Raw genomic sequence first — 72089 nt, 5'->3', positions numbered from 1 at the left:
CTATAATCTTGTAATTTATACTACATTATATGAAGTTGGAAAATTACTGAACATGTATTTATGTACGTGTTTTTAATACCTTTTCGGGATTACGACGATTCATGTGAAATATGTATAGTACGCTAAGATTATATAATAGTAAGGTTAATGTATTTCATCCGGATAAACACACTTATTCATTTTTTTTATTTTATATATGTATGTATGTATGTATACAAATATAAATGAATTTATATCCGTTTTAAGCACGAGCTTAGCGTTGTGTTCAATGCCTTGGTAAACATCGTCGTACAGAATCATATCGCCGCATTAGCATTTTCCCAAAGTATCAACGATTTAATCTGTTCAATCTCGCGTCATGGTAAAAAGAGGGTTAATTTTGCGTAACAGACGTTGTTTTTACGGTATGTACGAAAACAAAAAAAATAATAATACCCAATCTGCGTTGATAAAAGTCGACCCTCGTCACGTCGCACCACTGTGTGCGAGCATGTGGATTTTTCTGCTTTATTTTATTCGCAATGCAAGATTAGAGAACGTGTAGAATGTAGAGAAATGGCGAAAGGAATGGAATTGTATGTACAAAGGGGAAAACTATTAGAGTCGGTGCATTCAGACAGTGCACTCGATTTTATCGTAAATTTACGAGAAGTTTTAAAAGCACTAATGGTCGAGTGCATTGTTCGCGTTTGTTCATTTTGATAAAACTACATCTTAATATATTGTATGCTTCATTTTTGGATACGTTTTTTAAAAATGACGTACATGAAAATATAGCCCACATTTTGAAAATGCAATGTTTTATATAACTGGTCATGTTTATATTAATTATAGATTAATGTTTCCCAACCTTTTTCGTGCCACGCCTCACTCGATGCCTCAAAAATCTCCATGATCTCAAAAATCTCCTATCGTAATTATGTACAAACATATATTGAGCCTAGGATTACGATAGCGGTATACCGGCTTACCGGTAAATTGCCAAAATTTCACCATCGGTAAATACCGGTAAATTTAAAAAATAACGGTAAATTTAAAAAATGTTGGCATTTACCGTTAACTTTAACCAGCAGCGTAGACTAGTGGTTAGCATATTATGCTTTCGAACAGAGTGGTCACGGGTTAGAGTCCCAATGGTTGCTGCTTGTCCATTGCTTCTAATTAGAGTTTGTCAATTTTTCTGATTTTCGTTGAAACGGGTCCTGTAAAATGGACATCTCCTTTCCTATCTCTCTTTCTCAAGTTATTCAGTTTCTTAAGGTTTGCCAATTTTATTATGAAATGCTGCAAAAATTTCTCCAAAGGTTTTCAATGTCGATTTTTGTATGAATTTGCATTGTATACAATACTTATGTACATATATATTGATTGGTTGTATTGTATCTGTATAATTGCACTCGTCGCTTTGGAGCGGTCTGTAAATGTGAATTTTCATGTTCTATGAAAAAAAAACTATTTTATAAGGACATACATACATATATACCTGTATATAAGTACATACATATATTGCATAATATTACATAAAAAATCGATGAAAATGGCATTTCGTGAATAGAGTTGTCTGGAATTTTACAAATATTAGAATTGTAGCATATGCTAAAAGGAGCCGTCGTTATAATTGGTTTTCGAGGATTATCTCCAGTCTTAAGTGCTGTCGGCTAACAATGGAGACCCCCGAATGGACTTAGTGGTCGGTAACGGCACCCAGCCACTTCCCGCTAGAGCTCTCAGAACTGACAGCGCGAAAGCGTGGAACTGCATGTCGAGACCGTGGGACTGCATATCTAGTACGTGACTATAAAAATAGGTAAACAAACGCGCCAAGGAAGATGCAGTGAGCGACCTGCCTTTTATAAGCAGGTACTTGGGCCATATGAAGGCATTATGGACGGAGCATTGGCAGTTCGTGGATCTCCTTAATCACCCAATAAATGCTGTGAAGCGACTTTGGCCTTTTATTTGGATCCTCCATCCACCCCTACCCAACAATATTAATGATTCGCTCATTCCCCCTCCCCCCCCTTGGTGGGGCGTGTACCCCACATCAAGTAACACTGCTATAGACTTAACTTAACTTGTTTAAGTTACTCATAATCATTGACTATGACATAATCTTAGAATTGAAAAAATAAATAAAAATTTAACTATTTCAGAAAGTATCAAATTTGGTGATTCTAAACTTAAAACTGTAAATACTATACCTATATGAACATAAGTAGACTAAAAATATATAATTTATTACGAATTATCTCACAGTTAAATCGTTTTTTTAATTGCTTGTAAGGCTATCTAGATTTTTGTGCTTTATTCCATATATAGGTAAACGTAATAAATTAAATTTAAAAGCTGTGTTTGTATTACGAGCCTGATAGCGCGCGTTTAATTTAAAAGGTGTTGCAATAAAATGACATTCAATTAAAGCTTCACCTTATAATTTATCGTAATTTACCCTCAGCGTGTTCCGCAAACATTCGAAATTTCATTAAAAAATAAACCGTACACTTATTTTCTGATTTTAATGAAATTTCTCCCATACTACATATAAAACCACCGCGTCGATGTGAAATTTCGTCGTTTATGCCGGTGTATGAGTGAGCTAAAAAATAAATAGAATTAAAAAGAAGTTAACGCAATCCATTACATTCTCGTTGGCTACATTGGATGGAATTAATTTCTTAAGCGAGAACAAAATTGGACGAAATGTAATTGTCCTCCATAATTTCCATTACACGCCCTTTTATTTCGGACTGACTTGCCGAGCATTTTTTTCATATAAAATTCAACTTTGTACACAATTATAAGGGACGCTCAAATTCGCCTTTTCAACATTAATATAATTACTCCAAACGGATACAAAACGAGGACAGCACACCTACGACATCCTTTAAAAGTAAAAACACAAAAAAATATTAACCGAAACAAACGGCAAAAATAAATTTTAATAAACTTGCGGCCATTACACGCTCGCGAATCGTAACTCACATTTAATAGGGAAAACCAAACTATGCCGTTAAAAAAATAATACACAGTCAAATAATAAAACCATTGACATTTGTGGCCTTAAACGGGTACATGAAAGGGTAATATATTATAGGTAATTAAAATATTAAGAGTTTAATTGAGTGCCGTGCGGATTATTAAGGGTGTACGAGCAACGTTTGCGAAAAAACCGACCTGCAATAAATTCAGCTTATTAAAATCGAGGTCGTGCTCGCTATAAAGCTCTCCTGGAACACCCTGTGTTATATGTATATTTCATTATGCGGGGATTAAATTGATTACAGGAGTTCTGCCATATTAGACTTCCGCACGCTGCGAATCCTTGTTTTGTTCGGAACTGACGTATAAATTATACGAGTGAAAATTTGATACGATTAATCAAACTTTGGACGTTCAAGTTTAATTTTAGCGCCAGATTATGATTCTGTTTTTAATGTGTGTGGGTGTTTAATTAATTATATCCCATTTATAAATTAGTCAGAGGAATCTTTCGCCCATTATCGAGTTCAATCTTATCGGTAATTGCTCTTTCGATTTGAAAAGGGACAAATGGAGGCTTTATTATTAGAAAAAATCTCGTCCAATGAAAATTCCAAGGTTGTATAATAGCGACCTTTCTAGTACACGCACGTTTAAGCCTTCGTTAGGAAAACTCATATTTAATAACGGATTTATTCGACTTTGAAAACTGAAATTTGGATATTCATCCGCTTTGGAACTGGGATTAGGCCCTAATTGCATACGTAATTCGTCGTATAAATTACGCAATCGTGATTAAACTTAAGCAATGCATAGTCATAAATTAAATCGATCGTACCGTTTGTTGTTTAATTAATATATGGGCGAACGAAAGCTCGATCGTACTAACAGAAATTTTAAATTAAAATGTTGCGATTTCATTGCCGAATTCAGTACGCAAATGAACATTTATTTTGTGAGTTTTTCCAATCAAAATCTACATACCTATATACATACATAAATATGTATGAACCATTATTCTAATTAATTAATACCGCATATTTTTTAATGAATTTAGTTCACTTTTGCTCCAAACGAATGAATTCCTAGTTGGAAAACTCTTTCTATCGGTCCAATTAGCGATACCATCGTCTTGGGACCGGATAAGATGCGACAACTTTCACTTACATCTCCAAAACGACAAAGGCGACTTCAATGAAATCCTCGACCAGAAAAGTAAGCAGTATAAGGTACAATATGTACAAATGTACGTATTTATGTATAATACATGTGATGTAACCGAGGTGAGAAATACAATGAATATCAATTGTAACTGAACATAGCTTAAAATTTTGATGCTTTTTATTGCTCTTACATATCTTGAGACAATTCAAATTGTAACTGATCCAGTGATCATTACTTAGCATAAAAGTAATTTGGAATGTTTTTTAGTCATTTTGAATCGTTTAAATATACAAAATAAATAGATTTATTTTACATATATTGTTATATACCTCGGTTATCAATGTAGTCGACTGACCAGTAGGGATAAGACGCACCATTGATTTGTGGCACACCTAATTTAATAAGTAGCACCATAGATTTATAGCACACTTTAAGCACTTACTAACCAAAACTGTACGACACGTGTCTTTAACACTACATTGTTTTATAAAAGAGTATATAAACTCATTACTGTTAGAATTTAAGTAAGTCATCACCATCGAAACTCTGAGAGTGGTAGCCATCACCATCAAGACTTCGAGAGTGGTAGTCGATACCATCGAGACTCCGAGAGTAGCAGTCAACACATCAGCAGCAGAACAAATTTAAATAGTGGAGCTAAGTTGAAGTGAAACAGTTCTACGTATCTCATTTAAATTCTCCGTTCCATAATTAAGTTCTACCAATAAGATAAATGTAATGTTATAATAATAATACAGAAATCTAGGTTAGTTAACTAAGTAGTTTTAAAAAAGAAAAATTATTTCATTTTTCATTGGAACGTGACAGTATGTACATATAAGCCAGCAGTTTGGCTTAGTGATAGCGTATATATTTAGCATCACTGAGGTCATAGGTTCGTGTCCTCGCCACTGCTGGTTAGATTTGGGGGTTTTGTGACTCCAAATCGATCGTTTCTCTATCAGAGTTTGCCAATTTTATCTGATCATTGCTGAAACGGTTCCTGAAAATTGGTATTAAAAAATCTAATCCTGTTGTCACAAAAATCTGCCTGTGTATAATTTGTATTAATTATACACAGTAATCTGAAATCCATAGATGTCACTACGATTATTATTTCTGATTAATTGTTATATTCTATATATTCTGATTGTATATGTATGTATTACTGTATTTCTGATTGTTTATGTATTTCATTAACGTACACCCGTCGCATTGGAGCAAATCTGTAATGGCGAGTGTGTATTGATTTGTGACAGTAAAAAATATGTAAAATATAAAATATTTACAGTAGCGGTCAATGAAATGTGTTCTCTCTGAAAAAACATATATGAGCCGTTTTATTTGAGAGTGGCGGAAGTCCAATTTTTAGTTCCAAAAACACTATTTCTGTTAGAATTAATTCACAAATTGCCATCACTTATTTTAATTTTAATATGTCCGGAATCTTGGAAAAGCAGAATAATTGAATTACAGGCCACCAGTATTTTTAAACATTGTTAAACATTATATTTATTGTTATGCGAAATATTTCTTGAAATGAAGAAAAGTATACTTTTGCCACTTTCAAATATAACGGCTCATATTATTTTATTTTATTTTTAAATACTCCCAGGAAGGCTTAACAGGAACACCCCAATGCGCCTTCCTGGACAATTAATTACAAACAATGCAGAATTTTATTAAATAAATTGTATTTCGACAAGCTGAAGAACGAAATTAACAATTAATTAAATAATCAATCCATTGAGACATCTATGGATTTAGATTTGAACATATTTTTTTACAAATTATACATACATAATACAGAAGATTTGTGACAACAGGTATGAAGATTTTTTGCCAATTTTAAGGAACTGTTTCAATAATGATCAGATAGAATTGGCAAACTCTGATAAGAAACGATCGACTTGGACTCACAAACACCCAAGTCTGACCAGCAGTATAGCAGACTCGAACCCAATAATCACTTGTTGCTAAACATACACGCTACCACTGAGCCATACTGCTGGCTATATATTTTATTTGTTTATTTTATTGTTACAAATCAATGTACACTCGTCATTACAGATTTTGCTCCAATGCGACGGGTGTACATTAACGAAATACAGAATACATAAACAATCAGAAATCAGAAATACAGTAATACATATACAATCAGAGTATATATCATATAACAATTAATCAGAAATAATAATCATAGAGACATCTATGGATTATTTTTAGATTTTTTTGAGTACAATTTTTATACATATAATAAATACGAAATTATAGAGATGTCTATAGAGATATCTATAGATTACTGTGTATAATTATTACAAATTATACACAGGCAGATTTTTGTGACAACAGGATTAGATCTAATACCAATTTTAAGGAACCGCTTCAGCAATGATCAGATAAAATTGGCAAACTCTGATAGAGAAACGATCGATTTGGAGTCACAAAACCCCCAAATCTAACCAGCAGATGGCGAGGACTCAAACCTTTGACCTCAGTGGTGCTAAATATATACGCTACCACTAAGCCAAACTGCTGGCTATAACAACTGCACGTCTTCAACAATGAAATCAGATAAATTGTCAAACTCCGATAGGAAATGATCGACTTGGAGTCACAAATATCCAAATCAAGATTATAGTATATACAGCAGCATTAAAGATTATACTCTGAATAAATTAATTTCAATCGTGGTCAGCTCATAGGATTGAATCCGGCGCCCTCTCGGTGCTTAGTATCAACGCAACCAGGGAGCCCTGCTGCTGGCTTACGCTAAGTCCCACGACGGTTCTGTATGTATAGCGAGCGTTATGTCACGGACACATACAAATATCCCTTAATTATTTTAGTTGTACTTTCCCGTCGCTCACTGGAACGAGCTCTCGCATAATTTTAATTATACAACCTCTCGTTTATCATCGAGAGGAATAAATGGCGAGGAGCGAGTGAAACCCGAGTGGGTTCGAGCACTCGTAAAGTGAGAAAAGCGTCGGGTCATTGTTTGCCCGAGAGCGTCTAATTAAATTTCGATCGTAAAAACATCGGCGCACATTATCAGACCTATAGAAAAGGTGATGCGAATGTTAAGTGGGTGGAGCTGGGTGGTCGGGAGGTCGGGGAGGAGGTGTAGGTCCTTAATAGGGTCGAGTCCTTTGGGACACTCGGGGAATATGATTTGTCCCCGTACTCCTCGTCAGCCTTGAAAAAGTCTTTCTTTGTTCGGCGAAAATAAAATCGTCGTCGATAAAACGGCACTTTATTAAAACTACTAATTAAAGCTTTCGCTTTATAATCGAAGTATATGAGAGGTGATCGAAAAATACGGTTAATTCAGGTGCAAATTTGATCAAATTAATGAAGTTATGCTTATAATGTGAATAATTTTAAATAGATTATGCTGTTTAAAGAATTCTTTCATTTTACTACATTAGCCAGCAGCACGGACTAGTGGTTAGCATATAATGCTTTCGAATAAAGTAGTCACGGGTTCGAGTCCCACTGGTTGCCGCTGTCCAGACCTTGATTTGTGACTCCAGGTCGACCATTTGCTAACAAGGTTTGCCAATTTATCTGATTTTCATTGAAAGGTAAGCAATTTTTCAAGTTTTCAGCACAAATGTCTCGAAAATTTCTTAAAATTTGGCAATTTTTATTTAAAAAAAAATGCTATAAATTAACATTTTCGCAGCATTTTTTTTTAATAAAAATTGCCAAATTTTGAGATTTATTTATTTACATATTTATATAGCAAACTTCTAATACATATAACACAAAATAACAAATTTAACCAGCAGCGTGGTCTAGTGTTGAATGTTGAATTATTTCGTACTGTATGTTATGAGTTCGATTGTCTCGCTGTTGGCCAGACTTTGGTTTGTCGAGGTCGATCGTTTCTTATCAGAATTGGCCAATTTTACTGATTTTCATTGAACGATTCCTGTAAAATTGACGTTTCCTTCCCAATTTTCTGTTGCGAACCTTTAGTTATTGTTATATCTTAGGTTTCGCCATATTGCTCACCATAGATGTCTCTGTGGTTGTTTATCGAATATAAAATTCGTATTGTTACATGAAAGTGATTCATCGTTATTTATCGTATTAATACGATGTTTGTAATATCTGACCATAGATGTTAGATATTGTTTAGATTTACATGTATCTATGTAATATTATGTGGAACAGGAAGGCGCATTTGGGGTTTACCTATTAAGCCTTCCTGGTATATTTGTATATATGTATGTATGTATTTAAAATAACAACAAAAAAATATAAATCATCTTCCACAAAGCTATCCATTAACACCCTTCAAGAAAGCATCAATGTTATTAGAACTTCTATTGCTTTCAGGAAGGGCATTATGGAGATGCTGAAAAACTTTGAAAAACGAGGTTTTTGAATTTCGAAGTTTAAATTTTTCCATAGTCATCTTGTTAAAGTTAGTTGGTTTTAAATTAAGAAGGGAAAAAATTGGACATATTGTCATAAAAACGTAGATAAATTCATCAAATATGAATATCTTTTTTTTCGTTTTTTATTATATCTTTGTATATACGTTTTAGCAGTGACATACATATGTATGTATGTATGTCAAATCGAAATGACTATTATAGTACGGCGAGCATTATCTTACACAGTCACACAGACAAACAGAACAGCGCTATTATATTAAGCTAGCAGTATATCTTAGTCGTTAAGCTTCTGTCTATCACCGAGAGGCGCCGGGTTCGATCCCATGAGCCAACCTCAATTGAAAAGAATTTTTCTGAGTATATCTGTAGTGCTGCTAGTCAGACCTGGATATTTATGACTCCAGGTTGATCGTTTCCTACCAGAGTTTGCCAACTTTATCCGATTTCACTGTTGAAACGGTTCCCGATTAAAAATTGGCTAAAAACATTCCTACCTACTATGTCACCACTATTTGAGTATGATTAATGTACAATAAAATTTATATACAATTCATAGATGCTTCGTTAATTTGCGAGTTTTCAGTGTCTCATAATTCAGCGACTTTTATAATAAAAATGCTATATTGTTTGTAATTGGCCAGGAAGGCGCATCGGGGTTTACCCGTAAGGCCTTCCTGGTATAAACATGTAATAAAATATGATAAATTTATCATCCTTAACCTAATAAAAATAGAAATATAATAGAATAAAGTATTCAATGACAAGCAAAACTCTTCACAGACTGAGCAATCACTGCGTCTACATTGGCATTGGGTAAATAGTCAACGCAAAACTCTCCACTCATTGATTCAATAGTTTTAGTCACTTTTCCGAAGTCGGGTCGACAATTTAGATCGGAGATTGCTTTTCGTTCGAGGGCGAAAAAAAATTAAATCGATTCAATCCGCACTCGTTCGAGTCAATTTTCATAGTCGAATTCGGGTGGCTTTCTTCTCCCTCTCTCTATGTTCCATTCGTACTTTTTTTCTACTCAGTGGCTTTTCCGACGGCTAGTTCCGGCCGTGGAAAATGGAAGGAAATGGCTAAGACCGGAGGGGCAATTTATCCGCGGTCGGATTGGCGCGATCCGACGCGCAAGTCGTGCGTATTGCGCGTGTCGTACGCCCGACGCGTCTGCCAAATTTATGCACGTTTCTTTCCTCCTTTCTTTCTAGGCGAATTATTGGGAATTTTCTCGTATAAAATTGACATTGTTGTTCCTTTTGACGCCTTTATACGTCACTTTGTCACATGAATACAAAGGGGTGCGCGCTACAGTGACTTTTCAGATTATTGTGAACGGAATTTGTTTCCTTTCAATCTTCCCATATTTGATGGATTTAAATTCTTACGTCAAAATATCAACATACATACACACATGTGTAATACAATATTCATAATATTTAAGCTGTATATAATTATCGTGTATAGGTATAATTAAATGTGTAATTATGAGCTATGGACGTGCACATTCGCTCTATGTGTATTATCACGGATATTCCATTGGATCCGTCTTGTTGAAGCGTGTGGTATCTATGTACATACATTTGTATGGTCGATTTGGGTATCACTTTTGATCTTCAACTCACCTTTCACAACCACATCAAGACAGTCGCTGACGTTTCCTTTCGTTGACTTGGATTTGCCTTGAGATATGCTTGGTTAATCTCCAACCCATTGTCTTCTCGCTTGCTTTTCAACTCGCTTGTGAGACGTAAGTTTGAGGATAATGCGATTGTGTGGAATCCGCATGAAGCAAATTACTCTCTGATGATTGAGAAAGGGCAAAAATCATTTCTTCGTTTCCCATATAGGAAAGAATATGGGTATTACCCATATCTCTACCCTACTCCTTTCCTTTTCGGCATGCTTGGGTATTATTCCGTTGAACTTCGGAGAAACTTATCATTAATTCGTTTCGTTCTTCAGCTACTACGTGGTAATACGCCATGCCCGTTGTTGCTGGAGCAGTTGGAACTTTATGTCCCTAATAACTTTGTGCGTGGTAGGCATCATCATTTGATGGCTGTACCTCCTGCCCGCACAGTTCTTTTTCGAATGGCTCCTATTCCAAGATCTATTCGACTTCTTAATGAAATCGTTGGTGCCGAGACTGAATGTGATATTTTCCACCTTAGTGAGCGTAAATTGTCGGATATTACTCTAAACCATTTCTCTGGTAGTCTGCGCTCATCATTGTTTCCAAGATTGATTGTGATTTATGAGTGGAATTTTGATTTACTTTCTTCCATTTGGGCCTCACAGGGATGTTTTATAGATGTTGTTGTATTTGCAGTTGGTTCTTATTAATTGGAACTGGCTGTGGATGCAAGGCATTCCTTATGTTATTTATGTTATGTTTTGTTTTTGTTATGTCTAATTTATTATTTTGTTTCTTGTCTTTTCTGTTATATTTTTGACCATTGTGGCGCATTAGGAATTCCTGTAATGCTACAACGGTCCAAACTTAAATAAATAAATATTTAATATTTGATATTTTTACGTATCTGCTATTAAATGTAATTGCTATTGTTTTTATGATTATGTATAAATGCATTTTTGTCTGTTTATATATGTACATATGAATGTTTATATTTATTTTTCTTTTTCTTTTTTCTTTTATAAGACATTCCCTTCTTTGTATAATTTGTAATTATTATTATTATTATTATTAGTTATTTTTGTATGTATATGTATATATGTTTTGTTTTTGTTATGTCTAATTTCTTTATTTATTATTTTGTTTCTTTTCTTTTCTGTTATATTTTTGGCCATTGTGGCGCATTAGGAATTCCTGTAATGCTACAATGGTCTAAACTTTAAACAAGTAAATATATAAATATAAATATCATTAAATGTTCAAAAATTTAATTAGGTCATTTGAGGGCATACTGTCATATCATATACAATTTATGTATTTTTAAAACGCCCATGTGAGTAATAAAACTTTGTTTTGTGCATAAGCTTTACGCGTTGTTTACACGCGCCCTTGTTTAACACATCACCTTCCGGAAATCAAAATAAAAAATCATATACACTTTCGATTAGTTAATGTCAACTATACATGTATTTATATCATTTAGATATTGTTGAATCATCATTTCCACTTACATTGATGACCAAACCGAGTAAAATGAAAATGTTTGAAAACGGATAAGAACCCAAGCTAAGAAGCGGTAAGTAAAAATTTGCACAAAAATGTGTTGATAAGATTAGGGTGAGATGGGTGAAGCGTCTTGGAGAGCTCTTTATCCAGCAATGAATGGTGAATGGCTGTAAATAGTATATATATTGCTTACGCAGACTTTTGGCCGAACAGACACTAAGCCGTCAGGCATTTGACCGAACAGACAAAGCTGACGAACGATTGGCCGATTGTGTATCAGAATTACTCAAAACTAACTAAAAATACATTGAATGTCTGTTTGTCTATCTGCCTCGTATAGGCTCCTTAGCCACTCAACCGATTACGATGGAACTTTCAGGATTTGTTGTATTCATGTCCGGGAAGCTTACTGTGAAAAAACAAACGGGAAAAAACCTCTTAATAATAATATTCATAATTACGATTTAACCGACGCGAAAGTTTGGAGCAAAATTGTGTAGTCAAGGAAATTTTTTCGTTGGCAACCACGTTACCAGTTGGTTTATGACGACACGGCGTTGAAGAGACGTTGGTAGAGCTCCAACCATCACTTGAAACGGGAACGGGAATTGCAACGGAAACGGGAACTGGAACGGGAACGCAACGGTAACGGGAATTGCATGCCTTATTCTGGCATCGATTTCTTTGCACGGTACTGTACATATACTAGCTGTTTATACACGTGTATGCAGATTCCTAGCATTGTCTGTTCCTAGGTTGAAAATTCAAGGTAAACATCAAAAGATCATCGCTCCAAAGAGGCTTTTGAATCCTCGTCGACGTGAATCGCTTTCGAATTTCAGCCGTGAAAGTGCCGGATAATCGTCCAGAAAAAAAGCAAGGATTCCCATTGTGTTTCCAGGCACCGTCTGCGGCTGATTGATGACACCACGGCACGGCCTCGGTGAATATGATTAATTGAACCGGTCCTCGATCTGCTAGCCGCGTCATCCGAAAAGCCCTCCAAAGGATTGAATAATGCCTTCGATAATCCGCCGGATCGGTTATTCGATAGAGATGTTCATCCACTTCGAGACAGAAACGAGATCGGACGGCTAACCGATCGAACGTTGCCACTAAGCCGGAAAATTCCGCTGAAAAGTGGAAGCGAATATAAAGATAGATCAGACCGGATTGATCGGTAAAAGCGTCGGTACAATTATCTAAATCCAGAAGGCGAGTCTACGTTTAAAGCGATCGAAATTTAATAGCCAGCGGTTTAATAAAAATCCCCTTTTCATCCCGTTTTACGTTTCGTTCACTTAAATTCAAAATACAAAGTAGTATTTAAAATTTTAGACATTCATTTAATTTTTTTCTAGTTGGTTATTATGGTCAACGTGCACACTGGTGTGACATTGTTCGTTGCGACGCAACAATATCAACAAAAGCAGAATTTGATTTTTAAATGCTTTTTTTATTAATATAAAATTATATTAACAATACATCTTATATCTATTTTAATAGCTACTGATCTACTGATCATTTTCTAGTTTACAATTTTTATTTAATTTTGTTAGTAATCATAGTATTATATTATTCTAATTTTAATGAACAGCATAATAGGAAAAAGAGCTCAAAAACCTATTTACAATTCTGATAATTTTCAAAACAGTGTTTAGGGTGCAGAGCGACTTCACATTTCCTACACTCAAAATTTGCCATTTTGTGGCATAATTTACATCTTCCTTGTATATACAACCAAATTCCCTATATTGTCATATCTGGAATGGCTATGTAAATTAATTGATGACTTTATAGGTCCTCGTTTTGAGTCTTTTTTGTAACTTTCCAGTATGCCTTGAGTAACATTTCGTCCGAAAGATAAATGGTCCATTTTTCCACCAGCTTTTCTGTATAACTGTCATGCATTTCTTTCCACTGCTGTGATGATATACATATACTAATATCTTTCATTGACCATTTGTATTGGTGCCTTTTACTTGTACGGATGCGAAACTGTTGGGGTGGAATTACGAAATCTTTAAATATTTTACTCAGAGGTAAGTCATCATCACTGTCTGAATCTTCCACCAAAACATCTACATCAACTAGAAGTTGATTGCCATGTAAATTATCCAAAATAACATTATCTTCTTTCCCAGAATCTCCATCGGTAACACAGTCATTGGCATTCTCTGGTGGTGATATAAAAATTTTATCAGGAACCTCAAGCTGATCGTTTGTCTCCAATTCTTCTAATAACATATATAATTTGGGGGTCCCTTTTCGAATGCTAAAAATATAAAATATAATAATATAATAACTATGTAGCGCACACTCTCTAAGTAGCTCATTGTCCTACCGTCTTTTATAAATGACAGTTGTATCTACATACTTCAATACAAAGATAAAACTCTAAAATATATATGTTAAAAGCTATGTCTGAAGAAGTTTATATATCTCACAACAAAATTACGTCAAAAAAATTTCATATCGATCACTAATAAAATAAAATAAATACCTTGAATTATGCATGATGGAAGTATTGTTATAAAAAAGATGTGGACAAACTTTCAAACGTGTTATCGGCACAAAAGCCCAAGGGCAACTAATAAATAAATATGCATTGCTATTGCCATACCATCTAGTATTGCCAAAATCAAAAATTGTATCAATACTAACGTTCTCATATGATAACATATTTTAATTTGTAACAGATTACCTCCTGTCCTTTTAAAAGGACGGTAGGTCTATCTGGGTTAATGTACAGCATAATAGGAAAAATTCTACAAAAACAGAATAAAGCTACATACATATAATATATCATATATATAATATCACTATTCTGTCTGTCTGTCTGAGATAACGAGATAAATACATACGTCACAGCTAAAAGTAGTAATTTCAAAGTCAAAATTGTATTGTATTCAACAGTTTTTATTTTATTTGATGCAATAATTTATATGAATGGTAAGGATTTGACGCACTTTACACGCGTGCGGCACATGCGTTGAACCGCGCGCCAAACGCACCCCACATGCATTGTGTTGACTTTAAACTGTCGTACAGCAGAAAAACGCATGTACATGATATCGCATTACCCTCATTAGGAAAGTGGTGGAAAATTAAATTCGAATTTTCACCGGACTTTCCGTCTAATGACTTTATCGTCGACGGCTCTCGCGACCGGCACTCTTACATGTAATTTACATGATTACTTTAGCGTTTCGGCATATGTACGTGCTCGAGATAGGTCGCGTTTCCCTTTTAAATAAACGATAAAGATCCGAGGCCCCCGCAGAATGCCTAATTCGGACCCCTAATGCGCTCTAAGGTCAGAACCAACAACGGCCCTGTTGAATCTTCAATGAGCGGAAGTCGACCGTCGTTCACGCACATGTGCGTGCACACACGTAATAACAACGCAGGTGCGCAAGAGGTTACCGGCCATTTTGTTTTGGTAATGGAATTTCAAATGCAAAGCCTCCCCAATGGTTCTTGGTCGGCTTCCGGGCTTTAGTAATGATCGACAAAGTGGCTCCAATCATCGTTGCCATTGTCAATTGTTGCTATTATTACCAGACCAAATTAGTCCTTAAAGGTCCTTCTACAATTCGGAACAATCGAGCTGAAACCATGATGCGGTTTTTTCTTTCTCAAGATCAGATCAGCGCTGGTGAACCTCTTTGAACCAACGTGTCCATGGGTTTTTGATTTTTGATTTTTAAATGCTTTTTATTATTACTAAATTATGTTCACAACATATGTTATATATATTTTATTAGCTAATGATCTACTGATCATTTCCTATGTTACGACTTTATTTAATTTTGTTAGAAATAATAGTATTATATTATTCTAATGTTAATGTACAGTGTAATAGAAAAAAGACCTCAAAAACCTATTTACAATTCTTATAAATGCTCATAATACATCTAATACATAATATTAATTAAAGACTCACTAAAGTCGATGATCGATGAGCAGATTGTGTTTAGGTAGTCTGTAATCCATTGGAAGATGCCACATATATAAAGTATCATAACTCAACTTTTTTTGGTTAAATGTGAACCTATTGAAATGTGACATTTTCTAAAGAAGAATATTTTTTTTGACAATTTCAGCCACCACTCTCTAATCATTAAGTTTTGCATTTTTGGGTGAATGATTTTTAACATAAATTTTTAAAATTTTCCAATATCAATTTATTAAGATAACCTTTATTTTTCTACTAAGCTCAATAATAACATTGAGCAACAAAATAAAATAACGGAGTGGAAATTTATCAATATTTACTAAGTTTGACCCACTTAACTATTTCTCTCATTTAAGAGATATGAGCGTTTAACCCTATGAGTGCTGACGTTTTTTACGGTGAAAATTTCAGCATCATTTCCAACTAGAATTATTTAGAAATCCTATAGAAAGCAGATATAAAAATTGAATCTAATCTAAACGAACCCTAGATCGACACCCTAGATAACTACCGCTGAGGATTTCAAGTTTTGTAAATGTGTGTTTAGACTCTATAATATATCTTGCAACAGTATAAAATAAAAAAAGTCTATTATTGAATGTATTTTTCCAAAACTAGTTCCATCGTTAAAATGTAATGCTCATACTCTAAATGCCAAGACACAATCTAAAATACTCACCAGTTAGGGATTTCGATCGGGAAATTCTGCTATGGTTATAAATTCGGAAATTCCGGTGTAAACCGGACGTCTTTATAAACGTTGACAAATGAATGACCCGGATTACATGGCCCATGATCAATGCTACCTGGAAAGGCTTAACGGGTAGTATTCTTGTTTACTGTGTACATGCTCAAAATACAACGCCTATCGGCGTTGGTCAGCATTCAAAGGGTTAAGATAACCTTTTTTATTTATCTACTAAGCTTAATAATAGCACTGAGCAACAATTAAAATCACCGGAGCAGAAACTTATTAGTATTTACTATTAAGTTTCCGCTCCGGTAAGTAAAATCCGTGATTTTTTGGTGCCCAGATCATATCGAATGAGATTAAAAATGGGTCAATTTCATTTTTCCATTTATTAGTCAATAATGTATATGGAATAAATTTTATTGTTTCTTTAAACTGCTAGAATTTCTTAAAAACAATCAAATATGTACTGAATTGAAACTCTCGTAGTTTTTAAAGTACCTATAAATATCACAGTAGTTGTTGCTTAAAAGTTTTATATTTTTATTTGAGTTTGTTTTCTTTTTATTTGATTATCGTTGCGTGCTACTAAAATTCTTCAAAATATCTTTGAATTATACAATTTTTATCTTGTTTGTTTTTGAAATTGTTATATGAATGTGATACGTGAATTTTCACCGTTTTATTTACTTATAAAAGTGATGATTCGGAAGCGAAACTGTTAACGTGCCAATCAGTGACCTAAATCTATAATTTGAGTGGAGAGTTAAAAAGAGGGGGAGTAAGCAAAAAAATAAATGTAAAAACTGAAGTGGGTTCTATATAAGTTAAAATGAGGATTATATAATATTTTAAATCCAAATTCAAATTTAATTACAACACTGTTGAAAATTACTATTTTAGTATCAAAGAAGAAAAGTCAAAGAGTTTTATTAAATTTAGATTGAAAATATAGAAAAATCTATTTTCAGAAATGGTTTCCCACCATCCATTATATTATAATATACGTAATTTATAAAGTCATATCACATTTGCATCAAATTCAATATAAAAAATGTGTTTGTTTTCCTCAAATGCTAATTTGATACAGTCAGCGCACGCTTTTACTTGTCGGGAAAATGTCGTGGAAAAAGTAGATTTTTCCGCATAATAAACTAAGGAATTCTGAGATGTCTATCTTCTTTTGAAAGCCTATCCTTGTGTGTTGAAAATATACACTAAATATATATATATATATATATATATATATATATATATATATATATACATATTTATTTACCTTTTCGTGCTGAAAATATTATACATTCACCATTCCTAGGAACAAATACATATATTTTTGAAATATATATGTATTAAATATAAATATATCAAATTACATTTCGAACAAAATTTCTATACCCTTCAGGTATAAACACAGATTACCAAAACAAAATCTGCTTTAGATCATCGACTTAGACAGTCTTTAATTAATATTATGTATTAGATGTATTTATGATCATTTATAAGAATTGTAAGTAGGTTTTTGAGCTATTTTTCCTTTTATGCTGTACATTAACATTAGAAAAATATAACATGTACTATGATTACTAACAAAATTAAATTAAAAGTATAACATCAGTAGATCAGTAGCTATCAAAATAGATATAAGATGTATTGTGAAAATAATTTCGTAATAATAAAAAGCATTTATAAATCAAAATCAAACATTTCCAACCACAAATGTATAGACTCGTAGTACAACTTGAAGGAATAGTTTAAATTAGAAACTTTTATATTCGTCAACATTTCCCGTGGGAAATTCAAGTTCTACGAAATTGCCTAACATTTTCGCCAACACGTATAAGTGAATAATAAACTTCCTGAAAAATATATAGATATCACATACTATTTGTGAAATTTCTTAAGCATATAAAGAAACTTTCTACAGTTCACCTGTCAAACATTCGTTCAGCATTTTCTGGCATATTTCTTTTCTTCAACTATCATCGACAACTTCTACTAAGAATTTTCACTTCCCACTTTTCATTATGGCCTTTCCAGACGACATAGAAACCACCGGAGCAATACCCTTCTCAAGATGCTTGACACTACATGACAGACGTAGAATATATGTCAAAAACTAGCGAATCTATCATACATTTGATAAATATGTATACAAAGGGAGACCGCCAGCTCCACTGGCTGAGACACTGATCGATGTTTTCACGAGATAAGACCAGATGCTTAGTCGGCGGCCATTTGTCCACGCGATGAAAATGGCGTGTAATCGAGGAGAAAAATCCCAAGTTGGTTTTTAGTCTTAACGCGGCGCTCTCTTATTACCGCCATTAATTATTCCTGATTTATTATTTTTTTATTTTAATTTTAATTAATATAACGAGCTGTTAGCTTCACAAGGAAAACAACTCTTAGCATATAATTATAATAATATATGTATATACTGTTATGTACCTCGCTTATCAATGTAGTCGACTAACCAGCAGGGATACGACACCATTGATTTGTGGCACACCTAATTTAATCAGTAGCACCATTGATTTATAGCACATCTTAAACACTGACTAAACAAAATTGCACGACTCGTGACTCGTAGAGTTTGTCAGCTACGTACATACATATGTACTTCATCGGCAGTCGATACTTATTCCGTATATGCATAGTGTCAAAACACTAACTAACATCGCTTTTTTTCCTCACACGCGATCTCACTCGCACGCATTAGGCCGAAGTGCTGTTCGGAGAACACATATACATATATACATAAGCCAGCAGTTTGGCTTAGTGATAGCGTATATATTTAGCATCACTGAGGTCATAGGTTCGTGTCCTCGCCACTGCTGGTTAGATTTGGGGGTTTTGTGACTCCAAATCGATCGTTTCTCTATCAGAGTTTGCCAATTTTATCTGATCATTGCTGAAACGGTTCCTGAAAATTGGTATTAAAAAATCTAATCCTGTTGTCACAAAAATCTGCCTGTGTATAATTTGTATTAATTATACACAGTAATCTGAAATCCATAGATGTCACTATGATTATTATTTCTGATTAATTGTTATATTCTATATATGTATTCTGATTCTATATGTATGTATTACTGTATTTCTGATTTCTGATTGTTTATGTATTTCATTAACGTACACCCGTCGCATTGGAGCAAATCTGTAATGGCGAGTGTGTATTGATTGTGACAATAAAATAAAATAAAATAAAATAAAATATTACCACGGTGCACAAGTTACGATGCTTTGCCCTAGTGCATCTCGAATTGCATTGCACGATTGCATTTACAAAGATGAAAGAAAGAGAGAGAGAGAGAGAGAGAGAGAGAGAGAGAGAGAGAGAGAGAGAGAGAGAGAGAGTGAGAGAGACAGAGAGAGCTACCAAACACCCGCTTCAAGTGTATTGTTTCAAATACAATACACAATAAAGTATTGCACGCTAAACCAATGAAATATGTTCACAAATAACGCATTATTGTTTTACTCAAAAAATTATAAATTTTAGCATGTCTCGTTAGGATTTTGAAAAACATCGTGGTAGTTAAAGGGTTTTTTTATTTATCTACTTTTTCATCATCATCTTCATCATTCACAGCCACTCGCCATCCACTGCTGGTTAGAAATAAATCAGAGCAATTAAAATTTTCAATCAGCCAAATGTCCATTTGGTCAAACGTTCTTCGGCCAAGCGCCCGTCGGCCTAACGTCTGTCGGCCATGTATCCATTCGGCAAAAAGTCTGCGCACACAAATTATCCTACATTTAATATATTATTAAATAAATTCATACATTTTTTTTCAAAAACTAGACTTAAAATAACAATGGAATACGTCTCAGCCGTTAGAAAACCCATTTAGAGGATTACATTACTCCTGAAACACACAAGGAATACTGTGTGCGAGCATGATGCAAGATGTGTGCTTTGCTAGCGTGTGTGCGAGCAGGCTGCAGAGTACAAAACACACCCATATAGCAACGAGAGTCATATAGTAATGTTGCGTAGGGGTGGGTGGAGGATCCAAGTAAAAGGCCAACAGTCGTTTCACAGCATTTATTGATGATTAAGGAGATACACGCACTGGCAGTGACCTGATATCGCCTACGTACCGCCTTATAAAGGGTCGATCTCTCAGGACGTCTAATATGTTTACCTGTTGTATAGTCACGTATTCGGATATGTATTTCCACGACATTGGGCCTCCCCGTACCGATTCTGAGAAAAGCCTAATAACGGTCATTGTTTAGCCTAAATGCACTTAGAGTCCAGATATAATCCTAGAAGTAAGTGCAAGCACTTAGTTAATCCGATAACAGATAACCCTTGAACGGTCATATAGTCTCTGGGATTCTATTCGCTTAATTCTATTCGTAACATACTGTAACATCCGAAAAAAAAGTAGAGACAAGTCCAAACGTTTCGAAACTATCCAGCCATGTCAAGATCCGTCCGGACGTGTCGAAACTGTCCGAACGTGTCGAGATAATAGCAGCGAAGTGCATTTGTTCTTTTTTTCCCACCCCCAAAACAAAAATCACCTTTAATTATCTCTTTGCCGAGCAAAGCTCGATTTTCCCGATATTGCTATGTATAAAGCATCCAGCAGTTGTAGTGGAAAAGAATCGAATCAATTTTTCAACCCATCACAGCGCGAACCTTTCAGTTGCACACGCGAACGCGCTACCGTCAAATACAGAAACAGATTGTACAACACGTTATACAATTTGAATTGCCATTACGTACATACGTACATAGGTACGTTGAAATGTGTCAAATGCGCCTGTCATTTAGGAGGCACCCCTGCCAAAAACAGGACAAAGGCGAAATCAGGTCACGCTTATTCGCACGACAATAATTTGTATTTAACCCGTTAGCGCTCACCTCGGAATTAATTATCCGACCGGTGCGATAACGACCCGCTCGAATTTGCCTCGTTAAGGGCGGGAGAAGCAGACGCCAACCGGAAACAAGTCGAATGCTAAATACTAATCCTCGACCGGATCGATCCTCGTTAATATTAATCGCTTTCAGCGCCTCGTTATCGCCATGGTAGATTTGAGCCATTGTCCGAAGCCCACTGAAAATATAGCCCCATAAACAATTGGTGAGGATCACCGATAACAAGATTAATGGGGTGCGCATTCATACTACGGTCAAAGTCCATTGAATTTCGGATTTGTGTCAGTTTGTTACCGTGTGAGCTTGGGTGGCTTTAGGACTGCCCGTTTCATCTGTTGATGTTGGATGCAATTAAATGTTCCTACCTAGTGACTAGGGCTTTTTGCGAAAACCGGTTTTTTGTCAATTTTTCAAAAGACCGACAACCGGACTTTTTGCTCGATAAACCGGCTTTTAAATATTTTTCTCTAAATTACACTGTTCGACAAATGACGATTTTTTTTTTGGTTCAGAGACGAGATATGACTTTTCTTATAGATCTATGCCCAGTGAACACGAATCTGGTAATAAAAAATATTGATTGGCTCGAAATTCGGAGATATGTGTTTTTTAAATCGCGCGATTTTTCTATATCTTGGTGTTGTTCGGTCGATGTCTCAAAATCAGTCAATTTCCTGTTCAAAATGAATATTGGAATCTATAGTCGGGTATTTTATCTTTCATTTGTAGTACTTTTCAGCTTTCAAATCTCTCTGAGTAGTCGTTCAGTTCAAATCAGAAGTACGTATTTACACTTGATAATCAAATACGACTGATGCTAAAATTGTCTGTGGACAATCGTCACTTGACAACAATATGATGCCTAAAGCCACTTATATTAATATAACATTTTTCTGCGCATGGGTGTTATAAAATAATAAAAAAAATAAAAGAAATGTCGGTCCTGTGTTCGTTTTAAATATATTTAATTTATCATTTATATTTAATTGTTTAATATGAAAAAGAAATGGTAAAAACTACCTACCTACATATAAACAACATAAAACACCAATAGAAAAATTAATTAATTAAATAATTTTAATTTTTTAACAGATGGCGCCGAAAGCTCAGAGACTAATTTGCCTAGAGGAAACATTTTTAGCAAACAGTATATATGTATATACATATGTATATATAGAAGTTTTTTCTTTCGTAATTATAATCGTATATTATATTCGTACATTTTGTTGGCAGTGGATTAGCTGTGACGTAAATATGTATGTCGAATTGAAACGACTATTATATGTAGTACGGCGAGCGTTATCACAGATGCACACACAGCCAGACCCACAGAATAGTGATATTATATACATTAGCCAGCAGTTCGGCTTAAGAGGGCTGGACGGCAGCGCCTTGTCCATACAAACGTACTATACTTCTCCCTTCCTCAATTATGGCACTAGAGAAATTATTTTTTAATATGCTATGGATATCCACCATTGAGGTGCATCTATCGTTTTATTTTTTTGATTAATTATTTTTTATAGGAGCTAGGAGCCGCCAAACATCTATAAAATCGCCTCTTTTTTACACCCACGAAACGAGCCCAGCATGCTTATTTAACGGTTGATTTTAAAAAAAATACACCAATAGATGCACAGAAAGTATTTTTCTCATACCGATGATGAATTTTTTTTAAAAATTGGTCCAGTTTTGGAGGAGAAAATAGCAGAATACGAAACCTCGATTTTGTCAATTTAAAATACGTTTTATCTGGTTGAAGCGCAACTGTCGCATTCACTCAATATAAATATTGATATATATTGTCGCATTCGCTCAATATATACATACACTCAATATATATATCGAAGAAAGAAACGGTAACAAAATTAAGGTTTCGGGTGTACAGCCCTCTTAATGGTAGCGTATATATTTAGCACCACTGCGATCGATGATTCGACTCGCCAAACTGCTGGTTAGATTTGGGGGTTTTGTGACTCCAAATCGATCGTTTCTCTATCAGAGTTTGCCAATTTTATCTGATCATTGTTGAAACGATTCCTGAAAATTGGTAATAGATCATTTCCTGTTGTCACAAAAATCTGTGTGTATAATTTGTAGAAATTATGCACAGAAATCTGAAATCTATAGATGTCTCTATAATTTCGTGTATAAAAATTGTAATAATAATTGAGCACAAAATCTAAAAATAATCCATAGATGTCTCTATGATTTTTATTTATGTACTTGATTAATTATTGTATTCGATGTTTATTGAACGTAATGTATACTTTGTCTGACCGTTTTCGTACACACGTCGCATTGGAGCGATCTGTAATGATGAGTGTACATTGATTGTAATAAAAAAATATATATATGATAAAATACATAGTTAAAGTGCTATAAATGCATTAGTTAGCTATGAAAGCTTTCATAAAAGATGAATATGAAAAACTTAAATATAAGGAAACGCTCTTGAGAAACATTTCAATTCAGAAAAATGAAAAAACAAAACAGACTATGAAAGCTTCACATCGTGCAATATAAAAGATGGAACGAAATTGTAGTCGGACGGATGCAGGGAACGTGGAAATTTTAGACGGGAGTGCAAAAGTTTGCGCTGTAAAGTTCGCCTTTGCAATTTCACACAGTCGATATTAAAGTTAAATATTGTGCTTCATTTTGAAAATTCTTCAGAGGTTTTTTCGCCCGACGAACTTTCATGGCGAAAGCTTTCATAGGGAAACTTTTCCCCTCGCTCCTTTGTCCGCTCGCTAATAGACAGTTCCCCGCCGTCTCCACCGGGTAGTTTCAGTCTTCTTATTATTCTAATGTCTCGTGTACATCCGATGCTCGAATTTAATTAATCGTAGATTACAATTTACATTCAGGTGTGATCTCTTCAGCACCGACGCCACAACTTATAATTTATTCCCGTGGAGGCGTTCAAAGAAACTGTATATTAATTAGGCAACCGACAAAGTTATAAGTATTAATAAAGCGGTTTTACCTTCGCGTTCGCTATTAAAGTTGAAGGAGTCTGACGAGTTCAACGCCACAAAAACCTCAAACTCTGCCGAGTATTGATAATATAAACACACACACACACACACGTAGGCTCACACAATAAATTAAATCCAAGGAATAGTCCTGAAAAATATGTAGCTGGATGTTTTAAATGTTTGAAGATCAGCTTTACATCGATAGATCAAAGCTCTCATGAATTAAGATTCCTCATATGTATACAGTCCCTGACCAGAATATTACGCCACCCTAGGAAATTGCACAAATTCGACATTTATTTACGATTTTATCAGAATAGGTTTACGAATTAAAAACAGAAGTGTTATTTTGTTGTTACTGACTATATTTAAAATTAAAATATGTACAAAAATAATATATAACTTAATATTTAGTACTACCCCCCTTATTTTGAAGGCAAAGGGACACTCTCTTAGGCATGCTCTTGATACAAGATACTATTGTTTTTTTAATTTTACTATCACCCTGCCACACTGAAAGGATATTTTCTTTTAGGATGGACTTATTGGTACAAGGGAGCTTATTTAATTTACATTTTAGAACATGCCAGACATTTTCTATTGGATTCAAATCGGGAGAATTGTCTGGCCAGGGAAGAAGAGGAATTTGATGATCTAACATAAATTTTTTCACTAATTTTGCTGTGTGGCAAGGGGCGTTATCTTGCATGAAGTACCAAGTATCTTTATGGTCTATTTTATCTTGGATAGAGGGTAAGAAAGTATCCCTTAAGACCTTTATATACTGGTCTTTATTCATTGTGCCGTCCACAAAATACAGCGGACCTGGACCAGCGATACTAATAGAAGCCCAAACCATTACAGATGGGGGATGTTTAATGGTTTTTTGCACGCATTGGTCACTATACCTCTCACCCACCCTTCGCCGTACAAATTGATGGGTCTCCAACTTCATTTGAATGGAAGATTCATCGGAGAAGTGTACCTGAAAAAACGAACACATATTAATGATTTTGTAAATTTAGTCTAATTTCATAATTATTTTTTTTCATATTAAATTACCAGTTTCCAATCATCCAGAGAGAAGTGTTGATGCTGTCTGGCCCAATTTATACGAGATTTTCGCATTATTTTGGTCAACATTGGCTTCTTTGCAGGTCGCCGTACTTTCAATCCAACTTGGACCAAACGACGTCGTATTGTTGACGTAGATATTTCCACGTTTTCTTCCTTTAATTGTTGTTGGATATATCTTTTTGTAATGAATCGATTCTTGGAAACAAGCCTGATGATTTTTCGATCCACACGAGGGCCAAATTTTTTTTTAGTACCACTATTAGCTCGCCGATTGTGTGTGGGGTCGCCACCAGTCTCCAGATTTTGTTTTATTTTCCTTATAGACGCCCTACTAACACCCTCCATTGTCGCGATTTTGTTTTGAGAAAACTCTCCTGTATTTAATAATGATGTAATGCTTGAAATTTTGTCTTTAGAAAGATCTGATTTTCTACCCATCTAAAAAAATCCAATAAAAGTTTTACAAGCAATTTAAATCATAAAACAAAGTAAAATTTCGAGATATTAAATACCAACTTACCTTAGAAATATGATAAAGTTGCAGTAAAAGAGAAAAAAATACAGTGCTTTTCACAAAATAATGAAAGATTTTAACGGAAACGCACGTCAATATTGAACAAAATTCAGACGCAAACTGATTTCAAACATCTTTCTTTTGTTTTTGAAGACCTTTTGAGGGATAATCCACCGATATTTTTTGCAAGTGAATAGAGTTGCATTTAAGGATAAGATCACAAAAAAAATGAGGCCAAAAGGTCCCATAATGAGTTATTTACGACCGTGACAAATTGACCCAAACGCATCTCGAGAGGGGTGGCGTAATATTCTGGTCAGGGACTATATATGGGATCCATGAATGTGTGCGGGAGGATATTCAAAGTCAAAGTCTTTACGCAACTCGTTTAATGTGTTCGCTTCAGGCTCGACCTAAAATATATATTTTAAAATATTAAAATATGTTCAAGAGCTCATATATATCAACTCCTGATTTTCTACAAGATAGGAGTCGGAGAAGCCTTGACCCAATAAAGGCTACAGAGTCAATGATGATTAAATATGAGACTCGGAGGTTACATTCAAACAAATTAAATGCATTTTTATTATTTATTGAAAAGTAAGACATTTGTTTACAAAAACTATTTAAGAGTTGAATTCGAAACATATTGACTTACAAGTTAAATAGATTTGCTTTATGCTGTTTTTATTTCATCTTATGGCATTACAGGTTACCCAGGTAAAAAAATATATGTATGTTATAAACAAATACCAACAGTAATGTTCATTATTGAATGGTTCCATCTTGGGAGACGTCAGATATATACTGAAGAACAGTATTTTTTGCATAACTAAGCTTAGTTCAAGGAATACTAGTCATATAATATGTATATATAACTTACAGAGTAATGAAATTATTACTTAAATATTATAAACTGGTGTTTTTACCCAGCTTCGCCCAGTGTTCGTAATATTTAGTTCGGTCGTTAAGCTTCTGCTTAGGGTCGTGAGGTGCCGGGTTCGATCCCAGGGCCAGGCTTCGAGTGAAAATGAATTTTTCAGAGTATGCTGTTGGTCAGACCTGGATTTGTGACTCCATGTTGATCGTTTCCTGTCAGAGTTTGCCAATTTTCTCTGATTTCATTGTTGAAACGGATTCCGGTAAAAATTGGCTAAAATCCTTCCTATATACAATATGTCTTATATACAATTATGATTAAAGGTCTGTTCATACTTAACAGCACTGCACGGCTTCAGCACTGCACGAGTCCGTTTCAAATATGTCATTTTATTACATTTCTGTTCATATCTACCTACACGTCGCGGTCGCGTCACGTTCACAGCACTTTGGCCGGGTGCAAGGCAAAATCGGCTTACTTATACATTACAGGCCATGACGATACGGCGCAATATTGCTTACGTCGTATTGTCGAGTACTTACAATATGAATGCATACACGTGCATTCGTAGCTACGCGTCAGAATACAAGTCGGTAAAAATGTTTCGGCGTTTATCGAACGAAAAATTATGTATAATCGCGTTGTTGTTGGAAGAAGAAGCTCAAGAAGGCAATGAAAAAGCACGGAGGCGTTTTGATGTGCATCCCATTTTAAAAAATAGAAAAACCGAAGGAGAGTTTTGGACACTGTATAAGGAGCTTGTGGATGGACAAAATTTTTTTTAAATATTTCCGTAAAAAATTTAAATTTTTTTTAAATATTTGCGCCAAAACCATGTCGAAAGATTGAACAGCTGTCAACTGTCACTATCGATAATTGGTCCAAAACAGAAAAGCGGCAGACACATGGCACGTAATTCGCGTGTATATTTCCACGATGGCCAAAAAAACGGATACGATACGTTGACGGATGTTGCTGTAAGATATGAACAGGAAATGTCGGGTACTGCTGTAAGCCTGCCGTGGCGTAAACGTGACGGTTGGTATGAATATACCCATACAAAATGTACCAAAGAATACTTTTCGTACGGCCGGATACCTGCTGAAGTCGGTACGTGCTGACTAGGTATGAACAGACCTTAATGTGCAATAAATAAGTTTGTGTACAATTTGATAGATGTCTCATTGATTTGCGAGTTTTTCAGTGGCTCGTAATTCAGTGACTTATATAATGAATAAAAAATGCTACAATATTTGTAATTGGCCAGGAAGGCGCATTGGGATTGCCTGTAATATGTACTTTCCTGGTATGTAATTAATAAAATAAATAAATAAAATAAATAAACTGCTTAAACATGGCCAATCTTATAGTAAACATTTTATTAAATTTATTTGAAGTTTTATTTTATTTAAATTTATTTGAATATTCATTTGCTTTTTTATTAAATTGAACGTCACGGATTCTACGAACCAAACATTCATACATATAAAGTCTCTTTCAAAATTATATATTAGATTGAATATTATAAGTTACATTTGAGTGGAAATTTTCTAGCAAATGTTTTAAATAGCTTTCCAGAATCGTGACCAGTTCATTTTGGGCTTAAAATTATAGATTAAACTCCAGACAAAAGTACCAATTTCAATTTAATGTCCTTGTTAAATATATGTACAATGGTTTTGGAAACCAGAGAGTAAGCCTGAGACATAATCTTAAATGCTGTGTTGAATTCACTGTGAAAGGAAATAAATTGAAAGAAAAGAAATCACAAATGAAAAAAAATGAGATTTATTTTTATCCAAAACAAAATGATAATCAAGTGGAAAAGAAATAATTATAAAGTGGAAAAAAATGTAGCAATCCTACATACATACATAGTAAGTCAAAATTATAGTAAAAAAATACATTGTAAAATAAACAAAGTCAGTACAATTTGTAAGTGCGTTCAAAATTGTAGTCGAAATACATATTTTATTAAGAAAATTAAAAAATTAAAAAAAGTTTATTCTTAGGAACAGTTTGAACGCATCTTTAAATAAAATGAAACATTATCAATGTCATGCACGAGAAACAATAATTCCTTAAAATTTAATAAAACCTTAACCTACGATCATGATTAAAATGATTACACTCAGTTACATTACACATGAGATTTTGAAAGTACACATTTCAAATTTTACAACTATGTATATCTAAAATAGGTAAGTACTTTCAATAAGACAATACCTAAAACATTTTGTATTTAAATTTCAAATTTGTGACAATATACATACATACGTTAACATTTAGATGACGCCAATAGTTTGTGGACAAAATTCAACGAATTAATCCAAAAAAATTTATATTTAATGATTTTATTAATCATTCAAAATTTAAAACTAGCGAAAATGAATTTGATGAGACTTACAATATTAAAAAAAAAAAACTTATAAAGTTATAGGCACTTAGGTACAGTTTCCATGATTCTGAGGTTGTTGTTGAAGTTTGGAGAATTCACGCTTTTTTCAAAGCCTCCTCTTTCATCCGCTCGTTTTCTTCTCTCTTCATCCTCAACTGCTTCATCATCATTTCATAGTTGAACTCGGGCATTTCCAACGGAGCCAACGGCGGCAACTCTCTCATCTCGCCCACTTCCGGACTCAGATCGCTACCCGGAGAATAGATAAACGGAGACTCGTCTTCGCCCGAGTCGGTTATGATAGCCAACGGAGAATGTCTATGGTTTTGAGGACTCGACTGCGGACTCGGCTCAATCTCAATCCCATCATTGGCACCGCACTCCAAAAAAGCAATCCGTCTCTTCAGATTCCTATTCTCGTGCTCGGAAGCGTCCAACTGCGACAGCAGTTGCATAATGACTTCCCGCAGCTGATGATTCACCGTCTTCAGCTCTTCCATGACCATCTTATCGTTTTTAGGATCCTTATAAACGGTCTCGATGATCGACAGCTGCTTCATGTCGATCTCCGACTCTGGCTCCTTGTTACTATCGTCTTGGTATTTCCTGACGAGCAGGTCGACGAGCGAATCGGCATCGTCCATAATACTGTTGACCTTTATTTTCAAACAGTTTGGAACTATTTCCCTGGCCATGTTGGCATTGCACAGCTTCGGTGCGTTCATCTCTTGCCTCTCCACTGCTTTCTTCAGCGATTCGTGCTGCTCCTGTAAGCTTTTAATCAGCCCCTTTTGCCTGAGGTGAAATTGAGACTGAAGTTTGATCGACTCGGCGGCTATCGGTGACGAGGTGAACTTCAAGGCTTGTTCGAGCAGATCGGCAGCACGTAAATGTCGTTGAATGGCATCATTGTATCGACCCTGTCGCATACTCACTTCAGCCCGCCTGTGCTGGTGGTGAGCCTGAAACATCAAATACACAAAATCATCAGTATGTGATTGAACTGGTCGATCAGCAAATCTCGTATCGATGATACAAATACAACGACACACACACAACCTATTCCTACATTGGAATTAGAACGGAAGATTGGGAGAGATTGTTATAAATCACTATACAGCTTTGCTTTGCAATCGTTTCGTGTTTACCGAACGACGGTTCAATTTTACCGTAGACACTTTGACTCGCATACGTCTCCACATCACATATGTAGTGTCCATTTAAATAAGGCGCTGTTGTAGATCTTGAACCGGTTTTGATTTCCGTTCATTTCCTCGCTGTAGAGCCGTATAGTGGTCTATAATTATTTCCCAATCTTCCGGTTCAATTCTGAAAAAGAAAAAATGTACGATATGTAAATACAATACTATTCAAACAAATACATATAAATTATGCGGAATAAAGATACGTTGAGTTGACATTAATTGACTTATTTTTTATAATTATTTCAAGGTTGAAATTTTTAACGAAAGCAATTCTTCATCTATACTAATACTTTGTAAATATTGAATATTTATTATTATTAAAATACTGACGGAATATTTTTCAATATAAACTGATTTTATTCCATCAGTATTGTTACAAATTATAAAAAATACATTGATTTAAAAATATAATGTGATTATATTTTTTTTAGATTCATTCCAAATCTGCTGAAATATAGGTTTCTCATTCCAAATTGGTCCATTTTCATTTAAAATTCACCTTTTTTAATTTAAAATTGACATTTTTTCATTTAAAATTGACACTTTTTCATTTGAAATTTAACCTTTTTCATTTCAAATTGACCCCTTTTCAATGTCAATCTAAAATGAATCAATTGAACCATTTTCATTTCAAATTCCCCCTTTTTCATTTAAATTTGACACTTTTTCATTTGAAATAAAACTTTTTTTCATTTCAAATTCACCTCTTTTTAATTTCAATTTGAAATTAATCAATTTGAAATTAATAAGGATCAATTTGAAATGAAAAAGAGTCAATTTGAAATGAACAACCTGTATTTCAGCAGATCTGGAATGAATATAAAAATATACAATCACATTATATTTTTAAATCAATGAATTTTTGAAAGATGTATGAAAACCCTATATATTTTTACTATTTTTGATAATATAAATCAACTATATATTATATAAAATAAATAAAAAACTTTTACTATACGTAACTAAATATAATAATAATAAATTACACTGTTTATTGCCTTTTAAGTTAAATAACTCAATTCTGTCTTTCTTCCTCGTCTTTAAAATACTTCCTTATTTACTATACACTATGTGTTTAATGCTACTGTTATATTATATTATGTAAATAAAAAAAAAAAAAAAACGAAACAAGTACCCATTTAAATATAACGTACATGCATTTTTTTTAATACTTTTTAAATGAATACTAACTGCAGGGAAAAAATCTTTTTCTAATATTAATCTAAAAAAATCATATGTATTGAAAATATACTGTATAATTTCACAGCCCAAATCGTCTCTACAGAGCAAGCACTTAAAAATTAAACGCAAATACATTTATACATACATTTTGAATGCAATTATTGGCAAAATATCAATTCGGTGACCCGACAATGTAGTATATATTCCTATAAATAGTGAGGGCCGCGACAAACCCGAAGGCGCACTGACATTCCGAGCCATTAGCGAACAGAACCTTCGCAAAATTTGCAACAATAACAAAAGTGTGGCCACACCGCCGCGTTCTACCGAAATTTATCACACTGGCAACGCGCGATTTGTTTATGTGGAAATTGCGCAAAAATCGCTAACGTTCTGTCACTGACGCGTCAACGCGGCCTTGAGGCGACTCGCGCTTCCGGCCTGTCGGGCGCTTCCGGGAGTTTGACTCCTGGAAAATTGTGATTAATAATCAGGAATGAAATGTCGAGGATGTGGATATTTTACCGCGTTGAGCGGGCAGCTGTCCATGCGGCAGACGTCACGCACGACCACGGCGGACAATGCCGACTGTTCGCGAACGCACGCACGTTCGCAAATCTCACACTTTCTACCCAAGTTTTCATTTACAGATTAAAAATTAAATTGACATTGTTAAAATTTAACAAAATAATAAACATCCTTGCAGTATTTAAAAGATCCATGAGAAATTATAAAATTTAAAAATGAGGCTCGTTTCTATACTACGTCCAGAGGGGTTTGGTGCAAGCGCTCGAATTTTTCATCCTACTTTCCTATATTCCCTGTCCAGCACATATTTACATACAAATATCTAGTCAACTTTATACAATTCAACCAATCAACAGTTGACAAACAGGTGGATGTAAATTAAAGCCCATTTAACCACAATGATGTGCATACATACACATAAAGACGAACATTTAGTTCCCGTTTATTATAACTATGCCAACGACCCAATATGCACTAGAACCAGAGAATAATAGAAGTGGCTTTAGGCGTTATATCTATCTATCTACATATATGTATAAAAATGAATGTCTGTGTGTGTGTGTGTGTGTGTGTCTCGAATAGGCTCCTAAGTCACTGAAGCGATTGCGATGGAACTTTCAGGATTTGTTGTATACATGTCAGGGAAGATTACTGTAAAAAAAAACGGGAACGGAAACGGGAAAAACGGGAATGAGTGTCATTGCAACCCAATTTTTTTTTTTTCGTTTTTCCGACAAATAGGAACGGGAACGAGAATAAGAACGAGAACGGGAACGTGAACGGGAATGGGAATTGCTTGCGTTATTGTGGCATTGCAACGCATGCTGGGGTTCAGCTAGTTGTTTATAATAATATAAGTGGCTTTAGTCGTTATATTGTTGTCAAGTGACGGATAATTTTTTAATAATTATATTTTATTATTATTTGTTATTAATCAAACTGTAAATTTTTACAAAAATAAATAAATAAATTTCTAATGGAGAATAAACTAAAACAATTTATTCATTTGATTACTGATAATCAAATATTCCGCAAGAGTTTTATACTGAAATTGTTTATGTTTGGCAATCGTGGCTAAAACGCTTTTTATTTCATGAACGGAGATTGTTGAAAAGGTCATGTAATTAGAATTGAGATAGTTTTGTGAGTTCCCTCTTTTCTTTATAAATATATGTATACGATATTATATTTATTTTATGGAACTATAGCAGCGTCTGAATATCAAATATGTAAAAATTAAATTCAGAAACAGTGTTAGGGCTAATATGCTTTTGGTTGTCATTAATTTATACGCATTTTTCAGGAATTTGCCGACGAGCTATGGCCGTGTTGTTGAGCGCTCGGAGTCCTTGCGTCACGGTTGACGTGTGTCATCTGTCAGTTGACTGTCAGTCGGCTGTGTGCGGATTCCGAATGTCAGTTCCGGTGGGCGGCAAGCGGCTGCGCTTCCGGTCGGGCTGCGGCTCCGATGACGGGGAATCCGCCTCACCCCTGCCGGAGCCCCCCGACGATGCGGCCTCGTCTCGGAAAACAGGTGTCAACATAACCTACAACCTATATCGTTTATTATTGCTCGCATACAATATGGAACATCTATATTGAACAAATTTCATTTCAATTTTTCCAGATAAAAATCCGTCACTTTTGGCGTTTTTGGGAGTCGAACTGACGAGAGGCTATTTTCTGGAGCACGATGAGGAGCGCTTTTCAGCTCGTCGAGAAAAAGTTTACTCTTTCATGAAAATTCCTCAAGAGTTGGAAAAATTCATGTCGTACGGATTTTTCCAATGCGCAGACTCGTTTCTATTCGTATACACATTTTTACCCATCAGATTTTTGATGGCCTTTTGGGCGCTAGTGAGCAGACCTGTCGTCAGATGTTTCGGGTGAGTCCATTGCATCGCTCGAAATATATTACATAAGTGCATACAAAATGTTAAAATGCATAAAAAATCTTAACATTCTGTATGCGATAATGAGTCAGATAGATCATAGGATTCATTCCTGCATTACTACTTCTTGAATAGACGTCTTTAGACTTAAGAATAGTAAGAGTAGTTTCATAGACAAATATATAAATATTCCTCGTTTAATAACAGACGATAAACTTAACTTATATTTGTGTTTTACAGGCTTCAAAGTGGAAATGTGCGAAGGCTTATCTTGAAGCCGGCCGAGGTGTGCGATCTGTTGAAAGGATTTTTACTGATCATATGCAGCATTCTCATGTGCTACATAGACACTAATATGATGTATCATTTAGTTAAAAGTCAAAGCGTTATGAAGTTGTATATATTCTACAATATGTTGGAAGTCGGGGATCGGCTATTCTCAGCGTTCGGTCAAGATACAATCGACGCATTGTTCTGGACTGCTACCGAACCTAGAGATCGTCGCAGGGAACATTTAGGAGTCATACCACATTTGCTATTTGCGTTGGTTTATGTTTGTATCCTTTTTATTATATGTGGCGATGTGTCTATGGTATTAATTTTAAAGCAATTATTCCAAAATGTAGTTTCCTTAACTAGAATTCAGTTTTTCATAGTCTTCTAGTGCTTTTTCAAGCTACGACTTTGAACGTTGCATTCAATTCGAACAATAAATCGTTGCTCATTATTGTCATGTCTAATAATGTGAGTATAATACGGTAGTATTTTGATCATTGAATATAAAATTTAATAAACAATTCATATTTTTTACAGTTTGTTGAGTTGAAAGGTAGTGTATTTAAGAAATTCGACAAGAACAATCTTTTCCAAGTATCTTGTAGTGATGTCAGAGAACGTCTCAATCTCTTTGTCCTGTTATTTATTGTCGTTTTGCAAACAATGAGAGAATATTCATGGAAAGAAGAGAGGTTTTGGGTCCTCGTTCCAGATTGTATACTGGTGCTTGGATTTGAAGTGATCATTGATTGGATCAAACACGCTTTTATAACACGGTAATCAAAATAAACATGAAAAATTTTACTAAAGCTTTCATTATAATCTTAAAGTGTTATTAATTGCATATTTTTAGATTCAATGAAATACCTTCCGGTGTCTATAGAGAGTATACGGTCAGCTTAGCGTACGACATGGCTCAAACCAGACAAAAGTATGCATTTTCAGATCATTCTGATTTAGTGGCGCGTCGAATGGGATTTATACCTTTACCTTTAGGTGTCGTAATCACCCGAGTTATCGTGCAAGCTTTGAAAATCGACGGGTACTCTTTCCGTTTTATATTTTGCATTAATAATTGCATGATCTTTCTAATGAATGTGCTACTTTGCAGCTTTGCATCAATACTGTTGATTATCATCGGCTACTTGTGCTTGATGGCTCTTCGTATTTTGGTCTCGATAGTCATACTCGGCAAGGCTTGCGATTTGATCACTCAGCATCAGAGCGATAGAAATGCCATCACCAGTCCGAATGCAACACCGAAGAAGTATAAATTGAACGTTTTGATTTGTATAATGTTAAATGTGTTGATTTTGATGAATTTTATTTGATATTATAGAGAGATTTACGTCAGTCGGGATTCAGCAACGAGTCCGTCACGACCTGGTGATTGGATTGTTAAACCTGAAGCGAATTCAACTAAAAATGTACCACCAAAACAAATTTTAAATGATGTATGCTTTTTGATTCGTATTCTTTATGGATTTGATTGATTTATGTTGACATTTTGTCTTTGTATTGTAGGTGCCGTTGCAAGAACCGTATGCCGGCGCAGCAGCTATATTTTCAAACAGTACTGTGGATTTGAACGGAGTCTGTCTCAATGATGAGTTGTTGTCTGACGTGAAGCAGATCAAACGTGAGCCTCTCGATCAGCCAGAAGAGCTTCAAGATCCCATAGGCGAAGTTAGCCGTAGTGTTCCCGATATTGAAAAGGCTTGGAGAGAGTTGAAAGGCAACGGTGCACCTGTTGATCCGATAGTGACCGAGCCGATCTCGCAAGAGTGTCCCATTAAGAGACGGTCAGAATCCGAACCAAATTTAGTCAACGCTGGCGATGACATGCAAGAAGACTGCTAGAAATTAATTCACTATTAGTAGAGAAAAAAGAAGATATTCCCCAACGAACATATTCAAATTCATTATTGAACAAAAATAGTGACACATATGTATAACATGTTAGTTTGTTTGGAAGAATTCGGTTTTGATATTTTGCTCGAATCAATGCGATAATTATTTCGAAAGTTTAACCCTTTGAATGCTGACCAACGCCGATTGGCGTTTTGCCAAGTTTATAATGTAAAAAATAAACAAGAATACTACCCGCTAAGCCTTTTCAGGTAGCATTGCAAAAAAATGCATTGAACATGGGTCGTGTAATCCGTGTCAATGTTTGTAAAGACTGGTTTACACCGAAATTTCTGAATTTGTAACCATAGAAGAATTTCTCGATGGAAATCCCTAATTGCTGAGTATTTTAGATTGTGAGCATTACATTTTAACAACAATGAAAAAGATAGGACTAGTTTTGGAAAAATACATTCATTTATAGACTTCTTTGGTTCATTTTATATTGTTGCAAGATATATTAGAGAGTCTAAACACACCTTTATAACACTCAAAATCCTCGGCGTTAGTTAATCTAGGGTTTGTTTGGATTAACTCAAAATTTTATACTTGCTTTCTATTGAATTTCTAAATAATTCTAGTTGGAACTGTTTTCAACAGAAAAGACGTCAGCACTCAAAGGGTTAATCGAAATGTCGCCACAATTCGAATTTTTGTGATTTAAATGACTAAATAGCTATTTATTGGTTTGCTGATTTTTCGTGTGATTTTTTTTCGTTATTGTAAAATATTAATATTACTTTGACCAATTGTCGGTTTGATGTATGTATGTATGTATGTATATTTAATGTTATTTTATATTGGGTGCATTAGTAATAGCCTAAAAACTACTTTAATTAAAGCCAAAGGTTCTAAATGTTGGAATTTTGAAACTGTTTTGAAATACATATGTTGATGATGATGCAATCGTTTTTATTTGCATCTTATATACTCACAAAATTACAATAATTATAAATATCACAATGCAAGTGCCTTTTATCGATAGAATTCACTTTAAATACTTTTGAATTGTAGTTTATTTTATTATTGTAATTTATTTATATTTATTTAGATGAGACATTCCGATACTTTGAGTGCACATTGTGATTGAAATAATAATAATATTTTATTTTATTATTCGATTCTGTTTACATATGTACTTCGCTCTCTGTGCTATGCGACGTTTGGAATTTTGTTTGGAAAATTTGTGGTGCAGTCGCTGATGCTTTATTAAACAATATTTATACGTTATTATTTTGTTTTAGTGGTTTCTTTTATTGAAATCGTGTTTAAGATTTGTGATAATTATTTTTGTTGAATTTTATGGTAGTATTTTCATATTTTATGTACATAAAATAAATTAAATTGAAAAGAATTTTGTTTTATTTGTTATTTAAAATAAATCAACTTGATCGCCATAAAAAAATTATTTATTAAATAAAATAATGTATTTTATATACAAATATACACATGTACATATGTATATGATTGATACTCAGAACCAAGAGAGTTGGTCCATTTATTTAATAAAAAGTATACTAAACTTACAATAATGAATCGTAGTAAGTATTTCAATTGTTTTTTTTTTAAGTGAGGTTTAAAGCATTTAAATATCATTTTTTTTTAAATAGTATATAAAATATATCGTCAAATGTAACCGGTAAGCCTTTAAATCCAAACTTTTATGTAAAAACAATGTTTTTGTACGATTTTTTAGTACTATTCCAAATGATAAAATATTTAAATCTAAAAATATCAATTAATCATACAATATATATAATATTCTGTGTGTGTGATAACGCTCGCCGTACTATAATAGTGGTTTCGATTCGATATATGTACGTCACAGCTAAAACACTGCCAACAAAACGTACGAACATAATAACAGATAAAAAAAAACTTCTATATATACTGTTTGCTGCCAAAGTCTCTGAGCATTTAGCGCCATCTATTGAAAATTTATTTAATTAATTGTTTAATTTTTCTATTGGTGTTTTATATTGTTTATATAATATGTAGGTAAGTATGTAGATTTTAACATTTTTTTTAGTATTAAACAATTAAATATAAATATATTTAAAAGGTATTTGAAAAAAATACGACCGCGGATCTAACACAGGACCGACACATTTCTTTTAATTTTCTTTTTAATCAATTTATAGCTTAATATTCCATAACCAATGCGATGATATTTCATCGGATACAACACTAGTCTAATATATAATTTCGGAAGAGACTTTGTATATATGTACGTATGTATGTATTATGTAACATTCGTTGGGAACTTTGTAAACAGGTAAGTTTTTATGACGATATATTTTCTTTTCGATTCAAATAAATTCGCCCCCAGCCCGAAGGCTTTGAAGCCGCCGGGGGCGCAGGCGCCGGATTCTGGTATACATATAATTTCTGAAGAAATTTAATAATATGTTTACTATAAGATTAGTCATGTTAGTTAATCATTAGTTAGGTTTATATTACAAATACCGAGCGAAGCCGGGCAAAACCACTAGTATTTAATAAGTACATTAAATTGAAATTGATACGTTTGTCTGCAGTTTAATCTATAATTTTAAGCCCAAAATTGAACTGGTCATAATTCTGGAAAGTTATTTAAGACATTTTCCAGATAATTTCGACTCAAATTTAATTCATCGGGCACAACACTAGTTACGTATAAAGGTTAATATAATATTCTTAATTCTACACTGAAATAATTAATTTCTGGATTTATAAGTTTCATAATTAAGTAATTTAATTTCAATAATGCATAATATTCGTGTTATAAAACACTGACCCAATTTTTAAAAAGTTTTTTCCATAAAAAAGAGCCACCAGTCGATTACATACAACTATTTAGGAATCATTTATATTTACATTTAAATATAAATATAAATTTAACTTAAATAGAAGTCGAATTCACTCTGTGGAAAAATAAAATGTATTAGTTTTCAGTTCAGGCGCAAGATGTAGTGGAAAATGTTGCGTGAAAAATTAACGGGTTTCAGGAAGAGAAGGCGGGTTTTCATGAATGAAAAGCTAACGGCCTTGTAAACATTGATTTTCCCATATGTGCAGGTCGCGGTAAAGAGAGAGGGGAGACTTCCCCATTCCTGGGCCTCCCGGGGGTGAGTGTGGGGGAAAACGAGAAGGGTAGGAGGGGTGAGACGAGGCAGGCAAAGACCGGCTATCTCCGAAATGCCAAATGTAATCATCCGGACTTATATAAGCGTATCATATCTTAAGGTCGCTCTTCTATGTACTATCTCTGCCGTTTTCCGTAATAATGAAAGCTCCGGTTTTCCGAGAATCGCTCACCCTTGTCTCGTCTCGTAATATTATATCATTCTCATTTTTCTCAGGGATACAGGTGATTTGATAACGTTTTCCGGCCTATTCTGCGCCCTCGGGATATGTGTTTTGTTGTTCAAGGTCGCTATTTTTGATTGATAACGACCCCTCACTGATGTAAAGATTTGATAACACCAATGAATAGAACCCATATGAAATTATTTCAAAAGGTATTTTTTATATAAAGATTATCCGTATTAAATATTATAAAGAAAACATTATACCTATAATATATTCGTAAAGTTAATCCTTATTGTATGTATCTTTGTACACGTTAAAATGATTTTACGTGAAAAATTGGGGTCTACGTGACGAGACAGAATGTTAAATTACAGACAACACAAATATCGAAAGGCAAAGATCGAAAATCAAAAGATCTTAAGTCGAAAGATCAAAAAAAAATGGTGCATGGTAAACGGTACATACTCACATACATACTCACTTAATTTGCGCGAGCAGGATACAACAGGAACAAGAGGAACATGCTTTTCCTCCCGTATTCTGCGCGCGCACATTAATAAGCTATTCCATACTAGTAGAGAGGTCGTTGGTTCAAATATCGGCCAAATACACTGCTGGCGAGATAGTAAAATAAAAAAAAACACAGATCGACCGTCTCCTGTTAAAATTTTCCAATTTTTTTAGCTTGATTGTTGTGACGGATCCGATAAAACGGTATCCTCTACTTCTGTTTCTCGCAAATTCAAGTTATTAGCATCTCGAACTTTTTGAATCTTATAAAATGCTACCTACATAACACATTTCTCGCAAATTGTGTATCAAAATTTTTTTTTAACTGTCCATAGATGTCTCAATCTAATTCTATTGTATATTATGTACAAAAATAATTAAACCATTTGTGGCCTTGGGGTAATTCCTGTCATGGCACATATGATGTATGTAATAAAAAAATAATATCTAAGATGATTGTTTATTTGTTTGTTCGCTGTGCAAATCTCAATTTTTAAATTTTAAGCTACCAAATTTGGTATACTATTAGTATTTTGCCCGTTGATGTCACAATGGGTCGATTCTTTAAAAGGAGTTTGCAATACATGCAGATACATACATAAATATATAAGTGTGCTAGCCGAACCCGGCATGCGTTGCAATGCCAGAATAAGGCATGCAATTCCCGTTCCCGTTCCTGTTCTCATTCCCATTGCGTTCCCGTTCCCGTTTCAAGTAATGGTTTTGTCTCTTCAATGCCGTATCGTCATAAACCAACTGGTAACGTGGTTACCAACAAACACATTTCCTTGACTACACAATGGCTCTTCAAACTTTCCCGTCGATAAAATCGTAATTACGAATATTATTATTAAGAGGTTTTTTTTCACAGTAAGCATCCCGGACATGCATACAACAAATCCTGAAAGTTCCATCGTAATCGGTTCAGTGGTTCAGAAGCCTATACGAGACGGTTACCTGACAACTCGTTCACAGATTTTCCGTAAACAGAGGATGCGCTCCAGGCATTACTTATACGGCCATCTCTTTTTCACCCCGTCTGTTCACCAAGATCTCGTTTACTAAGCCATTACGTATGCAGCCATCTCTTTCACATACCATCTGCTATCGGTGAACAGACGGTCTGTGAAAGAGATGGCTGCAGACGTAATGGCTTAGTAAACGAGATCTTGGTGAACAGACGGGGTGAGAAAGAGATGGCCGTATACGTAATGCCTGGAGCGCATCCTCGGTTTACGGAAAATCTGTGAACGAGTTGTCGTGTCACCATACGAGACAGACAAACAGACATTTGATTAAGTTATAGTCACATAATTGCCAAATATATGTACTGTCATATAGATTGAAAACGCAAAATTATAAGGACATGCTTACAACTTTTCATATTGATATTTTTTTTTATTTAATTCAAACTTTCCTATAAGTTGTAATAAATTTAATTTGTTTCTATTTTGAATTATATATAAAGCAAGTGTGAAAGTTGGGTGTTGGCTTCTCCGAATTTTTTACGACACATCGTGCAAATCGTGAATGGAATAATAGTATTCAAAGTGTTGTGGCGAGTGGGCGCTTTTCAAGATGTTAATCGCGCCACTTCTCGGAAAACCCTCGCTTCTGCGGACGAAATTTTCCCGAAATCAGATTCTGGGAAGTAGCACACCCTCCCCTAGGGGTTCTGCGCGTCCTTTGCACACGTCCTTTGATAAATCGGCACGAAAAGGACGTATGAGAGCGTCGTGTCGCACCACGTGCTCAGCCGGCCGGGACACTATCGATTTTCCGGCTTTTCCACAGGTAGTACGGTCGACACGTAGTAATTCAAATGAAAATCGTACACATGCGTATGCACGCATATCAACTTCCGGATCCGAATGAGCGACCTTCGAGCCAATAACAGCTCAACAGCTACGATCGAACCGAAATCAATTAGTCAAAATGAACCATCAATTGGGAAAATTACACATTACATATGTATACATGTATAATTATATATATATATATATATATATATATATATATATATATATATATATATATATATATATATATATATATATATATATATATATATATATATATATATATATATATATATATATATATATATATATATTATACACATGATTATTTCCATTACCTGTCAGTACTTCATACTTATTACGTCTTTCTTCTATTTCATTTTTTATTTTTCATTTATTAATTTATGTTTATCAAGGCTTTACTTATTATTCATATAAACATCGTCGATTCCGATTTGATTTCAAATTCTGTTTTTCAATACATAAGTGCAATATTTCATATAATAGTATTGTAATAATTTATTTAAAAATGTAAAAATTTCAAGGTAAATGAATCACAATTTAGGGTTTGTAAATTTTTGAAATATTATGTATTCTATATAATGAAAGCATACATCGAATCTAATCTAAAATAGTTGAAGAACACGAACATAACCACATATGAATTCTTATTCAAAGACATTGTTCTTTTCTTATAATTATTTTGTAGGTGTTTATTTATTTATTTTACATAGATATATACCAGGAAGGCCTAATTAGTAGATCCCAATGCGCAATAGATAATGAATTACAAGCATTACAGCATTTTTTTATTACATAAATCGCTATATTTCGATAGGCTGAAGAATACGAAATTGACAATTAATTAATGCATAGACATCTATGGATTTATACTTTTTACTTATTGTATGTATATAAATCAAATTCTGATATTTGTGATATAGTGGGTAGGACAGTTTTTGCCAATTTGATGGAGGAATAGTTTCAACAATGAAATCAGATAAATTGCCAAACTCTGATAATAAACGATCGACTTGGAGTCACAAATATCTAAGTATGACTAGCAATATTAAAGATTAGCACGGGATCGAACCTGGTAACCTGTCGGTGGTAAACATAAACGCAACCACCGAGCCATACTTCTGGCTATAACATATGTTAATATCGGCTTTAAAAATTAAAATTAAAAACCTTGTACAGACATACATATATTCACTTTTGATCAAAACAATGTGTTTAGGAAGTTATCATTGATAACCGAATCAATTCCAACAAATGGAAAACGTTTAAACTATAACTAAAAATAAAATCAAATGAGTTGGAAGGCTCTGCATGCTTCAAGTCAAACTTCAAGTTTATTGATAGTGGATCGGTTGATAATTATCTATTGTAGCGGTGCGGGGCGTAAAATTATCAATGTGAGAGGTGCAGGGGCTTTTTATTGGAAAGAAGCCACTTCCGTTGATACATACGTATATGTGTAATATAACGCTTTAGAAACATTCACTTTTGTTATATTAAGGTTTATAGGTATCATGTGTATGTATGTATATCTAATGAATGACGAGTATGTCCAGAAATACGACTCTCTACGCTCTTAAAGAGCTTATTTCCCGTTGAATGTTCGTCTGAGACCTTGAAGAGGATTGCGATGATACACGAGCTTATAAATCACCCCTGTTTAGGGGTGAGATTTAGTGCGCGTGCGTTTGCAAGCATCTGCATCGCCCCCGCATCGATCCGGTGCAAATTCCTGGAACACGACGTCCGTTCATACTAAACTGCGCAACTATGAATGAGTTGGTTGTATGTGTGTGTGTGTGTTTTAATATTTGCGCGTCCGTGTGAGCTTTTCCACTGTGTGGAAAATGCGCGTGGAAATGCGGACGTGTGAGGTCAAAAGGGGTGAGTGCGGTGCGAGTTGCGAATGCGTCGTAAATTTTCATTATGTTGAAAAGTCGAACGTTTCCCCGTTGGATGCGCTTTTCGCACGGCGTGCACTATGCGGTCGCGGAAAAGCGTGGGTGGTTTTCCGCGAAAATGGGACGGCCGACCCTTTCGCAGAATCGAGGCGGGTCGTAGTGAAGGTCAACGTTTTATTTTTCCGATTTTTTCTGTTATTGTTAGACGCCTTTTTTGCAACCATTGCATTGAATTGCTAGTATTATAATAATTTGGACTAATTCACATATCCAAGGTCTGGCCAACAACAAAGCCAAAAAAAAATACAAAACACAGTATTTTGTATTTAAATATTATCATATTTGTTATTTTTATTATATAGTACTTAATTTAATTATTATTATAAGAATTAATATATTAATATATAGATTCTAGCGTTTTCACCAAATCATGAAACAATTCAAATTCTTTCTCTTCAAATGAAACGATTGAATCCACATCAATTAATGACTTTAAAATACAGTTTTTAACTCAAAAAAATCGCTGATATAACTCAAAAATGAAAAACATGCTGTTCCATCGAGTTTTGAATTTATTTTCCGTATTATTCAATACACATGTATATGCTACAATATTTGTTTGGCACAAAATCATTCATAATATTTTTTATGACCAATGGTTGAAACACAACTGATTTTCAAAAATCCGTATATAAAAAACAACATTTTAGAGCGGATGACCTAATATAACGTTGTTTTGTGTAAAATTAATATTTTTAATTAAATTTCTGTCAGCACCGTAATCCCGGTATTAAGAATAGTTTCAGCACCGGGATTCATGGTACCAGAAAACGCCCCACGGGTATTTGTGACTCCAAATTGATTGTGTCTGGGGCGTTTTCTGGTACCGTGAATCCCGGTGCTGAAACTATCCTTAATACCGGGATTACGGTGCTGACAGGGGTTTGGTGCATCCGCTCTAAAATCGCCAGATAAACGAACGACAGATTAACAGAACGGCAGCTTTATACGTAATTCTCGTTTTCTCGAATAATAGATTGCACATCAGATGATGAGTAACCTTTCGATGTGCACAGATGCAATTATTAAAATTGAGTTGGATCTTTCTGGCGAGTTTAATAAGGCAAGATTCGGAACTTATCGAATCTTGCCTTATTAAACTCGCCTGAAAGATCCAACTCAATTTTAATAATTACCATTTTAATAATTGCATCTGTGCACATCGAAAGGTTACCCGTCATCTGATGTGCAATCTATCATTCGAGAAGACGAGAATTTCATTTAAAGCAACCGTCCGTTAATCTGTCGTTCAATTTGTCTGGCGCTTTTCGATCGTTTGCACCAAACCCTTATTAGGGACATAAAGTCCCAACTGCCCCATCAACAACGGGCATGACGTATTACCACGTAGTAGCTGGAGAACGAAACGAATTAATGATAAGTTTCTCCGAAGTTCAACGGAATAATACCCAAGCATGCCGAAAAGGAAAGGAGTAGGGTAGAGATATGGGTAATACCCATATTATTTCCTATATGGGAAACGAAGAAATGCTTTTTGCACTTTCTCAATCATCAGAGAGTAATTTGCTTCATGCCGATTCCACACAATCGCATTATACTCAAACTTACGTCTCACAAGCGAGTTGAAAAGCAAGCGAGAAGACAAAGGGTTGGAGAATAACCAAGCATATCTCAAGACAAATCCAAGTCGACGAAAGGAAACATCAGCGAGTGTCTTGATGTGCTTGTGAAATTTTAGAGCGGATGCACCGCATCCCCCCAAATCTAACCAGCATTATAGCGGATCGAACCCACTGATCACTTTGTGCTAAATATACACGCTACAATTGAGCCATATTACTGCTGGTCATACATACATATATGCCAATCACGCCTAATTTGCGTCTTCTTAACATTTTCATGGTTTTTTTTCCATATTCATGCAGGAAAATGAAAGTTTTGACCTTTCTAACCATGAACTTTGGTTGCGCCACACAGAGTTGTCATTGTTTGATTCCGACTGTTGGAGCTTTTATGGTTTCTTGTATTATTTTCAAATGAAAGGATGAAAGGTTGAACTTCACTTCAGTGTTATAAGAGTAGAACAGCGTTGACGTCACGAGGGGGGCCACGTTTCCCCGTTGACGTCATAGGGTAGCTTGCATGAATGGGGAGAGAGCGAGAGCTTTCGAAAGCTCTCTCACATTCTCAAAGAGCTTTGTGTGCCCGACTGAATGACCCTGAACGCCAATAGCGACGAAAATTTCAATAAAAATCAATAAACCACATTTCATTGCATCAAATATTTAAATAGATACTCACCAGTGTTCTAAAATAGATATCAATACCGTCACTTGTCGTCTAATTTGTAATTCACGATGATAAATTGGCTTCGAACTTTTAAATAACACAGTTATACTTCATTTTAAAAATATACATACATATAGTACTAGTAAAATACTGATAATGATTATTTGATTATGTTTCACAGCTGATGTTTAAATTTTTCTAATTTTATTTGATTAATGTTCATATGATGTGTACTTGTAGTTGTGGATTTCATACAAAATTAGATTAATTGTACTTATGAACAGGAATCGTAATGATGTGATAATACGAATATGTGCTTCTACTAATAATTTGCAATCCTGTGAGCTATTTCATCAAATATATAATTATATGTATATGTATATGTATGTATGTACTGATGGCCAAGATTTTAATATTAAAATAAAACATATGTTATAAACCATTTATTTAATGGAAGAATCTTTGTATGAAAATTCATATATAATTCTTATATTTTATTTTATTTTATTAATTGAAAAATCAACAGACAGGATGTACATAGATATGTATAAAAAAAACAAATAGTAAATAAATAATATATGTATGTAACATCCGAGTCCAATAATAGATTTTTACGAAAATGAAAAAGATAAATATGAGGAAAACAAATTAAAAAGTAAAGAATAAAGGCATGACAAAATATGTTGAACATTGCATAATTAAACTATAGTATTAAAATATTTGGAAAAGGTTATAAAATAGAATATAAGAAGAAATTGAAATTTACAAATATAAAACAAATGAAAAAGGTAAATACCAAATAAGCAAATGAAAAGGAAAAGAATGAAAGCTATAATATGATTAAATAGCACATTACATAACTAAACTAAAGTATAAAAATAAAGTATAAAGTATATCATTGAAGAGATTTATTTTCTGTGATGCTTTAAGTGGAAATGTTGCGAAAATTGTGCCAAAGTGTTACTTTTAGAACGATTGTGCAATGAAATGTTATGTGATGTTTCTTTATTTTATATAAAAAAAAATCTTGACTCTTTTCTTTCAAAATAAAACCACAAAAAACATCAAAAATCAAGTCGAAGAAACATTTCGTGTTGTATAATTCACGTAACAATCTATTTCGAGTCGAAATTAAAAACAGAGTTACCAAGTTTCACGTACTTTCAAAGGTTTCTTATTGTTCGAAAATACAAAAAATGTGTTATATTCGAATAAATGTAGGCATTCGATTGTATTTACGGAGTTAGCAAAGGGTTTCAAACGTTTTATATAATATAATATTGTCGAGCCAAAAAGTTCGTTCCGAAAATAACAATTTTTATATAATGCTTTCAAGCGGTTTGAACATTCGTGGGCTGATTGAAATAGTGTAAAAGTCGTAATGTGAAATTTTGACTGTCGAGCGGGAAATGATAAGGTGTGATTTCCCCACAAGTGGAGAGTTTTCCACGGCGGAAAACCACTATTTGTTATGTAAACAGTGTGTGGGTTTCATTCAAAACGGCAAGCTGTTTGAACAGCAGATGCTTTCGTGTTTATATTTTCATTAAATTTCTCCGATACATTTACAATAAATGTCATCCTTCAAACTTTGATATTTTATAAACATCTACCATTAAAACATCACGCATTATGGAAAATTTTCGCAGACCGATCAGATTCAGAGTTGCGGTTCATCCCGTTTTAAATTTTGTAGAAATGGTTGGAAATCTCCAATTGCGATATTCAATGAAAGTCTGCGATGGTCGTATTTTAAAGTCAATGAAATTTTCCGGATGATCAGTAAACGTGGTGGCGTGAACAGGTGACGTGACGCAACAGGTGCCATGGCAACAGGCCGGATCAATACTCGGTCAAAATTGTCGTCAGAGCACTTTAGCCCCTATTTATGGTGTATTTAAGGGGTATATTCTTATTCTGGCTCTCCGGGATGGTACTCTGCCCTATAAAGGCGCTTCATTCTGGAATGATTCTCACCCCTTCCCGGAATCTGTACAAATTCATTCAAGTACGCGAGAGAGCTTTTACACTCACGTGAAATTGAATTTATTGATGAAAATGTCGATTACACACATATTATGTTTCATATCTGTATAATTCAGGCTTAACTGAAAATCAATTCGCGTCTATAAAAATTCTTTAGTATTTTCAAATTGTTTCAGTTGACTTCTGAAGAAGCGTCATTGAATTTGATAAAAATAACGCATTTGAACAATAGTACCAATACATTTACATTTTTTGCTGTATTTTGTGCATTCGGTATATATTATGATATAACAGATATATTTATATGTACATATGTAATTCAATAGATTGACGGTCGGAATATTTTTTTAGTCACTTGCATATGTAAATCGATTCATATTAAAGATTTGCTCTCACATTGTACTCTTATATTCTTATTTATTCAATGTATTGACGTGTAAAGGTATTATATTCGTATTAAAAATCTTAGTTATTTATAATTTATACCAGGAAGCCTAACAGGTAACCCAAAAGTGCTTTCCTGGCTAGAAATATTGTACATTTGATACAAGTATTATTATACAAAGTAAATACATATTAATTAACATCCAAAGAGACATATATGGTCATATTTGTTAATTTGCTGCATGTTTGCAACAATTCAGAGAAATTCAGTAAATACATACATATCAATTAACATCCACAGAGACTTTGTGTGGCTAAATTTGTAAATATTGTTGAAAACTCGAGATTTGCGAGAAAATGGGCAAGTTTGCCAATTTGTGGCAAACTCTGATAGGAAACGATTGACCTGGATTCACAAATCCGAGGTCTGACCAGCAGAATCCAGTGGGATTTGAATCCGTGACCACTCTGTTTGAAGCATTATATGCTTACAATAGATGCCTGGTTTAACTGTTTAAAGTTACACATGGCTTCAGTTAATATTACAATGTAATCTTTAGTAATAATTAAAGCACACAAAATAGCATTAAGACTATTTAATAGATAGTAATTATTTGATTTATTTTAAACTATGTATAAAAGTGTTTCCATCAAGGTTTTATATGAAAATATATACATATGTACATACATATATACTTATTTAAATATAAAAATAAAAATAGTCAATATATGTTTAAAACAAGCAAGTCCTTTTAAATAAGCAAGTCTCATTTTATATGATTCAAATATGTAAAATTTATTTACTATTTTTTTATTTTATACATGTAATATGTCGATTCAAATTAATATCAACGAGGAAAATCAATTATTAATTAGTATTTATAATTTATAAATAAATAAATAATATCATGCAAAGCCTAAATTTACAAAAATTTTGCCTGTAGCGTAGCGTGTAGGCCTGGCTCGATACGTTGTACCTGGAGTTGGTAATGACCTGTTCTACGGCGTAGCATTGACAATGAACACTGCAGTGTGCCGAAGCCGAGGCTTCCAGCATCTACCTCAACTCGTCTACGACCGACAACCATGGCTGTGACCCTAGTGACTTTGACCGTGGCCATGGCCTGACCTGGCGTAGAGCCGTAGGCTGCTGCATCGATTGCCTACGACCCAGAAATGACCCCGATTTCAGTGAGCGTCCTTGAATCGCCCGAATCCAATGCAGACTACAAAATTCACATTTACAGTCATTTTGATTTTGATTTTAATAGTTTTCATCAATGAATTTTAATTTAAATACATTTGCATCATAAACACGATGACAATTTTCTGTGTATTGATTATTTGTGTTAAAATTTTGAGCTGGTTACATTTTGAAAATGTGTCACAAAAGCGCCTTGAAATCAATTAAATATGAGCACAATGTGACAGAACTCTTTTAAACGGCATAAATAGATCACTATCGGAATTGAAAAGTTGAACTTTATAATAAGTAGACCATTGAATTATTGTAGCATACATTCAATGTAAATTTTGATATTTTATTGTTATCAATGGTATTAGCATAACATTGGTTTGTATCGTAGATAACTTTTGCATCAAATTTGTCAATGATTTAAATTGTAATTAGAAAGCAAAAATAGTTATCATGGTACATAAATACAATGTATCTATTTTATATGTGGATTTTTATCTTTTTTTTTCAAATCAGAAGCATTAAATTTGGTATTTTATCTTACAACACTTCAACTTGTGAAATTAAATACAAACAATGTACATAATATGTCTTTATATTATAATTGAAATACATCATGTATCATGTGTGTACAAATGATAGCGCAACTTTGACGCGCGGCAATCGGAATCGAATTTCATCCAATTTTAACTGTTAAATTTTTTTTTTATTATTTTTATATTATTCTTCAACATATAAATTATATAAAGAACGGATTTACATTGTGTAGTCACTATATTATGTATAATATATACGAGTGCGAAAGTGCAGAACGCAACGTTAGCACGCCATGAATCGGGTCTGCCTACGTAATGTGTATCAATGGGATGGGAAGGCTGGAGTTTGAGGGTTGAATTTAGGTCAGACTACCCCCTCCCTTTCGGGGGTTGGCAATTGTCGACCCTCGACATTGGCAGTGGCCTGGAACTGGTGGGATTTGAGGGGGTTCGCTTGCACAATCGATACACCCACGTAAAATCCTTCACCTTTGAACTTCGACACAGCTGACTATGCAGATGCCGCTCCCGTTCCGGCACAAGAATATCCGCAAATAAATTCAAACTGTCCCTACCCAAGAAGAGATTATTCTTTTCGTGAATGAAATGAATACTATTTATATCGAGAGTTGCGCAATCGATGAAAGTGTAGGCTTGAAAGGTATGTAGTTTGATGTTTTGAAAAAGTTTGTGACACAAGGAAGGCCGCGAATAGTGTGTAATTGCAGTTGCAGTTTCGTAACGTGTTATTCAATGCTACTGTCTCTGTCTGCGGTTTTGCATTAGAGAGAGACGAGTGACATTTGCTGGTGACTGCAGTTTCTAAAAATAGTCATTCAATCATGAGTTGTACACACTGCATGAAATTGTATACATATTTTAATTGTTTTCCAACCGTTCATTCAATCATTTGCCTATGTACTATACATAAGTACATACATATACACGTAAAATATTACAATTGTCTGTTAAAAGTATTTAAAGAAAGATTGAAACACAAATTTACACGAGACAAATTTATGAAATAAAATTAAAAAAATATTTTTTTGATTATTATTAGTATACATATGTACATATAATATGTGAATCTTGCAGTTTCATTTCAATTTTTAAACCCTTAAATAGTCTGTCAATAATGTTTACATTTTTAAATTCAATCTACTTACATACGTATAGATTGGTATATTATAAACTTTTCTGAATATTATTTAGACAATATTGAAATAGATTCTCAATATTAATTTGAAATACATATGTTTTAAATCTTGTTCATTGTTAATTCTTAGACCAATAGGACTAATTGATAGATACTACAACTAAATGAAACAAATCTATGCAAATCATTAAATTTTACAATGAAATATCAATAACAAAACAATAGAAACATGATATTATGTAAAATAATTTTTACTAATATAAAATTTACTGTATTATTTAATAAGCCGTTATATTTGAAAGTGCCAAAAGTACACTTTTCTTCATTTCGAGAAATATTTCGCAAAACGTTAAATATAATGTTTTACATTTAACAATATTTAAAAATAGTGGTGGCCTGTAATACGTTTATTCTGCTTTTCCGAGATTCTGGACATTTCGAATTAAAATAAGCGATAGCAATTTGTGAATTACGTCAAACGGAAATAGCGTTTTTGGAATTGAAAATTTGACTTTTGCCACTTCTCACGCTCATATATTGATCAAATCTTGCATGTACATATATGTACATACATATACATACATATGTAACCATAGTGACGACTTGGAGTTGATCTGTAAAGTCACTATGGCAAATTTGTAAATATATAAATAAATATTTAAAATGAATTAAAACTTCGTTAAAGTCGTTAAATATAGTATATATTCTGGAAAAAGTACGCTTTTTAATTTTTTTCAACATATTTGTATATATATGTACATACAATCTAAGACTTGAAAATTATATTTCTTACAAAAAAAAATTACAGATTCCTTGTTTTTTTTTTAACTTTTTTTTTTGTTTTTATATATTATAATTGTAAAACCTTTGGGTCTCTCCATTTGTTAAAATATCTACATATATTGATATTCTACATACATTTGAATAATCTCGACAATAGAAAGGTCGTTCAAGATTTACATTCCAAATCTTGATTATGATCAAAGTCTTCTTGTAAACATTCGGAAGAAATAAAACTCATATGAAAAACGATACACCATTTGAATAAAAAAATAATAATAATATAGAAATAAATATAAATATAGATATAAAATTAAAAATTATCACCAATGCATCTTTGCAAGTCACATTATGACTATTTTCACAACAACAAAATTTTATCGCCGATAAAAAATAATAACGACAAGAGCACCAGAATCGCCCTTAGCGTCCCGATAATCCCCCTATTAACGAGCCAATAAAACTCGATTTTTACATATCAAAAACACGTGGAATCCAAACTAGAAGCTCCCTCACATCTCAGAGCGTAATAGCGTAATTCGTATTCGGCAGTGGCGTAACATACGACTCTACCGATTTTACTGTACCGATCCGTGTTATTATTAAGACACACACACACACGCTCTAGTGCCTAATATGTTTCACGAAAGTAAGATTATGGTTCGGTCCGTTATGGGGGTAATAATAAAGACCCTTATTTACGACGGTTCGTGGCGTAATCTTGCACGGCGTATGTTACGCTCGATTCGAACAACGCGTGCCGATAAATTCGTATGCACACATCGTAACTTTAAACTAAACTAGTGATTTCTGTATACACTATCACACATGAATATGTGACATAATCAATAGTCGGATTTGATTGTTGATGTCTGATTTAATTTTGACAGTTTTATATCATATCAGCTTGCTTAACCTTTGAAGGACGGAGCGTCGAGATCGAACAAATGTCCCGAACCGGGGTCGAGTAAGACCCCAGTATTTTTTAATCAAAATACATCTTTTCTCAATACAAATAGGTTCAATTTATATTTTATTAATCATTTTATACATCAATATAAAAAAAATAGTCCTATAGCATGTTTTAGACTATTTTTGTATTAAAAAATAACGACAAGCATCAACACGCACAAGCACATAGGTAAGGCCAACAGGCGACTGCATGACTCAATAGCCACGCGCCAGAAGCGACAAAAATAATTGTTTACGAAAATATAGCTGTCTCTTTCTCTCGCATTGATTCATCGATTAACAATAATATGCAAGCGAACAGTCAAAAACATAACTTATCGCTACCGCCTTTAAATCTTACTTTAGAACGTAGAAATGTATAAATGTATTTTTTTATCATGTACCCGTTTTCTAAATCATACAAAATATATTAAAATAAATTCCTTGTAGTTCATTATAGGAATACAATAAATATAGGGTGTATAGCTTTGAAAACCACATAGTTATTACGAAAAATGTAAAAATTGGGGCATTTGCATACCCCACTTCGGTGAGGGAGGGTTAATTTGAGGTTATTAAATTTCCAATAGCTTGGCTTGAGAGGGCCTTATGGTAAGAACATAATAAAAAGTGAGGCACGAGATGCGTAGGTGGACTCTAGCTGTGATAGGCGTAATTTTTAATTTATTTTTATTCAATCAATCATGCACACTCGTGTTACAGATCGCTCCAATGCGACGAGTGTATACTATACAGATCAAGGTATATCAATTATAAATACATAATAATTATTATATATTTTTACATTGAACAAGACATATATGGTCAAACATTATACAAAAACATTGTAAGTATAACAAGGCAAATTCGATCAACATACACAGAGACATCTATGGAGAAATTTGCAGCATTTGTACAAACCAGCAAAAAATCGAGATGCTGAATAGCTCGAATTTTGCTAGATATATAGGACAGGGATGCCAATTTTTCAGGAACCGTTTAAATGAATATCAGGTAAATCTCCTACATTTCATCAAAATGGGAATCATTTTCAAACCTATGTCAATGAAAGGATAAAATATCGCTGAAAACAGTCCAGGGGTGAGGTTTGTGAAGAGACACGACTGTACAGATTTGACTTACATATGTACATAGTAGCGTTTTTATTTTAATTAGAAACTATAAAAAAATAAACTTTCAACGTACTTGTCAATATGTTTTCATTTTTATCTGCGCCATCTTTTATTATTAAGAGTTTATGGGTTGTATTTTGTATTAAATTTTTTTTTCAGCCCCAGCAGCTTGATTGAGATCTCTCAAAGAAGAACGTTAACTGTTAAATTCTAATTAAATATACAAATGCATTTTTTATTTCAATCAAACATGCACACTCGCCTTTACAAAGCACTTTAAAGCAACGACTGAACTAATACAGATACAATACAATAATACAATTAATAAAATAATTTTTATTCTATGCAAATTTATACAAACATCATCCACAGTGACATCTATGGCGAAATATATGCAGCATTTTATTATAGAAATTGGCGAACCTTAAGACGATGAATAACTGGAGATTTGCAAGAGAGATAGGAAAGGAGATGTCAACATTACAGGAACCGTTTCAATGAAAATCAGAAAAATTGGCAAACTCAAAGGAAACGATGGACGTGGAGTCACAAATCAAGGTCTGGCCAACAGCTACTAGTGGGAATCAAACCGTGAGCACTCCGCTTGAAAGCATAATATGCTAACCACTAGTCCACGCTGCTGATTAAAATGGAAAATTAATTATTAATATTAGAAATTATATATTAAATTATAAAATGGAAAATAATTTACGTCATTTTCTTATTGCACTAAGGTTAGTTTCCTAACTTTTTTTGAATCCTTCAGGAGAATGTTTTGAACTGGACTCTGGAACCTTATTATTTGTTTTTTTTTTTAGTTGAATTCTAACAATTATCCTTCTCAAGGCCTTATATAGCCAATTTGAATGAGATTTTATTTATTTATTTGAAGTATCTTCTCTTTTTATACAAGAAAGTTTACAACATTTCTGAATTATCAGAACACATAATATTGTCAATATTCAATATTAGTCACCAAATCACATTATCAGAAAAAATAAGCCTTAACCAACATACATACATATATAAGTATATAAAATCTCTGTATGTAGATAATAAGACGAGAAACTTTAGCATTCCAGTTATTTACAACTATTTTGAATAAATTAAAGGCCAACGACAAGCATACCTACATATTTGAAAAAAAAATACTTACATGTTAAGGTTACTTAGAAAGATATTTCTCATAGCTATTAATTCATTATTAAGTTCTTATAAACAACGACTATATTATATTCCATGCTGTTATGCAAACTTACATAAATGAAAATGAAAGAATTCAGTTCAACGTCGATTCTGCAAATCCAAATAACCACGACAGAATTACTGTGATTTGTAAAGCAGCCTTCAAAGAGAGGCAATTGAAATAATTAAATACCTTACAAATGGCACCACTTTAAAGTTGTCTTAATCAAAGTTGCAGGAATTTTATATTATAATATTTACACGCACTGTATTATGTAATGAAGCTATACAAAACTATTAATATTTACTGACCCTCTCGTTTATATTTTATTATTGTATTACAAAGTAAGCGGCGATTCGCTACAACGGTGTTTACACGTTCGTTGTCGTCTCGACTGGCATTAAATATTAAATATATATATTTAAAAGATTTATATGTGTGTTTATATATTTTTTTCTCGACGAGCGAAAGGTCAAACTATCGTTTGCGACGTCGCATGATGAGTTTTTCAAATCAAATGCGTTTAAAATTAATTTGCATTGATGCGAGGTTGCACCGAGACGAGTGCATCGTGATACGCGTTGCGAAAGTGAAAACTCAATGTCCTCGATTGAAAGTGTAAAAATGTGTCTTGATTAAGAAACACGGATTACGCCTCACTTATTTAAAAATCTCACGTGACCAACACGCCGCTTTTTTTTCTTTTTAAATAATTTCACAAAGAAGAGTCTTAATTAGAGGCCTCTCTTTCCCGAACATGTTCTCTTTTCGAAGTATTATATTACCGATCGGTCGGGTTTTTGAAGTATGCGCTAATTTCCGAGCGTTTACTTGGCAGCTAAATATTTGGTCAGTGTTTGGGAATGTAAGGACCATGGTAGGAATCCAGAATGGTGAATGATTTCGTTCATTCACCATTTCATTCACAGTTCATTCCTTTCTTTGTTTCAGATTTATTGTAGTTAAATTATAACTTTCCTTAATGCTCCATGAGATGAGTGCCGACGGCTAGGGCTTTCTCCGCCTATATGTAGGTGTGTGTCCAGTGATCACCTACACGTGTCTGTCTGACTGCGCGTGAGCATTGCACCTTATAGAGCATTACACTGAATGGAGGGGGAAATAGGTCGTAACAGCCATGAATGCAAGTCTGTCCAGTCAGTTATTGGTCAAAGTGGGTCAGTAGCTTTTAAATTAGATAGGCAGTAACCATATGCGAATTTGGTCGCAGGTAATTCATCATTTTGGTTTGTAAATAATTTTATAAAATGTACATCTTAATAAATGGTATTTCGGCTTCAAAATAAAATTTCGTTGTATAGTGTGAACTTTATGTGTCAAATTGCGAATCAACTGTCAAAATTTAATGATAATATTGACCATTTAATACACCTATAAAACACTTACTAAGTGATATATTTGTACTTCGTCATACATATGTACGTAATAGCAATACTTTGATGAAGTTTTGTGATCATGCGAAAATTCGACCTTGAGATTTTGTCTAATTCGAACTCAGAATCGATCACTGATCACGTTTTCACGATCTTTTAAAAATGTGTGTGTGTAGTGTGTGTGTTAATATAATATTATACATGATTTTTATATTTTTCGAACACTGAGGCGCATTAGGGACTCCTGCAATGCAATAATGGTCCAAACATAAACTTAAAATCAATAAATAAAATAGCTTTGTTCAAAAAAATAAAATTTGGTGAAAACCCGTCAACCGGAAGTGGCTATTTACTTTTGTTTGATTTTCCTTCCACTATTTTTTTCGACCCTTTAAATATGTGTGCTCTTCACGAGAAAATTTAAGTATAATCCTTGTATCAACGCGATGAAAAAAAAAAAAACATTTAATTTCATTAACCGGATATGGGATTTTTTTCCTCTTAGAAAAGTCAAAAATGTTGTGACTACACGATTTTTTCCACAGCACTGAACGTATCAATTTGAAAATTTATATTTGTATTTTTTATTTAGTTTATTTTATTTTTACATAGATATATACCAGGTAGGCCTAATAGATAAACCCTAGACAATTAATTACAAATATTGCAACATTTTTTTATTACATAAATCGCAGTATTTAAAAAGGCTGAAAAACACGAAACTAACAATTAATTAATTAATGAATTAATCCATAGATACATCAATAAACTTAGACTTGCTCATAAATTTTTAAATATTGTATAATCAAATTCAGATATTTGTGACATACTGGGTAGGATAGGTTTTGCCAATTTGATGGAGGAAACGTTTCAACAATGAAATCAGATAAATTGGCAAACTGTGATAGGTAACGATCGACTTGGATCACAAATACCAAATCTGACCAGCAGCATTAAAGATTAGCACGGGATCGATCCCGGTAACCTCTCAGTGCTAAATATAAACGCAACCAACAAGCCATACTGCTGGCTAATGTTTGAACTTACAGTTGATACGGTTTTGGTTCGAATTTGTAAGCCGGAAGTAGAATTTTTTTTTAAAACAATATTTTATTATTTTATTTTGACCTTTTAAATTTTTCCTATCTTGTTGATATTTTATATTTATAATATTTATAGAGATGTTAAGTAATGAAAAAAAAAAATGAATAAAATCCCACATCCGGAAACAGAACTTTTGTCTTGTGTAAGTTTCCCTACATTTGAGCTCAATTTGTATCGAAAATGCTCTCACAACCAGAATGTGTGAACATGTATGGATGTTTCACTATCTTTTTTGGTTTTTTATCCCTCTTACATTCCTCAAATACATAGATAAAGTCGTGGGTTGGTCACATCTGATTTTTTTATGTAAGTTATGTATGTATAATACTAACTATTTTTTTTTTGCTAAAATAACTAAAAAATATTTAAAGTTTTTGACTAATCAATACAGGCCTTTTTTCTTTCGTGCTTAGTTATTTTTTGTATCTGCTCCTAGCTTTTGGCATTATGATGATATCGCAATGCGGGCAATACATTAAGATTTCACACAAAAAAATGCATTTGCATAAAATATGTGGATACAAAACCATTGTTTTGAACTTGTGACCCCCCCCCCCCCCGATTCTAGGTATATGAATATTTGACCTTGACCATAAATGGCCTTGATTAAACTTTCATGTATGTGAAAGTCTCATTAAAAAAAATAGACCTGTCGGAAAATACGAAAGGAAATGTTAAGGAAATAAATTAAAAATTTGCAAAGACCACATAGCATTTTTGGAGTGTTAACATATATTTGATGTCCTCTTTTCTAATGATCAGGATATGGTAATTCTAGTTTAACGGTAGATTTGAAGTGAGTCTCTAGAAAAGGGTGATCGTTTGTTACGACTGTCGACCGTGTTGCATTGACTTGTTAATACACAGCAAGTTGTAAATTGTAAATTGGAAGTTGGGAAACGTTAATTAATCATGTGTAACGACGGTAGCTATCTGAAATCTCTAAACTATAAATTCCTCACAAGTGAATGTTGTCATGTTGCCGGAATAATTTATTTTGTCGAGAAAATCTGTCGTTGAGCGACAAAATTTGGCACTTTATACATTTGAAATACATATACATATAATATACAAAAAAAACCTTTAAATATGCCCTATTAATTTTGCATATTATATATATGAATATACCTATATATAGATGTATTCAGGACGTTAAAATAGAAATGTTCGATTGGCACTTAAAATAGACACGTCATAATAAATTCGTAATCGCATACTGTTGCGTCAAACCTTTCCTACGTAAGACCGTTTACGAATATTGGATTGCGACGTCAATTTATCGGGCATTATTGTCAATGACCGAAAGGACATACATACCTATGTAGCACCACCCGGTCAATCGACATCTGTGTCTATTTCCGATGGCCAATTTGTTGAATATTTTATATCGATATCATACTTTTACAACATAATAGAATAACACTTACATATATGGCGAGTTATCTTCTATGTAATTTACTGCTATAACGTAAACGTGATATGTATATTTTAGTTAAAGATGGAAAATATAGTTCAATTACTTATAGTAATAGGTCTAATGACTAGAAAGTTATTTAAAATAATAAAACATCAAATGAAACTAATCTAAATAATGGCTAGTAGACAGGGTGTCCCAATAAAACCGCGCGGGACAAAATCGCTTGAACGAAACCGTGCAGCAAAATAGCGCAGCGACAAAGTCGCGCAACACGTATATAAACAAATATAAGCAAGAAAATAAATACAAAAACAAGTAATATAAATATTAAAAGCAGGTCTAATATATAAGAAAAGTTTTTGGCCTGGGTGCCATAGAATAGATCAGACGTGCTAGTGATTTGTTAACACGTGTAAAGCTATCTAAAAAAAAATACATGCCGTGTACCTCTTTATCTCTGCGTATTTATTTGTGGTGTTTAAGAAAAATAATATGAACATTTTTATGAATTTAATTTTATATGTACATATACATACATATTTTTTATTATGTGCAACAAAGACTTTTTGATTTATAATAATTTTTTATTGAATGTTTTTCAAATTTGCAAATTTCTGTACTGTTAGATATTAGTTTTCGAGTTATCATTTTTCTTTGAAACACGAAATATGTACATATGTACATATTTGTATTATATGTAGTATACATCCTAAAAAGAGATTGAAATGGCATTGGAAGTGTATTGGAGAGGCCTACATTCATTGTGAGTGGCTGTAGATGATGAGGATGATGATGATAAATATTAATAAATAAATTGATATGATCCCAATAGATCGATTCTCATTTGGCTTCATTTAAAACTGAGGTTTTTATATTTTTTCCGCATCCTTAAAAGGAAAAAAAAAATTGACAACTAAAATTTTTTACTAGTTGAGAAGTTAAAAAAAAATTTTTGACTACTAAAGGACCATTTTTTTAATGCATGTATTAAATCACCATATACATATATGTAATGTAAAGTGAAGCCTTACATTATTTTTTTACATAGCGAGGAGGGGGGGGGGGGGGCGTCATATGACGTCAGGCTGGGCGACGGGCGACACATACATACACACACACACACACACACACACATTAATTCGAACGGGTTGGATTGGTGAGCGTGTAATGTGCGTACTTTTTATTTACTACGTGCGCGCGCGCGTCTATAAATTACCTTACATTATATAATATTTATGGGTCTACGTGATGAGATAGAATGTGAAATTACAGAAAACGCAAATATCGGAAAGCAAAGATCGAAAATCGAAAGATCTTAAGTCGAAAGATAAAAAAAAAGGGTGCATGATAAACGGTACATACTCATTTAATTTGCGCGAGCAGGATACAAAAGGAACAAGAGGAACAGGCTTTTCCTCCCGTATAAATGTGCGCGCGCAGAATACGGGAGGAAAAGCATGTTCCTATTGTTCCTGTTGTATCCTGCTCGCGCAAATTAAGTGAGTATGTACCGTTTACCATGCACCATTTTTTTTTTGATCTTTCGACTTAAGATCTTTCGATTTTCGATCTTTGCCTTCCGATATTTGCGTTTTCTGTAATTTAACATTCTGTCTCGTCACGTAAGCCCCTTTCCGAAATCACCCGTTGAAATCAACGGGCAAATGTCAAACCCTGGAAAAACCCACAAAAAGTCACCCAATAAAATAGCAACCAACACAACTACAGGTTTGAGACACCTCAAAACCTGCAACAGGAGAAATGCAAGTCGTGAGACTTGAACTTGCATCACTAATTGCACCAGCGGACACTAATTGCATTTGTAAGTCCCACACTTTCGGCGTGCGTAAGGTCAGAGATGCGGAGGCTGGAAAAGGAAGGCCTACGCGGTCGTCGACCACAGATCGCCCTAGAAAATTGTCCCCTCATTGTCATGGCGATCGCGACACAAGTCAAGTGCATCGTATATGGTCATAAGTTAGTGGCAGATGCATTTTCATTAGGCTCGTGTGGGCTCCCCATAAATAAACCATGTTCCGACTTTGCCATGCGGAGCACACGCTACCCATAACATCACCCAGTGTGGTCTTCGTCTTCCCATAAATCACCGCCGATTTGAATTTGGGTCCATTTTTTCGCACACACAATTTGGTCATTCGCGGCCAAATGTCGCGCTTTATTAAGGCTTAGGCGCTCATAATTCACCGCGACGAGTATTCAGGTTAAATCTGATCTATGCTCATATATGTATGTATGAGAACCGCTTCTTGGGTTTTATTAAATATTCATTTTCGATCCTGTGTGTGTGTGTGTGAGGTGAAAATTAGAGGTGTAAATGTTTGTCGTTTGAATTATTTGAACTGTGTCAATACGACGTATTGTGTGCGATATTTGCTGTACGGATTGTCTCAAAAAATTGTCGAATTGATGGTTTTTTACAATGCGAAAAAATCCGGTTTCCATTGTGTGACTTTCTCTATCCATATGTCCCTACTATTGTAATGGTTTGAGCAAATGAAAAGTTGCATCTTGACGTGAATATATTCACACTTCCGCTTTGATGATTGCGATTGAATTTTTTACTTTATTTTTTGATGGATTACCGTGCTGTTATATGTATGTATGTATATGTAAGTATAAAACGAGTCGTAAAATACATTTTTTAAATTATTTGAAATACCACAGAATTATTTTCAATAGTATTATATGTATAATAAGTTCCTTTGCTTAATTGATGATCATTAATTGGCCATTAAATTTAATTGGTATTTGTAGTCAATTTAATCTGGGTGTTAGATATATTTAATGAGGCTTTCACCATTCACATTTAGAAGAAGGTTAATTAAATTTTATGTAATTTCTTCTTTATAATATGTTCCTATAGTTCATTAGATCACGACCTGTTCAACCTTTCTTACTTTCCCTTGTAATTAAATTATTTCAGATACCATTCGACGATTCCTTATTATATCTGGTTATCAACTTCTATGACTTTTATTGGCTGTACACACACACCTATATACATACATACATATACATATATAATACGTAAATATACTCTCCTTTAAAATACTTTAGATTTGTATTATAGATTGCGCCTCTCAAAATCTTTGGGCTTCCATTTCATTCAATGTTTTCTACGTATCTTAATTTTGATATTTTATTTTATTTTGCTTAATTCATTAGCGCACTATACATTCCAAATTTATTATATCATTGGTTTTGCGACCTTTCAAAAGTAATTCTATTTCCTCTAAATTTTATCTAAATCATACCTACTTAAAGTTTGATACGGATATAAATATTATATATTAAACAAGAATATTAATCAACTATGTAACTTCGGCTTATTTATTACCAAATTGTACCTAACCCGGTTTGCAAAATTCATTAAACTCACCATTTTAGTCAGTATCAATCTGATAAAGTGTACTTTCGCTATGAAACATAATACGTCAAATAAAATTTGAGCGTTTTATACGAAACAAGCGATATCTGCTTTAAGGATTTTATTACAAAACCAATAAATTAAACAGTGCATGTTGCATTGGTAAAAATACATGCATTATATGCACATACATACATACATTTGTGACTTCTCTTACGACAATACATTTATCGCGTTGTAAATCGTCACCGATGTTAACGCCTACTCGACGTGTCCGATTGTGAGCACGATTTTATCACCCTTGTTAAAGATATCCGAAAAGTAATTTTCACCACGAATAGTGTATATGTCTAGTGATGATTTGGTGCTAAAATGTTATCATTTTTGTGACGGGGTGTGGTGATATCACGGCTCGAGATACAGACGACAGGTTTCGGGGGCGACTATTGGTGGCGCTTCCGTGGTAGAGACAAACGGCGCTAAAGGCTCGTTCATACTGACGACAAACACACGTGGGTGGTGCTGGTAACGACCCTCGTGGGCAGCAGGTCAACCACAGTTGGTCATCACCACCTGTCTTCCGACAATGACTGGGCTTTGCTTATCGCCTCGACCGAACTTAGACAGCTCGTCTGACGTTCGCTAATTTATAATATAATAAATATAAGTAGATCATAAACTAGCTCAATAGACGTCGATCCATATTTCATAAACATTGTTTATAGCATATATACAAACATATGTATGTGCAGTGGGCCGGAGTGTTTAATGCAAACTTTGTCGAAAAATGCAATAATGCAATACGTCTTACAAACTAACCAGTAAGACGTATTGCACTAATTGTCACTAATAACTAGAGCCCGGAGAAACCAATGTGCCGTTTATTGTTCAAATGTTGTAAATGCACTGTTAAAGGTTTGCCGAGCCTTTTTTAAAAAGCATTTACAACAATCGAACAATAAGCGGCACCTTGGCTATCCGTACTCTACTAATAACCATACTAACACACTTATGAAGAGTCTCGGTGATTACAACAAAATGTCTATACCCTTCAGGTATAAACACAGATTACCTAAACACAATCTGCTTTAGGTCATCGACTTTAGAGAGTCTTTAATTAATATTATGTATTATATATATTATTAGCATTTATAAGAATTGTAAATAGGTTTTTGAGCTCTTTTTCCTATTACGCTGTACATATTAACATTATAATAATATAATACTATGATTACCAACCCAATTAAATTAAATTGTAAAATAGAAAATGATCAGTAGATCAGTAGCTATTAAAATAGATATAAGACGTTTTGTGAACATAATTTATTAATAATAAAAAGCATTTAAAAATAAAAAAAAATAACAATAAATGAAGTTTTGTGATCATGCGAAAAGTCGAACTCGAGATTTTGACTGATTCGAACTCAGAATCGATCACTGATCACGTTTTCATGATCTAGAAAAAATGTGTGTGTGAAATGTGATGAAAATAAAAAAAAATCACTAAATTTATTAAACCAGAAGTGGGATATTTCCCTCTTAGAAAGGTCGAAAATGTTGTGACCACGATTCTGTCCACACCCCTGAACGTATCAAGCTGAAAATTTATATTTGTATTTTTTATGTATTAACTTAGAGCTGATTAGGTTTTGGTCGGAATTCGTAAACCGGAAGTAGTATTTTTTTTTAAAACAATATTTCATTATTTTATTTTGACCTTTAAAATTATTTTTATCCTCTCGATATTTAATGTGTATAATAATTATAGTGATTTTAAGGAATGAAAAAATTTCGAACAAAATCCGTCAACTGAAAGTAGAATTTTTGTGTTGTGTAAGTTTACATACATTTGCGTTCAATTTCTATCGAAAATGTTGTCATAACCGGCATGTGTGAACGTGTATGTATGTTTAATAATTGAATTTTGTTTTGTGATCTTCTAGAAGTCCACGGGTTGGTCATATCCAATTTTTTTTTAAATGTTATTTTGATATGTTTATATTCAATAACTTTGCAATTTTTCGGTATTTGTTGTGTTTAAAATGAAGACAAACTGCCAAAGAAGTTCTCAACAACTTTTGTATTAAAAATAATGCCGGGAACATGAAAAATATGACGATTTTCTGAAAAGACCGCTTCCGCCATACATTCATGCTCGTTATGAACGTGGTGAGTTTTGTGTGGCAGTTTCTGACAGAACGGTGACTTTGATCTCTCATTAATCAGTCAGAATAAAACGTCATCGTCCCAATTAAACTGCTGTTACAATATACATATTTAGGTTTTTTTTTTTCAAACAAAATAAAATTAAAGTATAACTATGTTATACACTATGTTGTGATTGTTGTCGAGATAAATCAATTAGATAGAGGCACAGGACAGTTTTTGAAATTTTTCATTGTTCCTTTGACACGAAGAAAGTTTTCCACCAAGTCCATAATGGGAAATTCGAAATTTGCATTTTTCGCTTTGGTCTAATGTGCAATGTGAGGTTTCCTTTCGTTCTACATAAACATAAATAAACGTTGGCTTTCTAACTGTGAATTCAGTTTAATAATTTCTGACTACATATATATAATTGTAGGAAAATTTAATTTTAAAACTTGCACATATGTATGTATGTATGTGCGTAAAAACTATAACCTCAAACAAAATTGAATTAACGGTTGAAAATAAGTGATTTAAAAGTTTAATAACAATTTTTTATCTTCTACGTGAATAAATCTATTGAAGCTTATTTGCAGACCGAATTCTACGTAATGTAAATCCATAAGACATTTATACCAAGTATGTATATTCTGCGAATTCAAACAATAGTAATGATATCTCGACACTATATTAATATTATTATTTTATGTGTATAAAGTGCGTTAGGATCGCCGCTAAATAATAAATCATCGATTATAGTCTATGATCGAAAAATGAGTAAATTCATAAATATGTTTTAGCGTTTTATTATCGCTATTCGGTCGTTTGTTGAATTATTCACATTTGTCACATTTAAACCGACGACTGAGAAGAGCAAAATCGTGTCAAGGGAATTTGCGATATTATTTGACGATACAAAACTAAACGATTATTTATTGTTATGATGGCGTAATTTATCGTTACGATTATTTAACGTGCGACCGAGAGGCGAAAGTCGAAATTAATGATGCGACCGAGGTGATTCTAGTTCTTTTTATTATTTTTATACATATTTTTTTACCATCAAACACACACGTAACGTTCACAACATATACATATAATATTTTGATAATGCTACAAACTAAATTCTAAAGATTTAAACGATGAAACTAAAAGTATTGGGTTTCGTTATATTGTTCGTTGATATCTCCAATGATAATGAAAAATGTGCGGCAAAGTAATGAGCGATTACTTCTCCTCGGCGATTGAACAATCAAATGGAATAAATGTATAGCTAATAATGCGATTAAAATTAAACAAAAATTACTCTAATGTTAATTTAAATCATCTTAATAATGTTACAATGTGTATTATTGAATTAAAACATTTATGAATAATGTATGGCCACATCTGATTTAATATACCACATTCAGTATTGTATAGATTTACTTATTAATTTATTGTATTATATTTTAATAATCAATTATATTGTACTTTAATGTATATGATTAAATTATAAACAATTAAATGGCGTATTTAAAAAGTTGTTGAATTTTAAACATCTCCCATTCTTCTGCCGCACCTACGCCCATACGAAAGCTGCGAGTGCTTTCGTTTACATTTCGTTCGTTTATTTACGTAGTTGATTATTTTCATACGTAAAAAGCTAACCTCAAATGCAGAATTGAGGGATTCGCAATACTTTTTTCGTAGAATCGGTAAAATTGACCGTTTTGAGTCATCCGCATCGAAATTGCAAATGCAGAGCTTTTTTGGCACGTTTCGCATCCGATACGGTACCGCCGTCGAATAATTGAAGCTGCTAATTAAATTTACTCGCAAAAAGTGGTACTGAATTGAATTGGCCACGTTTAACTAACCTGTGTATATTCTGTTACAGCGACGAATTTGTACGTGTTTATTGTGTCGAGATTTGCCGTTGGTCCGTCTCGCCGCTCGAGATAATATTGGTTTTTGTGATATTAATCATAATTGAATTGAGGGAGTGGCTGCAGCAACCTAAGCAACGTTTAAGCGGAAAATTTACAACCTGTTTTACATGGATTTGCAATATAAGTGTGTGTGCTAAAGTCGAGTGAAAATAAACGAAACATCGGCGAGTTTAATTAAAATCGGTTATGGAGGCTGCTACTGTGCAACACGGCTTCTTTTAATTATTATATTAATTTTCTTGTTAATTATAACTTTACTGTAGGTCTTAAAGGGTATTTCTGCATGCGGATGATGTGCTGTTAACGCTGTCATAAATTGCGATTAAAGCCGTAATAATAAATGGGTTTTAAATATAAGCAAATGCGCTTAATGTCATTCGTTATATAATGGAGATCGCATTTAATTACGGAAATGTTCATTATATGTATTGAAAATTTTGCATGATGATGATTTTAACATTTTATATTGAATACGATTACTAAAAAAATAATAAATTTTTATTTTTATTTCTACTAAAACGTTGACTTGAATCAATACGAATTTATCATAAAGTGACACAATTCGTACAAACAAGTTTCAAACAGGTATCCATTTTGATCCTAAAAAATAATAATTTGTTTGATACGTAGATTCAATATATAAAGAGAATATTAAATTGACGTAAGTTTAAAAAAAAGGCACATATTAAATCAGACAAAATCTCAAATGAAAGTTTGTTGCGAATGGTGGTCTATTAAATATAATATATTCCGATTTTTAGTAAATAAACCAATAAAACAAGTATAACATAATTATATATACATATATTGCGATTAGATTAGATAGAAATTTGAAATGACAAGAAGTTCCTGATGATCTGAATGTAATCAAAAACCTTTTTTAAATTGTATTATAAATATATCAGCGGTATCCAACTTTTTTACGAGGAAGCCTAAATATAAATATTTTAAGCAGTCACAACGAGGATATAATTTTTATTTTAAGATCGACCAAGGGTTTCATTCTGGCCTAAGGGCCATAGTTTAGAGACCCATGTTTTATTTATTTATTTAATTTTAAGTACAGACCATTGTGGCATTACAGGAGTCCCTAATGCGCCACAATGGTCGAAAAAATACAGAGATGATAAAAATAAAAAAAATATATGTATATACGTATATACAGACAAAAATAAATTTATATATAATCATAAAAAAACAATATCAAAGTAAAAACATCATGTAATAAAATATAAAGTAGGGAATGTCTTGCACCTATAGCCAGCACCAATATATGTATGTATGTATGTATAAGAACCGGCTGCAAATACAAAACATCCCTGCGAGTCCCAAATGTACTGAAATATACATAATTTAAATAATTTGTCAGTTTTGTTCAATGGAATATGTTCCATTTGATAAATACGAATGTAAAGATTACATCCTACATAGTAGTTTTGCGGAATCTCTTTCGAAGATGCGTCAATAAATAAGGAACATATCAATCGAATTTTATATTTTGGTACAAAATACTACAGAATGATATGTAAATTACTAGGAACGTACACCATTCATGGTTGCATGTCTTTGAAGTTGAAAAATTACAATATGTGAAATAGATGTTTAAATCCGGCATGTAACCAGCCTGACTCATCCTTTTGTACGACGGTTGCATTTCAAGCGCGGATAATACGCGATTTTCTAAATTAAAATTCTAAGCTGAAATGCACAAGTCTCCTGCAGAAGCAGGTAATAAATGCAGTAGAGAACTCACTGCCATATATCAATATGAAGGGAAAAAATGAGAGGATCAAGCCGAGCGCATACAGAATCGAGTCGAACTAATTGCGCGATATAAGTGACCGATTACGGGGTTCGAGATCGCATATACAGATTTCGCATGTTGTGGTCTCGTGCTGACCTGCCACCGCACAATGGGTCTGATTAATTGTCCTGGTGATCCTTAATGTCATACGAGAGATGTGGTGTATGCCATTGTGGTTACACGTGTAGTAATATGTATATTCCGACGTACATATGTAGGTGTTTCGGTAATTGGGAAAATGTGTGTCAGGCAAAGACGGGATTCGTATGTTGATGTTGGTCGTAGGTGTTATTGTTATATGCGATTTTATGAAATTACGATGTGATATAAAGCGATTAAAGTACAATTGAATTCATATTGTAGATTTGTGTGATTAAGAAGCACGATTAATGTGTTGCAAAAAGTACAAATTGAAAAGTCATATTCTTCATTTTATAGTTATGATAAGGACAATGTTCTGAAAGATTACATTTTAATACACTTTTATGAAAATTTTGTTAATGAATTTAATTATAAATAAAGGAAAAACTACAGCGTAACGATTAGCATGTCACTAAGTGTGATAAGAATAACTGTGTTAAAATTATCTTAGCATACATATTTTTTTTACATATACATATACCAGGAAGGCCTTACAGGTAACTCCAATGCGCTTTCCTGGCCAATCACAAACATTGCAGCAGTTTTTGTTATTATTATACAACTCGCTGAATTACGAGACACTGAAAAACTCGCAAATTAACGAGACATCTATGAATTGTACATAAATTTTATTGTACATCAATCAATCTTAAATAGTCGTGACATAGTAGATAGGAAGGATATTTAGCCAATTTTACCGGGAGCCGTTTCAACAATGAAATCAGAGAAAATTGGCAAAATCTGATAGGAAACGATCGACCTGGAGTTACAAATATCCAGGTCTGACCAGCAGCGCTACAGATATACTCGGAAAAAATCTTTTCAATCGAGGTCAGCTCATGGGATCGAACCAGGCGCCTCTCGACGCTAAGCAGAAGCTTAACGACCGAGCTATGCTGCTGACTAAGTATATGTATATGTTGCAGTAGAAGTGTATTTTCCGTTGTGTTATATTCCAACTGGTGTTTTAGGTCATTCATATTCGAATACAATTCAACTATTAAATTATATTTCTACAAGCGCAAATACACTTTCAACAATGTGCGCCAGTTGTAATACAACAGTTGAATTTCTATAGCTCTGATGTTTTTACGAATGCTTTAGAATTAAATAATGCGCTAATATTTTTGCTGAGTATTACGAAGTATCGTATTACGATTTTCCCTAAGAATGTATTCAAAACAAAAATGTGACTTTCCAACTCAATTTACTATTCGAGTGACGTTTTCATGAAAAACTATCCTCTCCATCTCACCTTTTACCTATTTATAATTGAACTGTATTTTCAGTTGTAATATATTTTGACCAGCTGGAATGTAATCCCCCATATGAATCAACTTACGTGGGTTAGATGTAATATATTTCAACTATTTAAAATATATTACAGCTGAAAATACACGTACCAAGTTAGATGGAATGTATTCCAACTGGTCAAAATATATTACAACTGGAAGATACACTTCAACTATAATACATATGTACATATACTAACACCATGAAAACGTGATCAATGACAAGCATCATTATTACAAATCAGTCAAAATTTCAAGGGAAAATTTGCTCATAGCCCAAAGCTTTAAATCTTAATGTTTATATACATATACATACATATGTATTATAAAATTATAAAATCAAGTGCAGATTGCAATTTGAGTAATCATTAAAGTTGACGAGCCACTATATGAAACGATTGCAAGTTCATTGCATCAATTTATGTAGATCTCATACTTAACATCCACTTAAAAATTGAATTTATGATTGTAATTTAAATTTAGATGAAGAGCTAAGAAACTGTATAATTCCATCTCAGATGAGTATCATGACTATTGATAAGTAAATCATATAATTCAGAAGCATTTTTAAAATATACATTCAGTAGTAAGTATTGATAAAGGCAAATCCCATTACACAAAATTGAGTCCACATAATGATATTGGATCAATGTGTGGTCATTGTTATCTTAAATTAAGTAAAAAAAAAACCTATAAAACATTAAATTTACGTGGTAGGTAATAAATATCTAAGTATTTTTCCAAAATTTTAAATACATTTAGTAATTGCTCGTCTGAAGTTCAGATCAAATCTCGATATAATTTAATTCCAGATTCGTCATAAATAGATGGTATCTAAATTAAGATCGGTAGTTGTGCCAAGTACCGTGTATCGCAAGATGTCATCATCGATTTTGTCATTTATGTACCTACATACATATAGCTGTCATTCGCAATATTTTTTGATCACTCTTCGTAAGCTCAGGTTTTGATTAAGCTCTGTGACACGTCGTTTATTTATATCATAAAATACAGCTCGAGGGGTTCTTTTAATTGCTTGCCAATGGGTGATTGATATCGCCAGGGTTGCTCAACCAGTGACACTACATAGTCGGTGAAGATTATCCGGCATTGGGAAATTGATGGGTGTTCTGCATAAGTAAACCCGTCAAAGGAGCTAATTAACATTGACGTGTGACGCTTCGTTATTCTTGCAAAAGGATGAAGCTCTATTTCTCGGTGGTCTGTTCAGTAGATAAGTATTGACGTTAGAATTTATTTATTTAAGTTTGGAATTAGGATTGAAATTTATAACTTTTTTGAAGCAATAGCTCTAATCAGGTCTTAATAGGTCAGGTCTACAATAGTTGATCTTTTGATTGAGACCTGTTTTCAATTATAGATTTCAACATAGGATTGTTGACTTTGGGATGTCTAAACTAAATGCATATTTCTAATAAACGAAACTTAAATAGAATGAATTCTTAAGATCGGAAATTATGTTTTTTTTTTATTTCTATCAATCATGCACATTTTTCTTAATAGATTGCTCCAAAGCGATGAATAAGAATTATTAATTATAATCACAGGGATACACTTATATATTTACATTAAACACGACATCTACATACATATGGTCAAACATTGTACAGAAGTATTATACAAGGCATACAAACATCGATTAAACATTAAACATCGATCCACATACACATCCATGGACAAATTTGCAGTATTTATGCAAATAAGCGAAATTCGAGATGCTGAAACACTTTAAATGTTGTAAGAAAATGGGTATAATCAGATAAATTGGCAAATTCTGATAGGAAACGATCGACTTGGGGTCATATATCCAAGGTCTGGCCAGTAGCAACCGATGGGATTGATCCTGTGACCACTTTTTTCGAAAGCATTATAAGCTAACCACTAGTTTATGCTTCTGTTTAAATTGAGGCTTAGAGAACTCATTCTAAACCTATGTAGTGTAATTAAATGACAGATTGTACATATGTACATATATCGATATATGAGATTGGGTATACATATGTACATTTATTGTTTTTGAGAGAGTTACAATGTTTTTTTGCTTATTTAACAAATATTTACATTATTAATTCTGATATAAAAAAAACATTACTTCATACGTACGACTTATGACTAACACAAAATTTTTATTTTTGAACATATTTATATATGTATATACATATGTATATATGTATGTAATATTCAATGTACAAGTATTTTTAAGTATTAAGTGAATTATCAGTTGCG

The 72089-nt window shown here is 33.5% G+C and overlaps 2 protein-coding genes across 10 annotated transcripts; one reads left to right on the top strand and one right to left on the bottom strand.

Annotated features, from left to right (window-relative positions):
- Positions 1–28461: 28461 nt before the first annotated feature.
- LOC143911876 (nuclear receptor-binding factor 2-like) lies at positions 28462–32099 on the bottom strand. Of its 8 annotated transcripts, none has more exons than XM_077430960.1 (3): positions 31626–31823; positions 30148–30422; positions 28462–30055 (listed from the first exon to the last, which is right to left on the bottom strand). In XM_077430960.1, the coding sequence occupies exon 3, from the start codon at positions 30020–30022 to the stop codon at positions 29189–29191; it is 834 nt and encodes a 277-aa protein (XP_077287086.1). In that variant the 5' UTR covers positions 30023–30055; positions 30148–30422; positions 31626–31823; the 3' UTR covers positions 28462–29188. The 8 variants fall into 8 exon arrangements, with proteins under 8 accessions (XP_077287086.1, XP_077287083.1, XP_077287084.1 ...); XM_077430962.1 differs by lacking the exon at positions 31626–31823 and adding an exon at positions 32006–32099 and having other exon boundaries at positions 28468–30055; positions 30163–30422; XM_077430956.1 differs by lacking the exon at positions 31626–31823 and adding an exon at positions 32006–32099 and having other exon boundaries at positions 28468–30055; positions 30263–30422.
- Positions 32100–33348: 1249 nt separating this feature from the next.
- Positions 33349–37447, top strand: LOC143911874 (protein TAPT1 homolog). 2 transcript variants are annotated; one of them, XM_077430953.1, is made up of 9 exons: positions 33349–33542; positions 33636–33894; positions 34141–34457; positions 34547–34644; positions 34714–34952; positions 35030–35218; positions 35288–35443; positions 35516–35630; positions 35701–37447. In XM_077430953.1, exons 1-9 carry the CDS (start codon positions 33422–33424, stop codon positions 36034–36036), a joined length of 1830 nt encoding a protein of 609 aa, XP_077287079.1. In that variant the 5' UTR covers positions 33349–33421; the 3' UTR covers positions 36037–37447. The 2 variants fall into 2 exon arrangements, with proteins under 2 accessions (XP_077287079.1, XP_077287080.1); XM_077430954.1 differs by having other exon boundaries at positions 35516–35603; positions 35701–37431.
- The last annotated feature ends 34642 nt before the right edge of the window (positions 37448–72089 follow it).

The sequence above is a fragment of the Arctopsyche grandis genome, chromosome 5, assembly GCF_051622035.1.
Source record: "Arctopsyche grandis isolate Sample6627 chromosome 5, ASM5162203v2, whole genome shotgun sequence".
Lineage (NCBI taxonomy): Eukaryota > Metazoa > Arthropoda > Insecta > Trichoptera > Hydropsychidae > Arctopsyche > Arctopsyche grandis.
Note: the sequence above shows the minus strand (reverse complement) of the source record. Positions and strands in the feature narration are given on the sequence as shown.

What these genes read in the sequence shown, in the direction of transcription:
- LOC143911876 (XM_077430956.1), bottom strand. Translation starts at nt 30,313, where the DNA reads ATGGACACTACATATGTGATGTGGAGACGTATGCGAGTCAAAGTGTCT. An exon ending in TGCGAGTCAAAGTGTCTACG is followed by an intron (nt 30,056 to 30,262) that starts GTAAAATTGAAC and finishes TTGATGTTTCAG; the next exon opens with GCTCACCACCAGCACAGGCG.
- LOC143911874 (XM_077430953.1), top strand. Translation starts at nt 33,422, where the DNA reads ATGTCAGTTCCGGTGGGCGGCAAGCGGCTGCGCTTCCGGTCGGGCTGC. An exon ending in CCGAATGCAACACCGAAGAA is followed by an intron (nt 35,444 to 35,515) that starts GTATAAATTGAA and finishes TTGATATTATAG; the next exon opens with AGAGATTTACGTCAGTCGGG. An exon ending in CAAAACAAATTTTAAATGAT is followed by an intron (nt 35,631 to 35,700) that starts GTATGCTTTTTG and finishes TTTGTATTGTAG; the next exon opens with GTGCCGTTGCAAGAACCGTA.